The sequence below is a fragment of the Blennius ocellaris genome (assembly GCF_963422515.1).
Source record: "Blennius ocellaris genome assembly, chromosome: 14".
Lineage (NCBI taxonomy): Eukaryota > Metazoa > Chordata > Actinopteri > Blenniiformes > Blenniidae > Blennius > Blennius ocellaris.
The window spans coordinates 6150593-6220049 of NC_137663.1; the positions used below are offsets into that span (position 1 = coordinate 6150593).

The following is a 69457-nucleotide window of genomic DNA, read 5'->3' on the forward strand; positions in this document are numbered from 1 at the left end:
ACCCAACATTTTGTGGTTTCGATTTTTTTATTGACAGAGAAGAATAGTAGAATACAAAAGTACAATCGAAGAATGCTACGTTTTCTCCCACCTACTACATCTAAACCCACCCCAGTTCTCTTTGATTGCAAACAATCAACACAATGCGGAAAAAAAGAAAAACAACAAAAGCTAAACAGAAAAGAGAAGAAAGACAAAAAAAAACACTCAAACAACTGTACACTCATGTTTATACATATGACAGTGTTTTGCAAAGAGAAACAAATATGGAAAAGGTAGATTTCTGCAGTTCTACATTCAAGAATAAACTTAGCATTTAATATTAAATCTATTTACATAATTTTAAATACATAACAAATGAGTAAATAAACATAAATTAAAATGGCTGAATTTACCAAGTGAACATACTATGGCGAGCACCGTGGAAGAATTGCTCTTTTTAGATTGCCAGCTGATCACCCAGAGGCTTTTATTCTGACAACACGAACAACACAACCGGAACTTCCGAGCGGACGACACCCCACACAACACCCCCATCACTCATGGTGCAACCCAACTTTCTAGCAACCAAAATAAACTAGATGAAACAAACACTCCCTGAACTGGGGAACAAAAACACAGCAAAAGCACAATCAACACAATACCAAGCCCAACAATAACCAACAACAACAACAACAAAACATGAATTCCCATCATGCCTTGCAGCGACCACCTCCGTGATCGCTACAATACATTACATTTTTTCAAATTATAAGTACAAGTCAATAGCATGAGTAAAAATAATTAACCATACATTTAAAATGTTCCAATATTAATGATTATTTATTTATTGAATTGTTTATTTACTTTGCTGTGAACAACTGTCAGAAGGATAGAGTAAAAATAGTCTATATTTTCCAGAGGAAAATTCTCGTAATAAAACATAATAGGTTGTGTTAAAATATCAAAAAAGTCAAAATGTCCATGCTTAACAGTGACAGAATATGCATGGATAAAATGGACTGGTCGTAAAAACACAAAAAAAAACTTATTTCTAAGGCCCCGTTTACACGACATAGAATACAAGTGTATCCATAAAATATTCTTCACTTTTGGGTGGTCTGTTTACAGGAAACCAGTGTGTGCAGGCACTGTATCTGCAAAGTTTTTATTCCGGCTCCCAAGGTGGAAAGATGGTCGCTATTCCCTTCTGCAGAGCTCTAACTGCACACGCACATATCTCCCCTTCCTTCTGCTCATCCACTTGTAAACAAACATGATGGCCGACCCGTAGTGGTATATGACAAACCGTATTCTAGTTTTATTACTGCGAATTACTGGAAGTAATCCAGTAAGCAAGATGGTGCCGCTGTGTGTTGCTGGCCGCCATCTGCTCCTACAATGGCTAATATTTCAGCTTTTTTTAACACTTAGCACTAACCAGATCGAGTCTCTGCTGGTGTATGATCGCTAGACTCTTTTGCATCTTCGACATAATGTCGAAAACTACGTGCTTTTAACCATAGTGGGCAGGGAACGGTGCCCCCGCTACTAGCGTGGATACCGACTCAGCTGTGCCGGGCTCCTGCTCCACTTCCTCGGCGGAAGTGTCCCTGCCGTCGCGGCAAATGCGGCGGCCGGCTGACGAAACTGAAAATCTGGCTGGTGCAATCTTCGTCCATTTCCCGGACAGGATATGGACTAATTCATCCCCTCGCCCTGCCTCGGCGTTACCTGGACCCTATCGACGCCTGCCTTGTACCTGTCGCCGGCTCGTTTGAGGGACTCCGGCCCCGCCGCACCCGGCCTCCGCGGCTTTCTCAGCGTGGTGTAAGCCTCCGGCTCCTGAAGTCACTGCCTCGGGCTCCGCGAGCTGCCGAACCGAAGCCCCCGGCTCCTGCCAGGTTTGGCCTGGTGAACGCCAGATCACTGGTGAACAAAACGTTTATCCTGAGGGATTTCTTCGACTCCCGCTGCCTGGATTTCCTCTTTGTGACAGAGACATGGATCGGCGCCGGCGAGTGCAGCCCGATGATTGAACTTTTACCGGTTGGCTGCTCTTATTTTAACTCCCCGTGGTTGTCGGGTCGTGGAGGAGGGACGGCGACTGTTTTTAAAAGGGATTTTAACTGTAAACCGCGTGCTGTCTCATCCTCTTTCTCTAGCTTTGAAGCTAATATATTTGAGGTGGGTCGCTCAGACCCGGTTCTGTGTGTCGCCATCTACCGACCGCCAAAATACAACAAAGACTTCCTAAATGACTTTTCCGATCTTCTTGCTGAAATTATGCCCAGGTATGATCGTGTCCTGCTTGTAGGGGATTTTAACATCCATGTGTGCTGTCCTGATAAACTGTTGGTGAAAGACTTTTTAAGCCTTATTGACTCATTTAATTTGGAGCAGTGTGTGTCTGGACCCACACATGAACATGGACAAATCCTGGATCTCGTCCTCTGTCATGGTCTGTCTGTGTCAAATGTGGAAATCTGTGACAGTGTGTTCTCTGACCATTTGCCGGTACTGTTTGAAGCTACCATCTCCTGTGCTGCAGTTAAATCTGCCGCTCCTGCTCGCCGCCGTCGGATCTTGAACTCTGCCACTGCCGGCCAGTTCTCCGCTGCCTTCAACCAGCTCTGCGTCCCCTTGGACATAACGTCGGCAAACACTGAGCTACTTAAGTCTTGGTTTCATTCCTCCTGCCGAGGCATACTGGACTCTGTGGCTCCTCTTAAAACTGTGCAGCCCAAAACTAAACCTGAGCCCTGGTTCAATGCTAGAACTCGAGCAGCCAGACAGGAGTGCCTCAAAGCCAAGCGCAAATGGAAAAAGGACAAGCTGCAGGTTTCACGCCTAATCCTGAAAGACTGCTGGTGCTGCTACCAGACCGCCGTCAGAGAGGCCAGAACAGAGTACCTGTCGAACATTATTGAGTCTAATTCTCACAACCCTCGTGTGTTATTTAAAACCATAGAGTCTGTTCTGGTCTCACCTCAGCCTGTGTTCACAGAGGAATCCCCAGAAATGTGCGATAGCTTCCTGCACTTCTTTATTGATAAAGTTGCTACCGCGAGGGCTCTCATCACCACACTTGCATCTGACCCCTCTGACCACGTTTCGCCCTCAGCTGTGCTTGATGCCTTTGAACCGGTGTCTTTGATTGCACTGCAAAAAGTGGTTGGCCAGATGAAGCCATCCGGCTCTCCCTGTGACATTGTACCGCCTCACTTTTTTAAAGAGATTTTTCCTTGTATAGGACTGTCAGTTCTTGCCATTATTAACAGCAGTTTGTCTTCTGGTGTTGTCCCCCAAAGTTTTAAACATGCTGTGGTGCAACCCCTGCTTAAGAAACCTGGTCTTGATCGTGGTATGCTAGCCAACTATAGACCTATCTCCAAGCTGCCTTTTATATCAAAAATCCTGGAGAAAATTGTCCATGCTCAGTTGAAATCATTCCTAGATGAGCATGATATCCTGGAGGTTTTCCAGTCTGGTTTTAAAACATTGCATAGTACTGAGTCAGCCCTTTTAAGAGTTTTTAATGATATCCTCGTGGCGGTTGACGCCGGTGACCATGTGGTCCTTGTCCTGCTGGACCTGACTGCAGCGTTCGACACTGTGGACCACAATATTTTAGTATCACGTCTGCAGCACATAGTGGGCATTGGTGGTACTACCCTAAATTGGGTCAGATCTTATCTTGGGGGAAGATCCATGAGTGTACTCCTTGGTGGCTCTGAGTCCCACTCTGCGCCACTGTTATATGGGGTTCCACAGGGTTCTATTTTAGTGCCACTGCTCTTCTCCCTGTACCTGCTTCCCCTGGGCGCCATTCTGAGGAAGCATGGCATCTCTTTTCACCTTTATGCAGACGACAGTCAGATTTATGTGCCACTGAAAAAGGACAATGCCTCGTTGAAATTACTTCTGTCTTGTCTTGAAGACATCAAAACCGGGATGTTGCTGAACTTTTTAAAATTTAATGAAAAAAAGACCGAAGTGATGGTGTTCGGCACGAGCGCCACTAGTGAACCGCCCTCTGCCGATTTCGGCCCTCTGACAAGATATATGAAGCCATTAGTCTCCAACTTGGGTTTTAAAATGGACAGTGATTTTAAATTGGACCGGCAGACCGGCTATAGTGAAGTCCAGCTTCTTTCACCTGAGGCAGCTGGTGAAAGTAAAGCCCTTTCTGACACAGAAGCACCTAGAAGCAGTAATCCACGCTTTTATCACATCTCGGCTGGATTACTGCAACTCACTCTATTTTGGAGTCAGCCAGTCTTCCCTCACCCTCCAGTTGGTGCAGAACGCTGCTGCTCGCCTCTTAACTGGGGCACGTAAGAGTGAGCACATCACCCCCATTCTGGCTTCCCTCCACTGGCTGCCTGTGCTTTTCAGAGTCCGTTTTATGATTCTTTTATTTGTTTTAAAATCTTTAAATGGTCTCGCCCTGCCTTACCTCTCTGAGCTTCTTCATTCAGACGCGCCTGCTCGTTGCCTCAGGTCAGCTGACCGGCTGCTCCTGGAGGTACCGAGGTCCAAACGGAAGCACAGAGGGGAAAGAGCCTTTTCGATTGCCGGTCCTAACCTCTGGAATGCCCTCCCCCTCCCTGTTAGACAAGCCCCCTCACTGTCCATTTTTAAAACTCGTCTTAAAACACATTTTTATTCTTTGGCTTTTACCTCAGCGTGAGACTCTGCTCTGGTTTTAGTTCCTTCGTTTTTGGGTTGTTTTTTTTATTGTTTTAACTTTTTATGTTTTGTTTATTGTTTTACCATCTGATTGTTTTTATTGCTTTAACTTTTTTATTGTTTTAATGTTTTTATTTTGCCTCTTATATTTTTATTTCAATGTACAGCACTTTGTCTCAGCTACGGCTGCTTAAAGCGCTTTATAAATAAAGTTGAGTTGAGTTGAGTTGAGTTGAGTTGAGTTGAGTTTTATTATCCATATCAGTAGTTTTATTGTTGAGACTCTCCCCTGATAGCATCAAATGCATCATCAGTCCGTATGGATATCAGGTTCTCTCAATTTTCTTCACATTTATAACGTTTTGTTCTCTGCACACGTCAGTATGGTTTCATTACAAAATCAAGCAACAGTACCCTCCAGTGGCCTGGCATACTAACTACATCATTATCAGTGTGTCGGCTGCTGCAGTATAAACACAGTCCTTGTTTTTTTAACGGATTAGGTGTTGTCCCATGAAAAATTGAATGAAGCTATGTCAAGAATCGACAGAAGAGAGAGAGAGAGAGAGAGAGAGAGAGAGAGAGAGAGAGAGAGAGAGAGAGAGAGAGAGAGAGAGAGAGAGAGAGAGAGAGAGGGAGCGGTAGGAAACAATGTAGATGGATAGAAGCGACAGATGGCGGTAATGTAACTTGCCACTAAACTGCTACTAAACCTTAAAAGAAGGAGAAGGAGAAAAAATACATCTCCCAGAAAGCCTTGCAGGTTCTCTGCAACCTTGCAGCTGAACCGTTTCAATAGAGACAAGTCACGTTTCACAAAGTGCTGTCGCTTCCTGACCGACTGAGTTAGCTTCGACATGAGCTAATGGCTATCATGATAGCGATGCTAACTCAGTTCCGTAAACAAATGTGGCATTGGTGAAGGTCTGCGCTCTCCTGAGTGTCCATTCTCGGTTTTGTAATGAAACCTCATGCACAAAGGGAGAACACGGACATTGTAGTGGACAGACGACCAAGTTGAATTGTTATTTTGGTGAATCTCAACTATAAAAGTACCAAGTCCCAGCAGAATCTGGACTGGGAGTCATGACACTACGGAGGAGACGTTGTCCTGATTGTCCATCAACTGAGCATGTGCAGAAGAACTATTTGTTACAACAGTGATGAACAGTACGTGCAGTAGGAGCATTCCTCTCATCTATATGGAGATGGAGCCCAAGCATTTTCAAAAAGTTCCACCTTGGGCGCCGTTTTAAAAACGTTGTGTTTTTACTGGACGCCCAGAACATGATGAACTATTGCGTTTTCACTTGAAAATGGGGCCTCGGTCTCACACATTCACTCTAAACTCACATTCATTAGACTCACTCTGAAGTCACTTACATTTGCTCTAAACTCACAGTACATTCTCTGTAAACTCCCTCACTCAACAATTGTACTTTTATTATTTCTTTTCTTTTGTCAGGTTGATGAACCATCCTGATTTATGCCCATATATTAGGTTCACAACATTTCAGTTTTCATGTTGGGAGATCCGTCAGTTACAACACCAGCCTGCATGTTGAACGTTTTGGACAACCTTGCTGTAAAGCGTCAAAAGTGAAAGAATAATGATGAAATGTTAGGACTGAAAAGTGAACCTGGAGTCAAATCTCCTGAATGTGTTTTAAACTTTCACTTGTTGGTTCTGGTTAGCGCAAGAAAACACCCACAGGACTCATTAATACATCTCTCTACTGAATGCACTCATTCATGAGGCTGTGAATAATTAATGAGTCTAAATGAGATGTCTCGGTGAAATAACAACACAACACGGCAACAATCACACAAACATGACGTGGCGTTAACAGCTGCGAGCGAGCACAGAAGGAGCCCAAAGCAACAGCAAGAAGTTGGTTGTTCTGCTTCATCTCTGGGATTCATGGTTCTGAGCAGCAGCGTGGCCCTCAGGGGCCCCACATCAGGATGTTTGCTGAAGCTGTGAATATTTCATGAGGTTAAATGAGTCATCACGGGACAGTGTGGATCCCTCTCTCAGGAACTCATCCAGCAACAACAACCTCCACCCCAGAGATCACGGCGCAAAACCAACTTTTTTGTTGCTGAGAGTCAGAAAAATCAATTGTTTCTAAGTTTCGTTTGTCTTGTTTATCTAATGAAGACATTTTGGAGAAAGTTTACATTTACATTCGTAATCTGTACGTTGGGAATCTTGACTTGTCTATGGAAAAAGATTGACCTTTATGTCCTTCAGCGGCAAAGAGTGACAGAGCCATACAAGTAGACACATTCAAAAAAGGAAATCACATGCAAACCTAGTAAGTCCAAAATTGCCGGGACCCTCATTCATTCTCTGCCCTTCTACTGCAGGAGAGATGCTGATACCAAGGGGTGGGGTGGAGCGAGGCGGGACAGGTTTCCACATGGTCCCACTGAAAAAGTTGTAGATAGTACAAAAAAAAAAACGCAAACCACCGGCGACAATTTTCCATCACCTCTTTGTTGAGGTACCTAGCACCGAGGAACGGGTCTGTGAGGAGAGCGACGATGCTGATTGGTAGTAACAATCGTCACTCTCGATTTGCTCGCTGTATTTATATACAGTACTTCATCAGCCATAAATCCTCCTGTTGTTGTTTACATATGCCGTTTTGCGGTCACGGGTTGTTTGCTCATTGGGTTTATTGAAACGTCGGCAAGCGCCACACAACACCATGGTCTTTCAAGGAGGTGCAGATGCTCCTCTCAGTAACGGGAGATTCAGCAGGAGCTGGACGCTGCTGTTTGAACTGAGAAAGTCAGATGATGGAGAAAGTCTATGCTGTGTCACAGAGAACGAGGCTTAAGGCTTCACTTGGACGTCCGGAGCCGGCCACCACCAGCCGCTTCTGCATTCTGAGCCCGACACGCATAGCGGACACGTCCCTTGCGTGGTTCACCACCCCGCCTCCATCTTTACCGCAGTTTCTGTGGTGGGACCGCATGACTTAGTTTGGTCTGGATGCGCTTTGCCTTACCGTACCCTCCCACCCCGCTCCACTCCGGCACGTACTGTGCGGTGGAGAATATGGAGCACTGGCTATCAGGTCTCGTTCAAAGTCGGCTCTGGACTCCATCAAGGTTGTACTTTGTCGCCCCTTCTTGTTGTGATTTTCATGGACAGGGCGTCGAGGCACAGCCAAGGCGAGGAGGTCATCATGTGGGGTGGCCGGAGGGTGACATTGCTCTGTCTAGATAATTGCCGCTTTTCCACGAGTACTTACTCAGCCTTACACGACACAGCTCTCCTTGCCTCGCCTCTACTCGACTCAAGACACAAGAAATCACCTCCGATAGCATCTGTATCAGCTGACGTGGAGTGAACATGGATATCGGCTGCAGTGATTCCGTCACTGTCCCGGACTGTTGTGGTGAAGAGGATCTGAGCTGTAAAGCAAAGCTCTCAGTTTACCGCTGGGCCTTCATCTCCACCCTCAGTCACGACCGAAAGAATGAAATTGCAGATACAAGTGGCTGAAATGAGTTTTCTCTGCAGGGCGGCGGGCGTCACTCTTCACGATAGAGCGAGGAGCTCAGGCATTGGGGAGAGACTCAAAGTGGAGTTGCTTCTCCTCCACATTGAGAGGAGCCAGTTGAGGTGGTTCATCTGACTTGGATGGCCCCCGATCACCTTTCTTTAGAGGCTTAACAGGCGCGTTACGAGGAGAAGGCCCAGAGGGTAGCAACGACACACCTCAGAGATTATATCTCTGGTTTGGTCTGGAAATGACCTGGGGTCCCTTCAGAAGAGCTGGAGGAAGTTGAGGGGTCGTTTGGGCCTCTTTGCTCTCTGTACTGCCACTGTGACCTCATATCAGTGACGTGCAGTCAGGGGAGGCAGTGCCTCACCTGCCATCATGACAAAAGAAAAAAAAAAAAAGTAAAACATACAACAAATAAATATTAATATTTTCCATTGATTTGTGTTGAAGATGCATTTTCAATATGACTCTATATACATTGTTGACATTTTATGAAGTAAAAATCGCCAAGTTTGAGTATTAGTGGATGAAATCCCGGGTGAGGCAGTGGAGAGCTGAGCCTCATGTCTGACTGTGATCCAATCCAAACTGGGTCACATGACATTTCTGTTCCTCAGCATATCAACAATATGAACTTTACACTGATATTTGTTCTACAGCAGGACTCTCTACAGCCTGGGTCATGTCTTTAATGCATGTGTGAGAGAATCCTTCCCGCTGATCGTCACAATAAAGTGCAGAGAAAAGTCAAGCCAGTGAGGCAGGCAGGTACTCTGCCTCACCTAAAGGGGGCGTAGGTGAACTGAAGTTTGGTCATAATCGCTATTGAGACGGAATTTTTGTTTCTCTAAAAATAAGATAGGAGTAAGTAGAAAAAAATTCAAGTATGTGATAACTCTACTTTTGGCCTAAAATAATTTATTTCTCATCATTTTGATTGACAGCCTGTATTAAAATTGATTCAAGCACCAGAATTTTAAGTTTGAAAAATAACAGACATTTTTACTGTAGGTCAAAATTAAATGAGCGCTGCACACGTCTCTATATTTTAATGAGTTTACAGTAAATATGAATTGCTTGGACACAAGAAGGTGCTCTGTCTATCTCTATAAAAGAAACTTTCTTTGTAGGACAAACATGTTCCTGTGTTTATGTTTGTGTTGGTGTCAGAGCCTCACCTGCCATGAACCTCACCGCACATCAATGCCTCATATGTACAACAAGGAATAAAGATGGATGGAAAATTTAGTGCATGAGTACAGTTTAAAAGGTTTAAACGGCTAAAACAGTAAAGCAAAGTCTGTGGTTGTAAATCATCTCGGTGTAAAGCGCAAAAAGAAAAAGCTCAATGCTGCCGACACAGGATGGGAACGTTTGTCGGTCAAAGGGTTAAGGTGATGAATGGATGAGGCTTTCTGAGATGACATCATCCAGTAATCACACTACTTCCTGTGCCGACATGGGATGGAAGAGGAAGGTTCATATTCAGATGTGAAGTGGCTGAAGTCTGCAGAGGAGCAACGCTGCGAGTCCAGTTACAAGCTTTAACAGGTGGTCTCACTCTGCAGCGACTTTTACTCCGCATGAAGTCTCATGTTTATATTTCTGATGTTTACAGTGGTTTTTTTTTGTTTTCACTCTTTTAAAGAAGGCTTTCACAGTTTCTGATGTTTGAATTTTTATTTTTTTACTGTTTCTGACATTTTCACATCTTTCTGAGGTTTTTGTTTTTGCTGATGCTTGTACATGTTTGAACATATTTTATATGTTGTCATGTGTTTTTGATGTTTTCACGTTTCTGACGTTTTGGATTTCCCACATGTTGCACCTGAACTCTGTCCGTGTTTCTCGTTTTTACAGGATGACGACGGCAAATTTCATTCAGCGTCAATTGTCATGTTTTTTTTATATTTCTGGATGTCTACAATGGATTTTTTTTCTTCCTCACTGTTTTCAAAAACCGTTTCTGATGGTCTTTTTTGTTGATGTTCCTGACATTTGCACGTGTCTGATGTTTTTATCTTCACATGTTTCTGATGTTGTGTTTTTTTTTATCTTCACACAAAAACAAAGTTTCTGAAGTTTTCCCATTTGGGATTTTTTTCATGTTTTTGATGCTTTTGAACATGTTGCACCTGAACTCTGTCTGTGGTTCTGGTTTTTACAGGATGACCACGGCAAATTTCATTCAGCGTCAATTGTCATGTTTTTTTTTTTTATTTCTGGATGTTTACAATGGATTTTTTTTCTTCCTCACTGTTTTTAAAAACACTTTCGCAGTTTCTTATGGGTTTTTTTTGTTGATGTTCCTCACATTTTCACATGTTTTTGATGTTTTTATCTTCACACGAGAATGTATGTGAAGTTTTCACATTTTGGATTTTTTTGTCATGTTTTTGATGCTTTTCCACGTGTTGCACCTGAACTCTGTCTGTGTTTCTTGCTCTTACAGGATGAGGACGGACCAGGTGCACTCCCCTTGTCCTCTGTCTTCGTGGACTCAGAGCCGCTGAGACATGTCGAACGTGTCGGTGGCCACAGAGGACCGGGGCTTGTTGGAGAGGGTGATGCTCTGCTCCATCACCACGGTGCCCTGCTGCGTCTTCCTCTTTGTGAACTGCACCATGTTGTTCGCTCTGAGGACGAAAGGTGTGTTTCGGAACACGTGTCGTTACGTGCTCCTCTATAACCTGCTGTTTGCCGACACGGTGCAGCTGGCCGTCAGTCAGCTGCTCTACATCCTGGCTGCCTTGAGGCTCAGGATCACCTATCCCGTGTGCGGGTGTTTCACCACGCTTGGCGACATCCTCCTGATGATCTCCCCTGTCACGCTGGTGGTCATGTCTTTTGACAGGTTTGTAGCGGTGTGCTACCCCCTGCGGCATGCAGCCATTGTGACCATGAGCAAAACCAGAGGAGCCATCTGCATGATCTGGGCCATCAGCTCTCTGAACCTGTTCTCTCGCATCTGTCTTCTGTGGGAAAACCCTTTCGACGGCCTGGACTCTTTGCAGATGGAGCGCTTTTGTTCCCTGGACCACATGCTGCAGGGCCCAATCGCTCTTATGTTCAACAACGTTCACAGATTCACCGTCTTCACCTCTGCCGGCGTCTCTATCTCCTTCTCCTACGTCTGTGTTTTGGTCGCAGCCAGGTCGGCCTCCACAGACAAAGTGTCGGCACGTAAAGCTCACAAAACGCTGCTGCTGCACCTGGTTCAGCTGGGCCTCAGCCTGTCCTCCACCATGTATGTGCCCATGCTCGACGTCATCTCACAGGTCACCGACCGCGTCACACTGGTGCGCTTGAGCATCGTCTTCTACGTGTGCGTGGTCATCTTCCCCAGGTGTCTGAGTTCACTCATCTACGGCATCAGAGACCAGACCATCAGACCCGTCCTCCTCCACCACCTCCTCTGCCATCTCACCACCTACGTGTCCAGCCAGGGGGGGCCGTAGAGAGAGGTGTCCACATGGAGATACATGCAACTCTATGCAGATACTGAACACACAGTATCTGGCTGAAAGTTGCATTTCACTCCGTACAAAGATAGGAGGATTACTGCAGATACATATAGTGGCATATATAAATGAAGCTCTGCAGCTCTATGCTGATACTTATTGGTAAATGCATCACGTTTATGAACAGCTTGCTGGAGAACCTGAGAGCTATAGAGAATGTTGAATATATATATATATGTAGACAGAGAGAGAGAGAGAGAGAGAGAGAGCGAGAGAGAGAGAGAGAGAGAGAGCACAACCACGCAGCGATGTCAGACCACAAAACGTAAACCAAAATAACTATATTTTCCTTGTTGCTTTATTGTAACCATCAACATTAATTACTCCGTCACATAAAGACATGTTATCCTGCTAGTGAATTGCATTGTATAATTAAAAATAAACTCTCATAATAGTTCACCAAGACCAAGCCTACAGTGGCTCCTCTGCTGTTCTCAGTCATTGGCGAAGTCACTTGTCACGTTGGAGCTTTTGTTACGCTCTCGATGAGATGAAGTCCTCCACCTCCCCTGGGAAGCGAAGGTGTGCCTTATGTTGTTAGCGGTGGCTCTCAGCACGGCCGGGTACGTCATAGTAGACCGCAGCCTCTCCTAATGCCGCCTCTCCTTTACTCCATCAAACTTCTTGTGCCTCTGGATAATGTCCTGAGAGAGATCTTGAAAGAAGCACAGTGTTCTCTCCAGCGCGAAGTCCTGCTTTTATTTTATTTTTAAAAAATTATTATTATTCTTTTTCTGTCATTTTTTCATGCAGAACGTTTGAGAATAGGTTGCAGGCCCGCCCCTCCCTACACGCAGAACACGCGCTGTGCGTAGGGCCCCGCGATCCATGGGGGGCCCCATTTTGCGCAAGTGAATTGAATTTCCCTCGGATCAATAAAGTATCATCATTCTCTGCAAATGCGCAAAGGATGTGCGTGCATTTTGCCGAGAGGCGTGTAGAACACCGCCACCAAGTCAGCCCGAGGCAGGAGAGAGAGAGAGAGAGAGAGAGAGAAAAAAGAGACGAAAGCGCGAAGCATCACCATCTGACCAATCAGCGGTCAGATGGGCCGGCAGGCAGTTGTTTACAGGTAGAGAGTAGAGAGAGAGAGAGAGAGAGAGAGGGAGAGAGAGAGAGAGAGAGATGGCTTCCAAATGTCAATACAATAATAAAAGTAATAAAAGTAATTGGAAGGGGGGGCCCCCAAAATAAAATCCTGCTTAGGGCCCCCACTTGGCCAGGGGTGGCCCTGATAGGTTGCTATAACTTCTCTCAATGATTTGGCGAAGCATTTCCCCCAAAAATCCCCCCAAAACTCTGTAAAAATATTCCATGCAAAGCGGATGGGAGAGGAACCTCTTGAAACATTCAAATATCAAAATGTGCAGCTTGTTCATATATAGTTCTATGCTGTGGGCTTTTTCATATCGCTAACGTTTTCTGATTTAATTACAAAAAAAACTACAAAAAAGTCCCATACAAAGCAGATGGGAGAGGAACTTTATAAAGATCCAAGTAGATCCCTTATCACTTCCTTCAGTTTCATCAGCGTTACATTTCAGCTTCATTCAGCTTCAGAATTCACCCTTTTTCTTCTGGAAATGGAAACCGTCTCGTTCATTCTGGTACTCATTATTGAAATGTTTGGACTGAAAGTGCGATATAAATAAAGTTTGATTGACTGATTGCATAAAGTACCAGTAATATTAAAATATATGAATAAAGCCAATTATAGTTAAAATGCTTGAATAAAGAATCAGTAATGGTTAAAAAGCATAATTAAAGAACCAGTAATGGTTAAAATATAGCAATAGAGTACTAGTAGTGGATAAAATATAGCAATAGAGCACTAGTAATGGATAAAATATAGCAATAGAGTACCAGTAATGGTTAAAATATAGCAATAGAGTACCAGTAATGGTTCAAATATAGCAATAGAGTACTAGTAATGGTTAAAATATAGCAATAGAGTACTAGTAATGGATAAAATATAGCAATAGAGTACCAGTAATGGTTAAAATATAGCAATAGAGTACTAGTAATGGATAAAATATAGCAATAGAGTACCAGTAATGGTTAAAATATAGCAATAGAGTACCAGTAATGGTTAAAATATAGCAATAGAGTACTAGTAATGGTTAAAATATAGCAATAGAGTACCAGTAATGGTTAAAATATAGCAATAGAGTACCAGTAATGGTTAAAATATAGCAATAGAGTACCAGTAATGGTTAAAATATAGCAATAGAGTACTAGTAATGGTTAAAATATAGCAATAGAGTACCAGTAATGGTTAAAATATAGCAATAGAGTACTAGTAATGGTTAAAATATAGCAATAGAGTACCAGTAATGGTTAAAATATAGCAATAGAGTACTAGTAATGGATAAAATATAGCAATAGAGCACCAGTAATGGTTAAAATATAGCAATAGAGTACCAGTAATGGTTAAAGAATAAGAAAGTATCACCAAGTGTTGGGCGCAGTGACAGGAGAAAACCGGCAGGGGGCGCAGTGACCCGACCTGTGCAGTTATTGTGACGACGGGAGGAGGAAGCGGCTGTTTTATTGTGTGTGCGCACGCGCACGCGCACGCACACTGACACACACACACACACACACACACACACACCCTCTCCTCCGTCGCCATGGTGCAGATGATGGAGTCTCAATGCGAGTATTTCATGTATTTCCCGGCGGTGCCCATCACCGACTTGTCGGACCCGGCCCGGTACCGCACGCTGCCCCGCAGGAGTCACCTCTACCTCGGGGAGACGGTCCGCTTCCTCCTGGTGCTGCGATGCAGGGACGCCGGAGCGACGCCGACCGAGGCCGGACCCGGTAAGGATGCTCCGCCGGGGACAGGAGCCGGGAGGACCGGGGAGGAGAAGCGGGGAAGAGGAGCAGGGAGGACCGGGGACAGGATCCATCTTTTTTACACACATACGCACGCACGCACACACTGAGAGGGGGGGGGGCTCAAGTGAAAGTAATAATAATCATCATACAAATACAAATAATCACATAAATATGTAAATATATTGAAAAATAGAGAAACAGAGATGTGTGTGTACAAACACATTTTTATCTCCCCACCTATAGCCATATCTATAGATATATAGATTATATCCATCTATCTATCTATCTATCTATCTATCTATCTATATCCATCATGTATATCATTATAAACCTAATATACAAAGAAAAGGCCATAAAATGCAAATGATTATCCAAACCCTTCTGATGTACACTAAGACTTATTGTTATACTTATCTAATAATAAATCTACAAATATGTGTTTACGCGTTGCCCTCCATGTAACGCTCAGAATCTGTGCCTCGTCCAGCTGACGGTTTCGGGACGGAGTCGGCCAGCAGCCGGGCCTGGAGGGAGCTGGCCGGCTCGCTGTGCGCCGTGGCCAGCGTGAGCCCCGGCGAGAGCAGCCGGCACCGCGGCGCCCACCACCAGCACCACGACTACCAGAGCAGCGGGGACGAGGCCAACGAGGACGGCGAGGAGGACTACATCGCGGCGGCCGAGGCGGCCATCGCGGCGCTGGGCAGCAGGGTGGACTCTCGCTGCCGCAGCTTCAGGGACTGCAAGCCGCTGCTCATACACAACTCGTCGGGGACGGCGTCCAGGGAGTTCCGCAGGGCTCCCGTTCAGGTACGCGGACGTTTGAGTCAGCGCGGCGTGTGACAGGCGTCCCGCTGACGCGGTGCGTGTCTCTGTGGTCCCACAGTCCCCTCTGGACGAGCCGGTGGTTCTGACGGACGAGGTGATCTTCCCTCTGACGGTGTCCCTGGACAAGCTGCCGGTCAGCACCCTCAAAGTGAAGGTGAGACCTCTGCGCGCATGGAGAGTGTCTCTGGAGTGTGTGCCGAGGGTTGTCAGCCGCGTGTGTCTCCGTGTGCACTCAGGTGATGGTCACCGTGTGGAAGAAGGAGGCGGAGAAGGCGGAGGTCCAGGAGCTGGGCTACCTGAGCGTCCTGCAGCAGAGAGAGCCCACACACACCTTCAGACACGACCTGAACACCTTCAAGGCTCAGGGTGAACACACACACACACACACACACACACACACACACACACACACACACACACACACACACACACACACACACACACACACAACCTCTATTGTTAATAACTGGGGAGTAGTGGTGGTTGAAATCGTGGTAATGACGCTGCTCTTCCACAGTCAGCACCACGCTGACCGTCCTGCCGCCGCCAACGCTCCGCTGTAAGCTGATGACGGTGTCCGGCAGGCACCTGGCCGTCCTCAAAGGTACGACACGGCTCCTCGTCCTCCAACGGAATGACCTGAGTTCTCTTTCTCTCTCACACCAGTGATAAATGGGATGTTATGAAGTAGTGTTTCTCTGTGTTCGCCCACACGGTCAGAAACGCCACCATCTTTGTGGTCGCGTACCTCCATCGTACTCTATGCAGGAAACATCGTTGATACTTTGACTTTTAGTGAGGAATTGTTCAAAGATCAAGAAGGTAAAAACTCCATCATCTTTGCAGTCTTTGCTCCCTCTCAGTACTCCCATGATTCAAGGTGTAAACGTTATTGGACTCACAGAATCAGAAAGGTTTTTCTCAGCACTTCATCACATAGAAGATACAAATCTCTCCAAAAGCTGAGGAATTCTCTACAGGAAGTGACTTTGAACAAAGAACCATCACACTTGTCAAAGTTTATCTTATCTGTATGTGTAATAGGACACTTGTGCAGCGGGTGGCAGCAGTGAGTCCAACTGGTTGATTTCCTGCTTCTTCCTGGATTCAGAAACCTTGTTGGTCTTGAATGAAGGCAAACATTCAATGTGACTCACTGCACCACCTGCTGGTGCCAGGTGGTACTACAGGACTGATTGGGTTGTGGCGCGCTGGTAGCCTCTCTACTTTACCTTCATGATGTCAATGTGTGGAAGCGGAGAGAGATGGGAAGGTTTGAGCAGCTTGGTGAGAGTCCTTGCGTCCCATCTCAGTGCTGAACGAGTCGTCCCAGGAGGAGCTGAGTGTCCGAGATGTTCGGATCCTCCCCAACCTGAATGCCTCGTACCTTCCCATGATGCCGGACGGCTCGGTGTTGCTGGTGGACAACGTGTGGTACGAACTGAACACGCGTCTCCGTGACTCTCACGCTTTGACCCGGCGGCGTTCACCGTGCTCGTTCTTGCGCTCCGCAGCCACCAGTCCGGCGAGGTCGGCATGGCGTCCTTCTGCCGGGTGGACAGTATGGCCGGGCGCCTTCCCAGCATGCTCAGCGCTCTGGAGGAACACGACTTCCTGTTCCAGCTGCACCTGAATGACATCCCGCAGGACGACTCCAACGAGGTGTGTGTGGCGGATGGGATTGAGTAGAATGTGTTGTCGTTTGCTTGTGTCTCACTGTGTGTGTGTGTGTGTGTGTGTGTGTGTGTGTGTGTGTGTGTGTGTGTGTGTGTGTGTGTGTGTGTGTGTGTGTGTGTGTGTGTGTGTGTGTGTGTTTCCAGGGTCTGGAGGTTCCCCTGGTCGCTGTGCTGCAGTGGTCAACTCCCAAGATGCCGTTCACCAACTGTATCTACACACACTACAGGTATTGACTCATTAACATTGGTCAACAACGAATTACAGATCCAGTTTCGCCGCCGTTCCACCACACAGTACGTGGCAGTACAGGGCAGAGCGGGAGGTTACGGTGCAGCAAAGCGGACTCTGTCACGCCGTCCCACAACAGGAAGTACGGTAAAAACGTAGGCGGGGTTGTGAACGACTCGGAGACGCTCCAGTGAAGAACACTGAAGCAGCCGGCGGCCGTCAAGTCGTTCTCTGTGACTCAGGTTAAACTCTGTGATGGTGAACAGCAGCGTCCAGCTCCTGCTGAAGCTCCGCCTCCTGTTCCTGAGAGGAGCGACACAACATCGTGGTCTTTTAACGACCTTGTTAAAAGGCCACGGTGTTGGGTCACGCCGACGTTTCAATAAACCCAGTCAACAAAACCACCAGTGAGCAAAGCAACATACGTGAACAACGGGAGGGTTACGGCCAATGAAATAATTAAATATTGCCGTCAAGTCGAGAGTGACGATCGTCACTGACCAGTCAGCAGACGGCGGCGCCGTCGCTCCTCCTCACAGACCCGTTTCTCGGCGCTAGGTACCTCAGTGGAGGGGTTGCGGAAAATAGTCCCCTGTGGCCGCGGATTCTTTCTGTACCATCCACAACTTTTTCAGTGTGGCCACGCGAAAATCCGTCCCGTGACGTCCCAGCTCAGAATGTGCAGTGGAACTGCGGTTTTTGATGGTTCCCGATATACAGCGGGACTTCACCTCTTAGTGAAGGAGTCAGTGCTCCTCCTCCTCTTCCTCTTCCTCCTTCTCCTCTTCCTCCTCCTCCAGGCTGCCCAGCATCCGTCTGGACCAGCCGCGGTTCGTCATGACGGCCAGCTGTCCGAGCACGGTCAGAGTGAAGGAGAACTTCAAGGTCAAATACGTTCTCCTGAACAACCTGCAGGACTTCCTGGCTGTTCGACTCGTCTGGACTCCCGAGGGTCAGTGTGGCTGAGTTCTTGAGGTTTCCTCACAGAGACCGAGAAGGTCCAGACCGAAGGCCAAAGGTCAGCTGGATTCGGACGCAACTTCTTGGCGTACGGAGCAGGTTGGACTTCAACTGGTCCAAAGTGGTTTTGGACTTTTGTGTGAGATGTGGGTTGGTGTTTATTTGGATCGCTTTAACACATCTTGACTGGAAAGTACAAGATCTGGTTTAAACTGGGTTCCTGGTTAGTCTGAGCTACTTGTTGTCAGGCTTTTGTCTCAGTCGGGTTTGGATCAGTGAGGTTGACATCAGGACTCTGTGACCTTCAGGTGGACATTGCTAACAACTGACTGACTGACCAGGAGTTCAGACTGTGTCGTGTTTAATAGGTTTAAGTTTGCTGTCGGACCAGTTCTAGACATTTTTTAGACCCATTCTAGATTTTAGACGACGTTTGCTCAGGGTTTTTATGAGTTTCGACTGCTGAGTCCATCGCTGGAGATTCACACTGGTTGGGAACTGCTTTTAGGTCTTTGTTCCCGTGTGTGTGCAGGATGAGTGTGGGCTGAGCAGAAGAACCACAAACTGAACCCTGAGCCTTTGTGTTTTCTTGGCCGCGGTTTTGTTATTCAGGTCGCGGTCAGGGTGAGGATGCGGCGCTGGCCGCCGTGGTCTGCCACACTCCCTTCAGTAACCTCGGCCACTGTCGCAAAGGCAGCACCTTGTCTTTCAGCGTGGCGTTCCAGATCCTCAAGCCCGGGCTGTACGAGGTGCGTTCCATGTTTTCCCGATTCCTCACCATTCTCCTTCGTCATTTCTTTGCTTCCTTACCATTTCATCTCATCCCACGTCCTTATTTCTTTCTCACAATTTCCTCCTTATTCCCTCACCCTTTCTTTACCGTTACCTCATCATTTCCCCCTCGCATTCTCCACCACGTTGTCTGTTTTCTCGTCTTCATTGTATCGTCAATGAATCGTCCTTCTTCCTCCTTTCCCCTTGCTTTTCTGCCACCCATCCATCTTTTCCTCTACATTTGCCCTCCTCACGTCCTCCTCTTTCCCTCCTGCTTCCAGCTGAGTCAACACATGAAGCTGAAACTCCAGTTCACGGCATCTGTTTCCAACCCGCCGCCGGACGCTCGGCCTCTCTCACGTAAGGACGTTATTTATTATTATTATGCTTATTATTTTTGAAAAAAACAACAAAGGCTAATCAAACGCAAGACTGTATCAACCATAGAAGACGCAATCCTCAAAGAAACCCTAACTGCAGGGAAGTTGTGACATTTGAAAACATCCAACTGACACATTTCTTCAACACTTGCTCAGGACATCAGTATGTGTGTTTGACTTGTAGTTTAGTTGATCGGTAGTACGGTTGGTATTCTAGCTTGTATTTACTTCATTCTCAGTTTGGTAATCTCTGGGAGTTTGGTTTTCTTTTGTTTGATTTTCTGTCTTGTCGTTTGGTTAATTGATAAATAGTTCAGTTGGCAGTTTTATTGAAGGGGAAGTAGTTTGGTTGACGTTTCAACTTCTTTACTTAACCTGGTTGGGAGTGTAGTGTAGTTTGGTTGATGTATATGTAGTTAGGTTGGTAGCTTGATTCAGGGAAAGTACTGTAGTTTGGTTGGTTAGTTAGGACTGAGGAGTCTTACACTGGATGGTTTTTACATTGGTTGGTCGTTTGGGAATTTAGTTAAAGGAAGTGGTAGTTTGGTTTGAGAAAAGTAGTTAGGTTGTTATTTTTGACTTATAATCAATTTCTTATAATCTGTTTGGTTGGTTGGTAGTTTTGATGGGCAGTAGTGTGGTTGGTAGTTTGACTAAGATTGTAGTAGTTTGTTTGGTTAGGACTTGAGTCATTACTTGGTTATTACATTGGTTGGTAGCTTTGTAGTTCGTTGAATAGTTCAGTAATGTGGTTGATTAGGGCTTTGATCATGACTCACATTAGTTAGTACTTTTGCTGGTAGGTGTGTACTTGTGTAGTTTGTAGTAGATTTGTTAGCAGTGTAAAAAAAAAAAAAGCCCTCCAGTCAGCGTGCGTCAGCCGTGTGGACGAGTTGGCCGAGACGTTCGCAATTCATCAGTCTGAGCTTGTCGTCGCCTCACAGGGAAAAACAGCCCGTCCAGCCCGGCGGTCCGAGACCTGCTGGACCGACACCAGGCCAGTCTGGGGCGCTCGCAGTCCTTCTCCCACCAGCAGCCGTCTCGATCGCACATCATGAGGTAAGCTACCGCACACTGGGAGACGCGGGGCGATGTCCCATTAATCGCAGCCTTTTAAACCCCACGTCTGCGTCCGTCTGTCAGGACGGGCAGCGCCATGGAGCGCCGCGCCATCACCCCGCCCGTCGGGTCGCCGGTCGGACGCCCGCTTTACCTCCCGCCGCAGGACAAATCTCTGCTGTCACTGGACAAGATCGCCAAGAGGGAGTGTAAAGTCCTGGTGGTGGATGACGTCAGCTAGGAGGCGTGAGGACGCAGGACTGAGAGGGGCGAGACGGCCCAGAGTCCAGGAAGTGCAGATGAAAGGCGTCAAAGCATGAACTCTGACTGTCAGCCGGAGAGAAACTGCAAATATATTTATTCTGCCATCATAATTGTGTAACTTAGAAGTCACTTCACTGGAAGTGTTGGTCCCACATCAACGACCAGCTGCAGATCACGATACACTCACAATGATGTTACCATAGGAACTGTGTTATCAAGGTGGGAGGACAAACAGTCCCAATTCCAGTGTTACGTTCCCCTCCACCTCTTCTCAGGCCCTGTCCACATGAGTCTGAACATCTTTTTACTCCCCGGCGGTCTCCAAAACAGGGCGATGCCTTTTTGACCGCCCACACCTCCAAGCCGAGGCGGCGTTTTAGAATCTTCCGACTCTGTGCCCCTAAAAATGTCCCCCATGTGGATGATCGGCCAACAACAATGTGTTTACGTGAAATGGCGTCCTCCTGTGGACAGGCCCTCAGTGTCACAGTGTTTCGAGAACTATCCACTGTCTGGCCACAGTCTGACGCAGGGGTCAAAGGTCAGACATGCTGGCTTATGTATTCACAACTTTTTCGTGTGGGACTATAACCTCAGTATTACAGTGTAAAATATTGTAAAATAAAGAATAAAACCTGCTGTCTGCGAGCAATGTCCAGGATACACACACATACACACATACACACATACACACACACACACACACACACACACACACGCACGCACACATTAGGTAAATGTCACAGATTTGTCTGAATAACGCCATTAATTCCACATAGACCTTGACTTTTGGGTAAAAATGACACATTTCTGAGTTTTTATGAAGATCCTCACATAAAGATACTTCAGTGTATAAAGGAAGCAAAAACCACACTTCTGCATGGTCATTCTATGGCAGGGGCCGGCGACCCGTGGCTCTTTCACCCCTCCACTTCTTGAGCCTCAGTCCCACTGCAGTTCATCCCGGAGCGGGGTGGTATGGGAGGTAAGGCAAAGGGTGGTATGGGAGGTAAGGCAAAGCACACCCAGAGCCAATTGCATTGTGCAGTCCCACTACACAGAGTGGGGTAAAATGTGGGCGGGTCGTGAACAACGCAGCGATGTAACGTCATAACAGAACAATAATAGCATGAAGAACGTAGAATTGCTCCACGGCTCAACTGGTATCTGAAGCTGGGAGCTTCCTGTACCTTTCACAGTAAAACCGCTGCGCTGCGGAGCGCCGACAATTCCTGGATGTTCATTGCAGAATCGTTGAGATTGACGGCAAATTCTAGTGAATTACACAACAACTGCAGGACATTAAAGCCACACCATCACACTCATGGTTCTAACAATCCAGATCTCCCACATTTATCTTCCATTTTAATAATGTGTAGCAATAAAGGAGCTGAGAGCTGCAATGCATTATGGGAGTTTCTGTTTGTCGTGTTTTAAATGTAATTATTGGGGGTTATATTAGGTTTGTAGTGTCGGTAATAATTGTGTTGTGTTGTGTTTTTGTTGCTTAGTTCATGTAGTGCATGTAGCCCAGGGTGGTAAACAACTCAAGTCCATCACTGGCTGCCGGTAATGAAAAAGTATATAGTACTCTGTTACTCTAGTAACATTAACACTCATGTCATGCACGCCGTAACTTGATGGAGCCGACACACCACTGTCCAGTAGCTTTAGTCCATACACACCATGTGAATGTGTGTGTAATGTAATGTGTAATGTTCTACATTTTCTTAATATTCGATGGGTGTGCCATGATAATCTGTCAAACACTGGCAGAATAACTCGTGGTTTAAAAACTCTCGGTGCTCAACTATTTATCTGCTCTTACTGGGTCCCTCCTCCCAGGTTCTACCGTACACATAAGTAAATTGGCTTGCAGCAAGGTGGCTGCTATTTTTTCAGCCATCTTTTTCAAAAATAGACCATTCAAATGAGGTCTGGAGTCTTGCTGCCTTAAACTGCGGTGAAATGGAGCTGCTGCTACTTAAACTGGCTTCAGCAGCTGAAATACTGCCTGTGTTCAGTCTGTTGCACCAAGACCGCTCCTGTTTTAAGCGTGCTTCTGTGAAGCTCTGGATAGAAACAGCCAGTCCATCTTCAGTGGAGGTGGAAGACTTTTAGAACCTTGAGACTTTCCTGCATCGTGTCACAGTCATCACTGGACAGGGGAGGGAGATCCGGGGCAAGTGAAGCAAAAGCTGCTGATTCACGCTGCTCATAGAGACACTGAAACATCAAGTCCAATTCTATCTCGTCCCCACTTCTTGAAGACGCTTGTAGGACGACTTTTCAACTTGTGCCTGGAGCTCAGCAACCACTTCTTTACTTTCATACTCACGTTTTTTTTTTTTATTCATTAATTTCAAACCTATAAAGATATAGACATATACAAAAGTCCAGGTGGAGGTGTCTTCAGTTTTTATTGTCTGATGTAATAACACGCTGCCTCTTCCTGCCAGGTTCGGGCGTTAAGTTATCTGACAACTTCCGATTTCTTAGCAGAGTCCATCTCAGGTCGTCATCCTGGAGTAAAGTAACCCTGCTACCAGACTGGCTGCTGCAGGACACCCGCTGATCTGCACTGCGTTTCCTGTAAGTTCATAAAGAGTCAAGTAAGTAAAATGTAACAGAAGTTCAAAATGGTCCAACAAGTCAGAATTATTGAATTCTCTCTTTTGAACCGAAAAAATACATTATTGGGGTTTAGTTCTAATAAATGGCAGGTTCCCCAGAGGCAACAGTGAAAAGTCTTTTTTTAACTGCTGCCATGAACTTCTCTCTATCCGGCGCTCTTCTATTACCTGTCATGACTGCCAGTGTCCTCAGTCATGTTCCTCTGGTGTAGTATGGTCCGGCACTCAGACGACGATGGTGGCTGCATCAACCCGTGTCGTCTCTTCCTGGCAGGTTCAGGTGTGAAGTCGTCTGCTGACTTCCTCTTTCTTTTGAGAGTTAATCTCAGGTCGTCATCATCCAGTGACTTCCTCTTTCTTTGCAGAGTTAATCTCAGGTCTTCGTCATGGTGTGAAGTAAACCTGCTCCCAGACGGACTGCTGCAAGACGTCCACTGATCTGCACAGGTTTTCCTGTAATTTGACAAAGAGAGAGTCAAATAAAGTGCAGATCTCTTGAGGAATTCAAAATATCATGAGAAATGGTCTATTTGGTTTTCAAGGCTCATAAGATAAAAGAGGAAGAACTGGAACGGCACTCAGTAGAGCGCAGACCTTCGCCAACACCACATGTGTTTGGTAACTAAGTTGGCATCACTAGCATGTTAGCTGTTAGCTCATATCAATGCAAACTAGCCTGTCAGGTAGCAAAATCACTGTGTGAAACGCTTAGCAGGGAGCGTCTCCATGGTAACACTGACCTCCTTTGACTTTCCTCCGTGAGGTGCTACTACCACGCATGGGGCAGTTTTTTGCAGTTTTAGGGGATCTATTTGCGTACGTTTAGCCTTTAAGATCCCCAAATCTAATCAATAGTAAATAGTTTTACACAAAGTTGGTAAAATACATACAAACACTGAATAAATAAATACACACAGACAAAAACGTGACCTTTCGTCCCAACTTTTGTCAGCAGAGGTAATAGAAAACGAAAAGGCTTTAAACATCCACTATATGAAAGTTTAACAGTTTGAAGAAAGCTATAAAAGAATTAAACTTTTCTGCTGTATAATTGTTATCAGAGAAAAGCCTGCAGGTGAGCACACCTCTGGTTCCTGATCTGCTCCATCCTTGCTCGTTTTCCTTGAACCGAAGCTCTGTTCTGTTTTACAGGCTGGGCAGCTCCTCTATTAACGCCACCGCAGACGTCCATTGTCTTTAGTCTGGACGAGGCACTGAAAGACAAAGGAATGCTGAGGTGAGCCACATTCTTCTTCCATGTGAAGGGAAAATGAATATTTACATCAATGTATTCAAGTTACTGAAAACACCAACTGCTTCAATGTGGCAGGATTTACTAACTCAGAACTGGGACGGTCCGTTGAGAGGTGACTCGTGCTGATAAACGGATGCTGCAACACCTGAAGTGGAGTCAACCGCTGTTCGGGATCAAGATGAAGCATCCCCTTGAGCATGTCCACAAACATGTGGACATCCCTGATTTGGTCATCGTAGGCCTGTTGGTCTGCCGTGCTGATTTCTCTCAGCTGGAGAGTCAAGCAACAACAGTAAAGGTCAGGTTGTAGCTTCAGTACCATGCAGCAACACTGTGTGCATGCTGCAGAGACAGCTTCACCTTCAAGGTTTCATATTTAAACATAAAGGACACTTACATGCAGAATGTCATCCAGGGAGTTTAATACTCTGTTCTTGTTCTCTTTGAACTGACATGCATTTTTCTTGAAGAACTCTTCCACAGTCTGAAGAGACAGCAAGCAGACAAACCAAATGTCAGGAATAAATAGAGCAAATATCACGCACAAGATTCACCATGGGACTGAAAATGTGACGTACCTTCAGCCTCCAGGAGCTTTGGTCAGAACAGGTGTCCTTTGTAAAGTAGTAATCGGTCAGGGATCCCTGGTCCAGCAGTGTGTCTGGTGGTAGTCCCTGGGTCTCCACGATGTACTTCAGCTGTAATTACAGCCGAACGTTACATAGGAAGTCCACACTGCTTTGTATGTATTCCTTATTTACTATGTAGGTTTAAAATCCCATGAAGATAATTTATAAAGAAAAAAACAAACACATCCCTGTTAATGAAACTTACCATTTCGTATTCGGTCTTGCCGTAGTAAAGGTACTGTTGTCCCAGGTAAAGATGAGCAATGATGCACCCCAGAGACCAAACATCCACAGCTGTGGTGTAGGGGCACTCAAGGATGATCTCAGGAGCCCTGATGGAAATCAAAACAACAATATGAGATCCGCACCATCCCCCAAAACTATCTCTAGATTATTGACAGTACATCCAAGTTACTCAACAACAACTTCAAAGACTCTATGAAAAACTCTGAGATACTGAAATATTATTTTGTTCATGATTAGCACATGGTTAGTTCATCACTAGTAGAACAGTAGCGCACCGGTATGGTAGACTCTGGATACAAATGCCTTGTCTGGCGTTTGACAGTTCGTGTGCCAGTCCAAAGTCGATGACCTTGACTTTGTTAGGCTGCTCTCTCTGGTTCTCAAACATGACGTTCTCAAGCTTCAAGTCGCCGTGAATGATATCCAGACCGTTCAGGTGGTAAACGGCTGACATCGCCTGAAAACAGATTGTGTCACAACATTTTTATCATGTGAGCAATATTCCATTAGCATCACCTTTGATGTAGTTTATTAATGTGGTGAAGAATGAATCTGAAAATACCTGTTTGAGGATAGGTCTGATATCCTTGAGAGGGAGGGGCTGGAACCCTGTCTCCTTCATGAAGTCATAGAGACTTTTATCCAAACATTCGAACTCCAGACAAGTGTAGGACCCGTCGTGAAAGGCTTGGTTCCACCTCACCAAGTTGCACGCATCAGGGTCGAGTCCTCGCAGCTTTTCCAGCACAGAAATCTGAGGATAAATGATTAACGCCTATTAGCTCCATCAACTGGTTTCATATTTCCAACTGTGATTTTAGATTCAATCAATGAGTAGAAATCAAATTCTAGTATTTCCTACTTCTGCTGCAGCTGCCTCAATGAGATGATCCTCAATCATCTTTATCGCAACAACCCTCGAATCACTTTCTCTCCGGCATTTTGCCACGATCCCGTAGCTGCCCTGCCCCAGAACAGACTCTACAGTGTAGGTGTCTGTGCTCGAGCAAAGCATTCGAGGTAGTTCAGCCATCGTTCAAGAGTTCAGATGCTGATGGGTGCTCAAAGGTGAGAACTGAAGATATTTGTGGATAAAATATCTCTCTGTGAGGCTGTTGAAGTTCTAGAAGCTTGTCTCTTCAGATCAAAGGCAATGTTCCTTTGTGACATTGCCTTTGATCTGCAGATCTTGGCCACGCCTCCAGATGCTGTATGCAAATTAGGCCGCATGGACATGATTTGCATATTATGCCACGCCCCTAGCAACAATTGAAAAATAAAATTACCCCTCCTTTTCAGTCACTTTACACAGAATTGTGTAAATAAATGCTGGAAGAAATCACACAAGTACTTCTCAGTCTTCTTTGTGTGTTTTTCACAGCCAGATTGCAGATGAAAATAAAGAGATTTGTTGCAAAATGGTTCCCAGTGCTCTAGTCACCTCTTATTAACATAATTTGGAATTCATTTTATTTCATTGTATATATTTGTCTCAGTCTAAAATGTCTTCGCAAATGGGCTAAAAACTTCTGCTTCTGTGCAATGTAGGCGTGTGCGCATGGATGAGTGAGTCGGTGTGTGCGGCTCTCTGGGCGTTGTTTTAGGTGGGAAACGGGACCAACTGGCTCTTTGAGCATTAAAGGTTGCCGACCCCTGTTCTATGGTCATAGCAGAGGTCACAATAATCCACAATAAAAATCAAGAGTCACACTATCATGTTTCAAAATGTTGACTTGAACATGCAAAGATATTTGATATATGATGGCATAGATTGCAAACATTAAACTAAATGGCCTTTGTGGTGACTGGGTCAGTTTACGGTCATAATACCAGATAATAAATCAATATTTAGTGACAAAACTAAAACCATAAACAAATTTTCAGCTCACTAACAATTTGTCTTCATCCAGTTGAGCGACTGGCCTTGTCTTTGTCTATATCTAAACCAGGGGCCGTCCCTCTGCTGCGGCTCCTTGAGCCTCAGTCCCACTGCAGTACATCCCCGAGCGTGGCGGGCCGGGACGGTGCGGTAAGGCAAAGCGCACCCAGACCCAACTGTGTTGCGCGGTCCCGCTACAGAGAGTGTGGTAAAACGTAGGCAGGGTTGTGAACAAGGCAGGGAGTGTCGTTACGCGATAATAGTGGTGCGAAGAGCATGGAAGTTGCGACCGCAGCTCAAGGCAGCTACAGTCGCAGCCGCAGCTGCGACCTCTGATCTAAATGGACACAAGAAGAATGACACGTCACAACATAAAAAAGGTAGACCAGTTCAGTTTTGGCCTTCAGAGTAAACACCTCTCGTCTGCAGTATGAAACACATTAAAAGATTTACAACACATGAAGCTCTTGATCAGATTTTTATATATAAGGAAGATGATGCACCATATTTATTCAGATGATCTGTGGAAAAAAGATGTTGTTTGTAACCAAGACGACTCAGACGCAGCTGATGAATGTGATGGAGTTTGTGTGTGCTGAAGTTTCTCCTGTTCAAGCTGAACTATTCCAAACCAGAAGTGGTGAACTGTCTCAAATCTTAGTACCATCTGTTTGACATGAGACGGTTGCGACTTCATCAAGCTTTCCGTCATTTTTAGATCTTTTTTTGCCATGATCACTGAAAAACTTTGACAATCCTTGAATGACAAAAGTGCATCGGTGGGAAGTATCAAAGTAACTGAAACACAGATATCCCCCCACAGCCGGCTGCGCATAAAGACCAGTGTTATAGAGATGGGATATTGAGGAGCAGTTCCTTCCAAAGAGCCGTTCAAAAGACCGCCTCATTTGCCCATGTCACATGTTATTTTAGCTGCTCACATTGATGGGAAAGAGGTGTTGATTGCCTGTTGGTGACATTTCCTGAAAGCGTTATTGATGCTGGAAGTCTCAATCTGTGAATACCTTTCCATATTTACACACTCTGGTTATAATGAAACTGAGTTGAATTCCTAATGAATTTAACAAGAAATGTTCACTCCCTGTAGAAAAGTGAAATCCAGGCATTATCAAACTTCTTGAATTCCATAGAAGGTTTTTCAGTGTGGCCTGCGGCCTCCTGCAGGGTCAGCCATGACACAGGTGTGCAGCATTGTAGCAACTTTACTTAACTCTTTAAAATCCTTGACTGAGAAAAAGCGGTCTAGTTTGGTTTTATATATCTAGTCCAATAATATCTAAATATACCATACTACACTTGTTTAAATCTTCATAATCACATAATTTCTGCTTGAAGCCCAAATTCGGTTCCATAGTGTAGCGGTTATCACGTCTGCTTTACACGCAGAAGGTCCTGGGTTCGAGCCCCAGTGGAACCATTACTTTTTGTGTTCAACATGAACATCCTCAAATTCAATTTTTACCCCATCATTCCTTTGTAACTACCAATGGTTGACATTGCCGTAAAACAACCAAGTCTGAACAAGAAAAGAAAATGACAAAGTTCAAGTGAAGACTGTTACTGTAAGAGTTCAATGTAACTAATGAACAATGTAATCATCCCTGTAACAGGAAATATCATCCAAGATAAAAAAAAAAAAGCAACTTACCTTTTTTAAAAATTAAACGCAAGCCAGTGAAAGATGAGGAATTCTAATCTGAAAAATGTAGTAATTGTCCACAATTTCTTTGAAGAAAAAAAGACTGCAGCTCCGCTTATTTTCAGATGATTTATTGCAGCGATCCTCCAGAAGAACAATTTACCACATTAACACTTTAGATTTCACTCAAACATACAAACGTTCAGGACTTTATTCTCAAGCAACAATTTAGTTCGTAACGTCACTCAGACGTTTCATTGTTACATAACATGAATGTGTGTGTGTGTGTATGTGTTTGGTCACGTTCACGAGAAAACACCCACTCAGAGGAATTAAGTCACATTTCATCTGAAAACAATAAACAACAACAAACATTTAAAATTCAAAATAAATAATCCAGGAGACACTTGGCCCTGCACCCTTATTCCTTAATCTCCACAAAGCTGAACTCCTGGGGGGGGGGCTTCACGGAGACTCGGCGGGCGGTCAGGGGTCAAAGGTCAGCTCTTATGTCACCATGTACTCCTGCCGCTTGTTGAGCCGCACCTGACAGAGCGAGACGGCGCCGACCGCCACATAGATGCCGGCGGCGATGAAGCAGTTGATGCCGACCTGGTTGTAGAGACGGTAGATGTTCTGGGGAGGGTTTTTACTGTTGGGGCAGGAAGAGGGAGACGAGTCAGACAGGCAGCAGGAGACGGACAGAAAGAAGAAGTAGCACAACAAGATAAAGACAGGAAGAGGTCGCGGGCGCCACGTGAGGACACCCGACGTCTGCACCCGAGTCCTGGCCTCCGTCCCTCGCCTCGCCTCGCCTCGCCTCGGCTCTTTCGGAACCAACGTGAAAGGTGCGCAGCAAAAAAAATAACCCAGTGCAAAGCTGAACATGTTAACAGAAGGTCCATACAGCCGCCACATTAAAATATTGAGGGCGTGTACTGAATCTCTGACCAATCAGCAGACGGCGCCTCAGAATCAGACCCGTTCAGTCCCCCGACGGAAAAGCGTCAAGCTTTGCAGCGGTTATTTCCGTAACATCCACAATTCTTGCGGGTGGAAACGCGAATCATACCGGACCATCCCAGCACTTTTTGTGCGGTGGAAACGGGTCTGAAGTGAACAATAGCAAGAGAAAGGCAGAGAATTACAGGCCAACAGGAAAAGACAAGACAGGAATTGGACGAGAGGGTTTGATCCGGAGCAAAGCTCTCTTCTGAGAAAAAACCCGTTTCGTTTGGGCGACGTGAGCAACGCCCATGAAGTCTGAACCGGAGCTAACAAGATGGTCCCTTTGAAACGCTCGGCGGGGTGAGAGGACGTGACGTAGTGCGCAATGCATTCTGGGTCATAAAACACGGCATACCGCACGAATCAGAAGAAGTAGATGCAGAAATTAAAAGTTGAAAAATATCTCGTGGGCAGACGTGGACTAGTGAGGAAGAAGTAGTGAAAAAGACTCATTGATGTCTGGTCTGAAGACTAGATACTAGATATCGCAGTCGTTTGTAGCTACCCATTAACCGCGAGCTAACTCGCCTAGCCACCAGGGGCTAAAGCGGCGGGACTTCTGGTTTCAAACTGGAAACAATCAATGAGCCGTGTAGCTTCTTTACTTCCTCCTTGGTCAGTGTTTAGTGACAGCGCCCCCAAACAAGCCGCTGTTGTAATGACGGGACATTTTCCAGGTGGTTTGGTCCGCTCTCAGAAGTGAATGTGAACACAACCTGGACCAAATGAAGGTGTGAAGATTCTTGGCTCCCCTCCCTCCCAAGTGAACAGAGTCCTGGACTATCCCAATGTGAAAGGCCCCAGAGTCAGACAAGAAGAAGAAGTAGAGACAGGAAGTGAGCGGTGTCCGACACTCACTCCTCTCGGATGTCCTCCTCAGTGAACGGCACGTCCTCGATCAGCACGGCCGACTTGGCACTGAAGAAAATCCCCAACATGGCCTAAAACAAAACACACAAAAATAAAGGCTTTCTGGCTGGGTTCACAAAACTTTTTTTAATTTTTTGTTAAAATTGAATTGAGTGTTACTGCAGTGCTCATGGACTAAATGGACTGTTACTAATTCTAATGAAAATAGTCATTTCAGATGGAAAAACCGACTTCCTTTTCTGAAGCGTCACATGAGAACGAAAAAAAAAAAAAAAAAAGTCACATGACTCCCCGAAGAGGAATTTAACCCTTCAGACAGCTGACTACATCTGGTAACTTCTGCATTTCGTCCAGCACATTATGTATTCGTGTAAATCTAATCGTGATCTATTCATGTCAGACTTGTTTTTTTTCTTTCGCTGATTGGATAAAATGGGGTGAAATTAAGAGTGTGAAAAATAACCTCATTATTGTTTTCAGACTTGAAGATGTGACATATAAAATGAAAAAGCACGTCTAAGCAGAGCATAGTTCCAGTTTAGAGGATAAATAACATCAAAACGAACTGCTTCTTGATTAAAATATAAAATAATGACTGCTTGGGAGCAGACTATTACACGGATGAACATTACCTTTCGGTCATGTCCATATTGAAAGGCTCTGAACAAAAAAAAACCTGCCATAAAATAATGAAAATATATTTTTTATATTTTTATCTTTATTTTACAAAAACACCCGACCGCAACGTGACAGTCGCTCTAAAGAGATTTAAAGACCATGAGACGCTTGCCGTCTACGACTGCAGAACCATAGTAAATACACGCAGGCCTGAACGGGCTCCGTCTAGTTCCTGTATAAGAATTGGCGTTTAAGTGGATACATTACGAATCAATAGTAACACATTTACACGAACTCTGATATAAATGACCTCGCAAAGCCCTTGAGATGTATTACCATTGAAAATATGATAATTATGACGACTGATTATACGTCAGTGAGTGAGACAGTCCAGGAGTTAGTCGGTCCCCGCACCGCGGATCATACCAGCATAATGACGCCCCAGATGCTGATCACGATCCCGCACGCGGCCATCTTCGGCCCGCAGAACAGAAGCGACGGCATGTCGGCGTCCGGGAGGTCCGACGGCTCGGTCTGGAAGGTCCGCGGATGATTTTTAATTTAGATCTGATCCACAAACAGTCCCATCGAAGGACGCGGCTCCGTGGTCAGCTGATCTTCCAAAATCGGATTCAATCGGCAAAGTTCGGTAACCATCGTCATCTGCAGTGGCGCCACCAATCAAATTCTTCCAATTTATAGAACCCGCCCACTATATCAGAACATGACCAATAGAGTGCGAGTTCTTACTTCAAAGCCTCACGGCTTCGCCCGGACCACTTCGGCAAGTATTGGAACGTGGCCACCAATCAAAACTTCGATCCAACATGTCCCGCCTTCAATCGCCTAAATTGGCCAATAAGCTTTCACTTGTAACCTTCGGTACTCGGCAGCGCCCAATCACATCACACCAACCAACCCCACCTTTTTTCTCTGAAACTGACCAATGGCGTGCGATTTCTTAGGTCGCCACTTCGGCTTAACTCGGTCCACTTCAGTCACCAAATCAAACGTCCATCTATCACGTCCCGCCTTCTCTTCCCTCATACGACCAATGAGCGTTCACGGTCTCACGTCGTGCGCGTTCGGAAAGCGTCGGTACGCTGCAGCGACAAATCAAATGTGTCCTACAGATAAGCCCCGCCTTTTTCCTCTGAAACTGACCAATAGGGTTTAACTTGTAAAGTCGCGGAGCATTCCATTTATACCATCAACCTTTGTTGTGAAACGTTTGTATATTTCTTCCCTTTAAATATGTAAATAAAACAATAAGTAAATTGGAGTTGACGCGTTTCTTCCACCGACTCTTAGTTTTTTTTTTTACATCTTTCTCCCGTGGAAACAGAATCCCGCTGAAATCAACCGGCGCGCCAACGTCACGGCAGCTAACCCCAGCTAGCTGCTAGCTGCGCGTTTGTTTATTTTTTTGCGTTTGAGGAAATCAATAACGTAAAAGAAAAACAAACTCACGTCGTTTTTCCGACATGACGTCAGCTTCCGCGAAGGTAAGAGCTGATCTGATGGCGCTTTGAACCCACATCGGAGCCTTAAACTCAACTTTTGTAGGGCAGGTCCCAGGGCAGGAGGCAGCGCTTCAGTAATCTGCACGTTCAATATTCCATTAAAATACCAGTCTAAAGTCAGTAAATATGCTCTACTGTCACGTCTCAGTACACACTGTACATTGGGGTTGGATTGGAAATAATGGCAATACTAATAATAGCAAGACGGAAATATTTGTTTATAATCCCAGATTAGATCCTTGTGGAACACAGTAATTAAGAGTATTTCAAGCTCAACACCCAGACCATGGCCAACAGCATTGCTTTTTTTCGCCTTATTTGACAAGTTTGACACTTGATTCATGTTTTTAAGTGTCTTGGTTTTAGTCCAGAGATTGATTATGAAAGGCGATTGCTGTTTGCTGTTGTGCAAATGTAATCTGACAGATGTGTGGAGGTAAATAATGAAGCCCTGTAAAATGTAAGGGGGTCGAAGGACAGAAGGAAATCCTTTATTTGTTATAGCTTATAACACTTTCTAAGAATTTAGAAACCCAGATTTTAAAATGGATTTTTCGATGAATATGTAGCAGATTGCATATAAGAAGTTTAATTTTAAAAGTATCAGAACCGTCGCCTCCTTTTTAACCAGATTACTACCCAAGTCAAACACTTTCACTGTAACCAATTTTGGGATTTCTGGTTTTAAATTTCACCACTGTAATCAGTTTAACTGCTGTCACTTGACCAGGTTTAGTGACTGAATTACTTTCATTTGAAACAGTCTAACCGCTTTCACAGTAACTGATTTAACCGGTATAGACAGTTATAACCATGTTCGCGGCTATAATCGCTTTAATCACTGTGACCAGTTTGACTATTGTCACCAGTTTGGACAAGAGTAAAACTAGCATGGCTAATTCCACCCGTGTAACCAGTGTGTCCTACATAACAACCACAGGTGTGTGCTGCCCCCTGCAGGTGGGGGAGATCTTCTCTGCAGCTGGAGCTGCTTTCTCCAAACTGGGCGAGCTGACGATGCAGCTCCACCCGGTGTCGGACTCCAGCCCTGCAGGGTGAGACACTGACCCCCCGTGGTCACACACCTGAGGCCTATACTACGAAGCTAGTCTCTCTTATCCAGGTAACGTCAGGGTTTAAACCCAGGCTTTTCCATACGCCGGCGCCGGTTCACTTCTGGACCGTGTGAATCACCGTGGGTTTGCGGCTTGTCAGAAGCCGCAAACCCCGCCCCCTTTTTATGCGACCGCGCACCGATCAAGACCGGAAAACGCTGGGTTTGAAGTACCGAGTTGCTCATTGGCTTCGTGTTGACGCTTATCGGGATCGCAACAGCCTGGGTAAGTTAACCCGAGCTGACGAAGATGCGCCCCGGGCGCGTCAATCCCGGCTTCGCGGTATAGGCCTCTGCCGTCACTGTGACGTAGACATGGACCACCAGTGTGAGGCCGTTGGTCTTTTGCTTCTCTCTGACGTCTGAGTGTCTCTCAGGGCGAAGTGGACAGAGACGGAGATCGAGATGTTGCGTCTCGCTGTGCGTCGCTTCGGAGACGACCTCAACAACATCAGCACGGTGATCAAAGAACGCACAGTGTGAGACATCGCAGCCGTCTGCAGCTCAGTGTTTGTGTTGACCCGTAGTTTAGAAGAAGTGTCCACTGTTTACAAGCTCTGAGCTGTTTGTTGTTTACCTACTACTTGTTGTTGTTTACGGGGGGGGGGGGGGGGGGTTCCAGGAAGCGGGTATATGCGAAACACTCAGTTTGTTAAATCTGAAATGATGGAAACTCTTGAGTTATGTGTTCCAAAAAGGGAGCTCCATTAAACTGAGTCCGTCACCATGGTAACAGACTCCGAACACAACCTGCTCGCCGGCATGTTGTGCCGAAGGAAGCCAGAGTTTCTACCTGACTCCTCCCACCCTGAAAGCAGCTGACGGATATCGATCGTCCAGTACTTCCAAACCCAGAAATAGTTTCAGATGATTTAACGTCTTGCAGTTCAAATTCGATTTTGTTTTTTGTTTATAACATTCTCCGTCCACACGTCACAACCTCCCACTACAGAACATACAAATGTGTTCCATGGTGTTGATCTACTCGGTGGGATATTAACAGTGATGACGAGTCCAAACATTTTGTTAGGGGCTTAAGTTGCCACTTGAAGTAGCGGCTGAATGCATAAAAAAAAAATAAAATTAAAAAAAAAAAAAAATATATATATATATATATAGCCTACCTCAGTTTAAATGCACAAATGTAAATCAAGGTGAGGTGCAATCATAGCAGATATGCTTATATAGCTTTTCATTCTGAAAGATGTTTTTATATTGCATTTTTAGCTGCTTCCAAGTCGCCTTCCTCCTGTTGGATTGCACCTAAGTTATATTCAGGTTTCCCCCTATTTCTTATTTCTACATGTTTGCTGCCGTCTTAAATTCAATGTTAAGTCAGTGGAGTGAAGCCTTCAAACTAATGTGTTCACTCACTCAGGCAGCAGCTTTGTCCCAGTTGTCTCCTCTGCTGCTGCAGCGCCGGGACCTTTACGGCAAAATAACTTGGTTTTGGGTCTGTTGCCATAGTGACCGGTGGTATCAGGCCTCCATCGATGAAGGCTTTTGATTTAGCTGGTTCAAGGTTCACATACTCAGAGTTGATTGAACTAATTCAGCTCTTCTGGAACTGGAAACTCAGTCAGTCGCCTCAGAGTTCAAGGAGACTCACGGTTTGTGTAACCTCCTTCCTGGAATCCCCACAAGCTGCCTGTTGTTGTGTGTTGTTTACCTGCTGCCTGTTGTTGTTTACCAACTGCCTGTTGTTGTGTGTTGTTTACCTGCTGCCTGTTGTTGTTTTCCTGCTGCCTGTTGTTGTGTGTTGTTTACCTGCTGCCTGTTGTGTGTTGTTTACCTGCTGCCTGTTGCTGTGTGTTGTTTACCTGCTGCCTGTTGTTGTGTGTTGTTTACCTGCTGCCTGTTGTGTGTTGTTTACCTGCTGCCTGTTGTTGTGTGTTGTTTACCTGCTGCCTGTTGTGTGTTGTTTACCTGCTGCCTGTTGTTGTGTGTTGTTTACCTGCTGCCTGTTGTTGTGTGTTGTTTACCTGCTGCCTGTTGTGTGTTGTTTACCTGCTGCCTGTTGTTGTTTACCTGCTGCCCGTTGCTGTGTGTTGTTTACCTGCTGCCTGTTGTTGTTTACCTGCTGCCTGTTGTGTGTTTACCTACTGCCTGTTGTTGTGTTTACCTGCTGTGTGTTGTGTGTTGTTTACCTGCTGCCTGTTGTTGTGTTTACCTGCTGCGTGTTGTGTGTTGTTTACCAACTGCCTGTTGTGTGTTGTTTACCTGCTGCCTGTTGTGTTTACCTGCTGCCTGTTGTTGTTTACCTGCTGCCTGTTGTTGTGTGTTTACCTGCTGCCTGTTGTTGTGTGTTTACCTGCTGCCTGTTGTGTGTTGTTTACCTGCTGCCTGTTGTTGTTTACCTGCTGCCTGTTGTGTGTTGTTTACCTGCTGCCTGTTGTGTGTTTGCCTACTGCCTGTTGTTGCGTGTTTACCTGCTGCCTCTTGTTTACTTGCTGCCTGTTGCATACCGACTGCGTGTTGCTGTTCATCTGCTGCTTCCTATCGTTGTTGACCTGCTTCCTGTTGTTGTTGACCTGCTGCCTGTTGTTGTTGACCTGCTTCCTGTTGTTGTTGACCTGCTGCCTGTCGTTGTGTGCAGGGCTCAGATTAAGAGCACGGTGAAGAGGAAGTTGTACGAGGACAGCCGGGTGCCCATCTCCTCCGAGTCGCCAAAGAAGACGGTGAAGAAAGCCGCCGCCGCCGCGGCCATGACGCCGGCCCCAGCCCCCGCCACTCCCGCCATGATCACCGTGCCGACCTCGCAGGTGGTCGTGGCGACGGGGATGCAGAACAGCCCTTCCATGGCCCCGCCCATCAAGAAACAGAAGGCGGCAGGTTAGGGGGGGGAAAAAAACCCAAAACGACCCAGAGCGCACTTCCTGTTTCATCACCCTGTGACATCACTCGTGTGCGTGTGTGTGTGTGTGTGTGTGCATGCGTGTTCCTAGACGTCACACTGAGCGCGCTCAACGACTCCGACGTGAACAGCGACCTGGTGGACATCGAGGGACTGGGAGACGCGTCGTCCAGTAAGAAGCTGAACTTCGACCAAGGTGAGCGAGGAGGACGCTCCTCCCTCTCTGTAACTTCATGTTTATTTTGACGGGAAGCGTGACGTTCTCCTCCTCCTCCTCCTCCTCCTCCTCCTCCTCCTCCTCCGTCGCCTGCAGACAGTCTCAACCTGGACTCCAGCCTCATCATGAACTCCAGCGACCTTCCTCTGCTCTCCCGCTGACCTCCGACCTCCACACACACACACACACTGCTCAGTTGACTGGAACTCGTCATGAAGACGGGACGATGTCGGGCTTTTCTTCTTCTTTTGTATTTTTTTTTCCCCACTTCACACATTTTGAGCTTTCGTTTAACTTCGCGATTGTTAAAACTTTGCCCGAAGTGGATAAATTGATACATTTCCTTCATCTAAAGCTGTCTTCTTGCTCCTAACAAGAGACTGTGTGATCCTCAGACAAAAGCTTCCTCTGTCCACTTTTAAATCTCGGCAGTCTTTTTAGTTTCCCGACTGGCGTTGACAGGAGGAGGAGCTGGTCTGGGTCTGCCTGCAGGAAACACCCAGGGAACGTTTCTTCATCACGGATGTCACAAACAAACCAAACGTCTGGTTGAAACGTACGTTGAATGGAGATTAAGTTTCCATCAGAACAACATTGTGTATGTTGGTGAAAGTGGGCGTGTCAGCAGAGTGTTGTCAGAGGAAGCCTGGAAGCTGAGTTTGTTTTTTTCCTTTCTACTTTTTACGTAACTTTTTTTAACGTTGCTGTTTGAGTCCGTCGTCTCGTAGCCCGAAGCCAAGAAATTGTGCTTTTCTTCTTGTTCAAAGTCGCAGGTTTGAGTTTAGTCATGATGTTTGTTTTTGACTGGTGTTTGAAAATAAAAACAAAAAAAACTTTTTAATGAAATAAGCAGTTTCTCCTGTTTGATGATTCGCTCCGTCGCCGAACCTGTTTTTAAACAAAACATATTTCATGTTTCTCGTCGATCACAAAACACAATAAACACTTGTATAGAGGAGCTACATGTAACATCAGATTATAGAGCATCTTCCTCCTCTAACATCAGATTATAGAGCATCTTCCTCCTCTAACATCAGATTATAGATCATCTTCCTCCTCTAAGGTCAGATTATAGAGCATATTCCTCCTCTAAGGTTAGATTATAGAGCATCTTCCTCCTCTAAGGTTATAGAGCATCTTCCTCCTGTAACATCAGATCAAAGAGCATCTTCCTCCCCCAACATCAGATTATAGAGCATCTTCCTCCTGTAACATCAGATTATAGAGCATCTTCTGCTAACACCCAGATTCTAGAGCATCTTCCTCTTCTAACACCCAGATTCTAGAGCATCTTCCTCCCCCAACATCAGATTATAGAGCATCTTCCTAATCTAACATCAGATTATAGAGCATATTCCTCCTCTAAGGATAGGTTATAGAGCATCTTCCTCCTCTAAGGTTATAGAGCATCTTCCTCTTGTAACATCAGATCATAGAGCATCTTCCTCGTCCAACATCAGATTATAGAGCATCTTCCTCATGTAACATCAGATTATAGAGCATCTTCCGCTAACATCCAGATTCTAGAGCATCTTCCTCTTCTAACACCCAGATTCTAGAGCATCTTCCTCCTCTAACATCAGATTATAGAGCATCTTCCTCCTCCAACATCAGATTATAGAGCATCTTCCTCCTCCAACATCAGATTATAGAGCATCTTCCTCCGCCAACATCAGATTATAGAGCATCTTCCTCCTCTCACAGAGACTTCAGCTAACAATATTACAGCCACATCACCAAAGTAACTTTACCAACTAAAAGTAATCACAAACTGAATCAAGTTACTTTATGTTCAGTTTCCAATAAGCTGAATTAAGTTCATTGTCATTTCTAACTTTTTCCATTTATTTTTTAGCACCAAATTAGTAGAGAACGACGGTTTGTACCTGACTGTCAGCTGCAGTACTTCCACAGTACTGGAAGTACTCGAACTACATCAAAAGTATGGACTGAAAAAAAAACCTCTTCCACATACGAAGGTACAGATTGTTTTTATTGATCATTTTGTATACAATATAATATAATGTGTGTATTTATAATGTGTACATGAATCGTTTCCGTTCAAAAGTCATTCTGCGTCGTTTTAACAGACATCAGGGAACGAGAACACTTTTTTCACTCCAGCAGAAAAATAAATCATCTCGTTTGTCAAAAAAGTTGCTGACGAACAAAAGAAAGGAAAAAAAAAAAAAAGAGAGAGAGAGAATATTTACAGTGTGAAATCTTTCTGTGTGACCGTCTGTGTGCGTCATTTCCCTTTGAGCTCCTCCTCAGAAACCCCCACAGCCCTTAAAACAACAACAAAACAAACAAATTTAATCTGAATCTGTTTGACCAGTTAACTTAATCTTTGTTTCCAGGGGGGGGGGGAGGGGGGGGATAAAGTGCTCAAATAAAAAAACAAAAACAAACCCAAAAAATTAAATAAACATAAAATGTCAGGAATGTTAGATTTGAGTGAGATAAACCTTTGTCATTGTAGGAAACACATTTGGCATCAGAGGCTTGAAAATAAAAAAAAACAAACAGCATATTTCTTAAATAAATGCTCAATTAAAAAAAAAAAAAAAAAAAAGGCGGTCAAGAGTTTGACTTTGTGTGGAGGTGGAGCTCCGGCTCTGGACAAATACTTTATGACTGCAGGATAATACTGAAACGAGCGGAGAGCTAAAAACAAAGCGACGAAACCCCGCGACGCACGTTTCAAGCTCCAGGTTCAAAGTGGAGCGTCTGGATGACGGACGCGTCGCCACGTCCTGCGTTTATGCAGCTTTGATGTTAAGAGTTCAAAGGAGGTCGCGGGTTTCAGTCCAGAGAGGAGTTTGTCGTCGTCGTCGTTTCATAACGTGTTTGCTAACACCTTTTCCTGAAAAGGTGTTAGCAAAGACAATATTGTGCGTGGGAATAAACGGAAATGGACAAATATCAGTTTCGGTACAAAAAAACTAGACGGGAAAAAACTTTTTGGCTTAAAAGTAAAACGTTGAAGTACGAGGAGCTAGCGGGTGGACGCTACATGCCAACAACAACAACAACAACAACAACAACACAGAAGATGGTCTTAAAGCTACAGTTGGTCTGTACAGCGATGGCGGCGGGTCGTTGCGTCTGTCAAAGGTTCGTCCAGTTTCTTTGTGAAGGCGACTTGTTTGGTTAAAACTTTAAAAGTGTGCAAAGTTTTTCATTTCCAGACATGTTTAACCAGAACACGTAACAGGAGACTTTGTTTTTTTTCCTTTTTCTAGAGTCGTGTGTTTATTATTTAATAGACGAGACTGGACAGGCTGCAGCTAACTTAAAGGTACATTACGTTTTTTTTGGTTTTAATTTGAAAAACCAATTGGTTAGCATGTCAAGTTATTATTTCCTTTTTGGCTTTTTTTCTTTTCAAATTAAAACCAAAAAAAAAAACGTAGTGTACCTTAAAGTATATGGAGGGCGAGTCGTTTGAGGATGAAAGTGAATTTATAATGATACATTTAAAACATTTTTTTTATCCTTTTTGGTGTACGCACTGTCAAAATAAGGGAAAAGCGAAAATTTTGGGATCAGATCAGACTTTGAGAACGTTTCTCAAACTTTTGTGCCATTTTAAAAACAATCAACAACTTTGAATTCATAAATCTCACTCCTATTCCTCATTCAGGAAATAATCCACACATAAACAATGAAAGTAGTTGTGAGTCACTGGTGTCAATGAGAAGCACAGTGGTCCCACAATGGAACCCTGTGGAACGCCACAGTTCAAACGGACGAAAGTTTGACAGAAGTGTAAAAAGACAAATTCAAATGTATTCAACACGACTGTTACGACATGATGAATGCCTGCCTCTGTAGATTAGCACTGGACTTGCTAAAATTACTGGACATTCACTGATGATAAATTAAAAATCGTTCCAAATCATTTTGTCCCCATAGGAATTCTTAAAACTGAGACGTATTTCAATTATTGCACAAAATATGGAGACTTCAGTTAAAGTTGAATTGAATTTAATATTATAACGGTGTAAAAAAATGTATTTGACTACCGTAAATGTGTGAATTATTGTAAATAGTTTCTTTGTGCCTTTGGCTTCCATTGAGTTTGGTATTGATGTGGTTGGTCATCAACAAAGTACTAAAATCTATGTGCTCACTATCATAAATAAAAACTTTTTGTGTTTTATTGGTCATTTTGAAACCATTTCTCTCTGCATTGAGTTTGCAAACAGAACATAAATAGCCTCTTACTTTTTATTTTTCATATTCTCTTCTCAACCGGTAAAAAGAAAACAAACAAATGTTAATGTATCGCTTTGATCCAACTTGGGACTTGAAGCTCATGTTTCTGAAACGGGATGGACTCTTCCAAACGCAACGAGTTGAGAAATGAAGCAAAGGCTTTCAAAGTAAAGAGGGGGAAAGCAGCAAAACTGTACAGCATTTCTTACACCAGAGTCAAAGAATGGAACAGAGTGTGCAAAGTGGTGGCGGAGGAAGAGCTGGGCCTCCGATACGTTTCAGGCACAACGATGAGAGGAAGTAGAAAACTGTGCAAACGGGTGAGCAGGTCGTCTTTGTGCTCCGTCTCCGACGAGCGAGAGCGAGCGCGACCGCTCGACGGGTCAGATCAGCGGCGTCGCTCGCGATCGGCCTCGTCTTCTTTACGACCGTCGACCCGAGCGAACGACGAGCGTGTAAAACGTCCACTCGTGTCGTCTTCAGTCTCGGGGGGGGGGGGGGACTGTTTCACTTGATTAGACGTGCACCGATTGTAAAACTCACGCTTACACGGACAATGCACAACTGTGCAAATGATGTTTTGGCTGTAAAACAATATAATATTACACGCTTGTGGTTCAGACGACTGAAGTCATCAAATGCGGCAAACCTCAAGAGTTTCGTCTGAGACCAGGAACCTGCTGACTTGACCGGGAACGACCCTCCGGGGCCTCGGCGGGAGCACGAGCTGTCTTTCTGGACAAAACGCTTGAATGGATTCCCGCGGGAACTGGAAGGTTTTCTGGAGGATCATCAATACTTTCCGTTGGGACAGTTATTGACGTTAGACCGTCATTAGATCGTTCAGAACAGACTGTCACTGAAGAAACGTTAGATACCTTCTGGCCACCACGCTGTGTGGTCACATATCTTTTAGTCGACGTTAGACTGTCACTCCACGCTTTCAGCACCAAGTACTGTCCAGCGCGCTCCCTTCCAAGGCTCCACGGGTTTTTAGAATCAATCATTAAAAACATTTGGGCAGGGGCGACACGTCACAAGACTCACACCAACATTTTGCCACAGTTCGTAACGTAATGTGGAGGATATGTGCAAAATGACATCAAGCAGACTGGCGCTGAAACCTTTGTGCAGCCGACTGGTTCTGGTACGAATAAACTCAAAGAGGTCGGCTAATTTGTGCCATAATCAAAGCGTTTCTAATTAATGGGCGTGTCCAGATGAAATCTGACCTGAAGAGGCAACGTGTTTTGATTTACCCAAGTGCCAATGCTTTGTCCACAAAAACTGTACAGTGATCAATTTAGCGGGTAAAGTCTGCCACACTGATTCTAACCGGATAAGCACCAGATGTCCTTCGCACCAAGAGTGTGAGCGTGGAACCGAAGCCAGCGAGGAAGGATTTGACCGCACGTCAAGTGGAGGAAGAGCAGGGCGACTGGCTGCAGGTTGAATATGTACAATGAAACCATGCAGGCTGCTCAGACCTCAGTATTCACATATAGATACACTATGAACAAACAGAGCTCTTAACACGGTGGGAAAAACGTATCTTAACTATCGAGATCCTTCTGAAAAAACCCTCGAGGGGTCCGGTCCGGTCCAGACAACTGCCCCCCCCCCCCTCCCTTCATCGGGATAAACGTTCCTCCTGATTATTCACTGGGTTTTCAGGAATGCTGACCTTGCTGGTTGACGGTTAAGACGGCGTTCAGTCATATGAAGACTTCCATGTCTTCTTCAGAGAAAGATCTCCACTTCCAACAAGTACGTCAACGTCGCTCCCCGAGGTTTCTCCGTCTGGTTTTTTCCTGAAAACCACCTCGGCCCTCCATTGAGGAAAACCACGCGAAACCATTTCATGTTCCCATTTGGTTTTACGTCTTGATTACAACTCAAGACTTCACTTGAAACTTTCAGTCCTCCTTCGGCTGCTCAGTCCTGATTGGTCGGATCGATTTTTGGAGTTTTCAAGATTTTACTGAAAGTAAAACCACTTTCAACAGCCCCCCCCCCCCCCCCCCCCCCCCACCCCCCAGTTTCTCTAAAATCAACGTAAACCACCTTTTTGTGCTGGCTTCTGTCCTCCCCACTGCTCTCTGAAGCTCGCCACGGATTAAAGTTACCCACAATCCCCTCCTCTCAACACCCTCATAGGCATCGTGTGTTTTCGTTTGTCGTTCTGTCTGTTTGCTTGATGACACAACCGGCATGTCCCCAGAGCTTTCCGACAGTTTCTTGCGACTTGCGATAATACTGACGACGGATCCTCTGTGGACCTTTGATCTGGTGACGGGGGTTGGGGAGACACTTCCTGTCCGAGCGCAGAGAGGGAGTGAGAGCAGACAGAAAACGGCATCCAATGAGGCGAGAGATCCAGGAGGCCAATGATCCAACCAACCGACCCGGTAGGACCAGCGGGAGGGGGGGGTGGGGGTCTTCATGTGTCCATCAAATGTGCTCACGGCAGGGGGCGGGACTTACACGGATGCTGGCAGATGATTGGAGCAGACAGAAGGTGTGATGGAAGATTACATCCCTGCAGGACTTCAAGGAGCTGCTGGTGGTCCTGCCCCCCCCCAACACAACCCCACCCACCTGGGTGGGGAGGAAGTTAGTGTCCGGGGTTCTGGTGGGAGGTGAAGGGGGTGAAGGCTGGCGGAGGAGAGAGTGACAGCGGGCTGGACTGAGGACTGGCGCCTCCTGCAGGCGGGGAGTCGGACACCGACTGGGAGACACTGAGGGGGAGGGGGGGGGGGGGTAGAGAGGGTGAGGCGGCAGAAGAGAAGACGACCCGGCGTGAACGCGATCGAGCCTTTGAGGTGAGCCTCACCTGACGGTGTAGCTGCTGCGGTGGGCGGGGTCCGTCACTCCGGCAACAAAGAGCTTCTTTGGCGGTCCGTCTGACTCCGCCCCTCCTGAGAGGAAGAAGGTTCACGGACATGAGAGGACAACTTTTACCTCGGCTCCTTCCTGCTGGTTCACACTGCCACCCCCCCCCCCCCAGTGGACACACAGCGAGTTACCTTTCCTCTTGAGCGGCGTCAACGCCGGCCACCTGACGGTGGCGCTGACCGCGGGCCTGTGGGACCAACGACACCTCATCAGTGACAGTAACCAAAAACACAGCCCTCACATTCCTGGAGCGGCGGGTTTGAGCTGGGGACCGACCTGAACCTCCGGGTGGGACTCGGGGATGAGTTTGGTGTGACGCCGCCGTCCTGCGACGGAAACCACTGGAAGAGGAGGAGGAGGAGGGAACAGTTTCAGCCTGAAGCAGAACCACAACCTACTCGTGCCATTAGTTTGCATAAAAGAGCAAAAAAAAGAAAAAAAAAAAAAAAAAAAAAAAGAAAGACACAGCCTGGTATTGACTTCTGCTGGTGATTCACACCGTTTCAGGACGTGTGGAGGCCAGAGCACAACTGACCAGCAGGTGGCAGCAACACTCAAACCCAGCAGTGACGTAAACAATAGCGACGGGCTAACAGCTAGCTTCGTGGACGGCACCAGAAGCAAGAACTCTCCGCCCCGCCCCGGGACATGTGTGTTGCTCAACTCTTGAATTTAGCAGCTGCATCCAGTGAAGCGCACGTTTACTACACCGTCGTCTGGGCGAGGCGTGCCTCAACGTGACATAGTACTGCGGACCGACCGCAGCCCTGGTGCTCTGCGTCACTTCGTGGAGAACAGTGTTTTTCAACCTTGTTTGAGCCAAGGCACACTTTTTTCTTTGGAAAAATCTGGAGGCACACCACCACCCGGAAATGTTAAAATGTGAACCTCTGTAGCCTCTATTAACAATATAAAGTCATTCTCATCAATGCTTTATCAACAGGAATCAAATAAATACAGAAAAAAGTATTTCCCAATTTCTTTTTTTTTAATTTTTACTCCCTCAGTGTGAAACCTGGACCTGATGGATGAACACAGAGCTGATATCCTGGTAACATTCTTCCTTTTCAAAAACTTCTCCATCACTGTCACTGACACAGTACTTTGATACAAGATGGGAGCAGGAGGTGGAGATTAACCACACTGACTCTGTTAACTTTCATTTCACCAGCAACGTTCTGTGCTGCCATCTAGTGGTGAAGAGTATTGTAGCATCACGGAGTTGGTCGCTGCAGGGCATGATGGGAGTTCAGGTTATGTGTTGCCGGAGATGATTACTCTTCAACACACTGCTCTCACAGCTGACAGCGGCTCTGAGAGCAAATGTTTCTTTAGAAAAAATGTGAAATTGGATCATTTCCCACGGCACACCTGACTATATCTCACACAGTGGTTGAAAAACACTGGTGTAGAGATTGCTGGGAGTGGCTTCTGACGACACGCGGCCTTTGCGTATGGAATCTAAAGTCGGCGCATTCGTGTGCATTAGAGATGTTTCACACGCCGGCGCTGTTCCGGGCGGAACCTTTTAACAGCGATTCTGCACGTGTGAGGAGGAGAAAGGGCGCCCCGGACGCTTGCCTCCTCTGAGTGCCATCTCCACGTTCTCCTCCTGCGGCCAACATGAACACACTCCCGTCAGCCGTCCTTCGTCCCCCCCACGCCGTCTCGCCAACAGACTTCGGATCTGTCCCGAGTTTGTGTGTTCGTCACGGCAACCCGTCGGACCGTGTTCCAGTCTGTGGACCGACGCCTCAGAGACGAGGGGGGCGTATTCTACATCTGACTGACGGGTTCAGCGGCGAGTTAGTGTCTGAGGGGGCGGGGCTTAAATAGTGTCCACATGATGCCATCAGACATGTTTTACAGGAAGAGAAAAGCAGGAAAAGTGCTTTTTTTTTTGCATGGGGGGGGGTTATTCTATCATCAGGAGGCATATAACAGACAGAAAACAAAAACTGAGTGTGTGTGTGTGTGTGTGTGTGTACGCTCACCTGCTTCTTCTGCTCCAGTCTGTCTGCAGTCAGAGAGAACGGAGAGAGAGAGACGAGCTGCTGGGGGAGGAACAGAGAGGTGAGGAGGAGCGACGAGTGAGAAAAGTTTCTCTGAATTCATTTTAGTGCTGAGAAGCGCCTGTGAATATTTCTGGACCTGTGATTTAATTCCCTTTGTTTTTATTGAACGTGCAAACACTTCCCCCCCCAAAAACTTCGCCCGCGTTGTCGCATTCCACTTTCAACTTCAATGGAAATGCGGTTTAAACGGCGTTCGCCAGGACAGCTACGGACTCTGGTTGGGTTTTTAAACGTCTGCTTTGTAAAGGTGACGCTCAAGGGAGCCGGTCACCAGCTAGCAGGGAAACCAGGTCATCTGAAACACCAGTGGTATCCGTGGCTCGGAGACCTCCTGACGCTCGTAAGCAGGTCGTAGCGGGTCAGCGTTAAAAAAAAAAAGCATAAAAGGCGAGCCGGGCCAAAGAAGATAGGCGTGGAGAAGCGCAGACGCTCAGCCCAACCCGTCATAGTGAATTACAAGCTCTTTTGGTTGAGTGGCGAGGAATCGTGGCTGAAGGCGAAACGGGGACTTGGCCCCGAAAAGAAACTCCACATCCATCGTGTGGAGACACTTTGGTTTTGTCCTGGACGACAAAGCGCAAACAACTGTGATTTGCAAACTGTGCGCACAGTGACGGTTCATAAAACTGTGTGTCAGATGTCTGAGCAGTAATGTGTTCTTAAGCTGTTGGGAGTTTTTAATAGTCCGATTTCAGACTTTAGAGTTTGACGACTGAACATCTGCACTTCAAGCGAGAACCTCAGTTACTTAAAGTTTGCATTTCAATTGAACTCTTTTCTATACACTATTTAGTGTTTTGGTATACTTAAATTATTTTTAAAATGACTATCAGATAATATTTTGTTGAATTTCCTTAGTTTAACAGTTGACATTTTTATTTTTCCCATCGGAAATAAATACCTGTCAAGTATTATTTGAGTTATTTGTGATTGTGTTTCGTATTGTTGATTTGACTTTTCCTGTTCATGTTTCACTGATCATGTGAAAGCTACCACAAGAGAGCCATTTATCACAGTGTTGTTGTTTACCTTTTGGTGGCAACAATTGCACAAACTCTTTAAATTGAAGTATGTGTGTGTGTGGGGGTGCACATCGGTTTGTGATTGTGACTTTATTATTAAAAGATTCCGATATATTTTAGCCACATCGCCCACCTCGAGCTGTAGCCTAACAAAATGTGGACGAAGTAAAGTGCTGCAGTATTGTTATATTAATCCGCACTTACAAGAAACATGCGACTCCACTGCAATTTACTGCAAAAACATAAAAATCACGTTTGTGTTGGATTCTGCCCGGTGGTCATCGTACTGTTAGGAGGAGCTGAAACGTGGCTGCACACCTGTGAGGGGACGCTGGGGTTGATGGACACGCTGCTGCGTCGGTATCGAGCCGACGACACGGGAGTGAAGACCGCCGTCCCGTCACTGCCAGAGAGGACGAAGGACAGGCTCAGAACCTTCACGCATCCCTTCACACAATGTTCATGCAACGACCTTAATGCGACGTCGACACGCAATGTCTCTATCTCGGGGGGACATTCTCCTACAACATCCACGCGCTCAATGCAACTTAACGCAAGTTTCGCACAACGTTCCCACAAGGTTCATGCAATGTGCAAGTAACTTTTAAGCAATGTTGACATGCAGGGTTAACACACAATGTGGTAAGTCACTGTAGCGTCTCGTCTGTTCTCACTGACTCACTGTGCCACCTTGTGGTAAAAACTGGTCATGCAAGACTGAAAGTTTGACAACTTTTTCTGCAGCACAATTCAGAACTGTGAATAATCCGCTGATAGATCGAGCTTCACATTCACCAAGTATTGTACTTTTGAGATTTTAAACTGTTCACTTAAAAGTAAACAGAGATCAACTATAATATGTGGCATCCCTATAATTAAAGATCAATAATTATCATTAATGATCATTTACTGTTCACTTTTCACGCTCCAAATGTAACTCAATGTGCAACAACTTTGTGCGTCACAGTTGTGAAATGTGATACATTACCATTTGTTTTAAGGGAGAAAAGCCTGTGTAAATGCATATCAAACATATTTTGTACTTTCTGATTTGCTGTTGTGATAACTGAAATATCCCTGCTGGCCGACGTCGTATTTTATCTTTAATTACAGTGAGTTTAGTGTTTAAACATTAATTTTTACTTGGTATTATGTATAATTCAGCCGAATTGAAGAGTGTCTGTTATCCTTAAAGAAAACTCTTTTCTTTGTGCCGTTTGTGACTTCCACTTTTCTGTGGACACGTTTTTTTTTTTAAAGCGGATGTTTCCTGAACGGGGCTCGGCGTGACTCCTTTGGGTGTAGTACCACTGACCTGACACTCGTGATCATGGGGGCGCTGTTGGACCTCCGAAGCGCCCCGCCTCCTGCGCCTGCGCACTGGTCCACCTCCATCCGCTCCATACCGCTGCACGCAGGCCCGGCTGCGGCGGCGCCAGCTGCCGGCCTTCGACCTCTCGACGGCGGCGTCGGGGTTCTACTCGAGCCCGGTAGAAGCCCGACCCGCAGGCCTCGCTAGCAGCAAACCCGGAGCCCCCCCGAGTCCACGGGCTGAACACCGAGGCCGCCGCCACCCTTTACCACATCTCCCTCCGATAAAACCAGCTTATCCGCGCGTGACTGCCGGCCGGAGCGTCATTTATTACCCGCAGCTGCGCGTCACTCGCCGCCGTCTCTCGCCACAATTTTTTGACTGCGTAAAAGCGGCTCAAAACACGAACCGAGCGCAAAAACACCCGGGACAAAGTTAAATAAGTCCGCCGCTTCGCCACCGGGCCGGCCGTTCCTCCGCTCCGGGAAACTTTTAATTCTTCCCCGCACAGCTGACGTGACTTTTGGGGTTAGCTGTTGAGCTAACTTCAGTTATAAAAAAAAGGAAAAAAAAAAAAAGCTCCAGTCAAGAGTCAGAAAACCGCTAAGCAGCAGCCCGAGGCGGAGCGAGCCTGGCCGGGCGGCCGGTCCACGGCGAGACGCCGTCACTCAGGCCCCGGTACCAGCGAGCGGAGCACCGGGGAGCCGAAGAGTCCGCAAAAATTAACAGTTTGAAAGATTTTTACAACATAGTCCTTCAACAAATAGAGACTCAGCGCGCCAGGCGGGGAAACAGCGACGCGGTGTGGCCGCTCGGGGAACCGCAGCTCAGAGAGGGGCGGGGGACACCGCCCCCTCTGGCCGCGGGGGTAAACTTCAGCTGGGCACAACTCAAAAAGTCAAAACGTCAATAATCAAAATTGTGAAAAAGTTTCATTGTGAAGACTTTGAGATCACATTTAGCAGCTTTCTACGTATTTTCAGGCTACTTTTCAGTCCCTTCAGAAATTTGTGGAGCAATAATCAGAGCGACTCAACAATTTCCTTGGTTTCCCCCCCATTTCCAACGATCATTCTATAGAAATATCAAATATTGTTCCTTCATATCACCTTACGTTCTTGCTAACATTCAGTAACACCTGAAAATGCAATTAAAATGTTTGAGTGTTTTTAAAAATGTTAAAATAACTATTTTTCTGTTTGAGTTCATTAAAAACAGAGGAACAGGAACTTTAGAGTTGCCAGCTAACTGCAGATGGATTGATTTGTAATTTCTAAGGTGTGCATGTGATATTTTTATCTTATAAATTATTTGATACTTGCAGTTAATGTGCCTCAACTATCTGTGAAATCAAATAATATTTTTTTTAAATAGTAAGAAGGAAAAAAGCTAAAGGCCTGGATGGGGAAAAAACGGGCTAAAACAACGTTGACCCTATTTACACAACATTGTTTTCAAGTAAAATTGCATTATGCGGGTTACACAACAATGTTGCTCAGAGTAACTGAAAACAACTTTCTGAAAACGGCTCCCAAGGTGAAACTTTTTGAAAACACTCCGACTCCATGGTAATGGGAGCAAATACATCTTTTTGCAAATGCTAATACTGTGCATATGCACCACGGCTATAGATAAATAATTATTCAGCACGAGACGATGGACAGAGTGTCATGGACTCCCAGTCCATAGCCTCCTGGGACTTGGTAGTTTTATTTTGACAGTCACCTTAATAACAATACAACTTGGTCATGTTTTCATATGAAATTCCCTGTAATTCCATTATTAAGGAATTACAGGGAATTACATCTGCACACATCCGTGGTTCCATTACAAAAAAAACAAATGAAACGTAAAACAGCGCCTACTAGTGGCCCAACATGAAACCACATCGTTTTCAGCTTTTGTACAGTTTCTGCATTAATGGGCTTTTATTTCTTTGTTTTGTTTTTTTAAACTGGCTGTGTAAAGGTGAATCTTTGTTTTCACGTGAAACGTTGTGCACCTAAACAAGAGCCAGAAACCTGCTCATTGGAAGATAAAAGAACTCAAAATAAAGTGAAACGGTAAAAACCAGTTAAACGTCTGGAGAAAAGAAAACAAAAAAAAAAAAAGAAGAAGAAAAACGGGCTAAAACATCTGCATCAAACTCTTTATGAAATGTCCAAGACGGACAGAAAACTGTAAAAAAAACAAAAACAAAAACAGTAATAAACCTGTCAGATTTCAAGCTGTTGAAGTTTAAAGAGGCTAAAGAGGAGGAGTGGGGGAGGAGAAGAGGAGGAGGAGGGACAGTCCGGCCTCCTTCACTCCCTTCTCCTGCTTTTTATCTACTTTTTAATCCGTCTCCGTGTTTTGAAGCGACTTTCTCCATGTTCGTGGCTGAACACAGTGTCCATGTTGTGAGCCCCCCCGGCGCCTCCACACCGCCCCGCTTCTTCGCTCGGAGCTCCGCTCAGCGGCTCTTCCGTCTCCCGCAGGCCGGCGGAGACGCACCGGGCGGCGGGCGGCGGGTCGGCGGCATGTCGCGGAGGTCCGGAGCCGCCTGGATGTGACTGGAAGGTGGGTGTCAAGAGAGCAGCTCCCCCTCCGGAGGACGCGTTTGAACCCGCAGTGAGAAGTTCCACCCGCTATTTCAAGGTTTTGTGGAGCAAATGAAAACACTTTGACAAGCAGGTTAAAGAGAGGATGTTCATATTTATGGGACAACAGGAAACCGTACATCTCACAGCTGATTGTGGAAAAACAGCAGGAACTTCTCATTTCAGACAAGCTTCCTTTTATTGCAAGAAGCTGCAAACGCATCGTGGAAAAAGTTCCAATATAAAGAAACGTCTTTTTTTAAAACAACTTGAGCCAGTTAAAATCATCACTGGTGCAGCCCTCCTGCTTTCACAGAAATATTAAAGTTACCGTTTTACACTTTTGCTTTGGTTTTAGGGGCCACATGTTGAATATCGTGAAGGTACATGGAGGATTTCTGCTGTCCCACCTTTGTGCTGTGGGGGGCACTAGTGAGTCGATTCAGACAAAGTATTTCAGATACAATATACATATTCTGGTCTGTACGGTGGCCCACAAGAGACAGGCTTTGTTTCCAGGGGACTATTTTAATTACAGGACAGTTTATCGAAACGTAACTAAAGTGCTACTGCTTGATGATTGTTATTAATGTCGTTATGTGTTTCCACAAAGTAGTAACGTTGGTAACCGTCGTGTGTCGTTAATCTTTCCTATAATGACAATAGTCCGTCAGCGTATATTGTCCCCCCGTGAACAAAGTCGCACCTCCTGACCGCTGCACACTTTATTCGCGCGTTAAACTCCATTGTGGCCTTTGCATTGTGACGTTTGCTGTCGCATTGACCCTTCTGGCCCACCGTAGGTCTGCCAGTTCCTTTTCAGAGACTGTTGTTACTCTACTTGCAACTAATTAAAAAGTAACCAGTTGGTTGACAAAGTTGCTGTGGTACTGCTAGTGAGGTATATCAGCTGGGCTCTCAGCACTGTCGGGGTCAGTTTGATCACTGAGTCTCTCAATAACTTCATCAGTTCCAGGGAGGAAGATGCTCTATCATGTGGATGTTTGCTGAAGTGTCTCGCCTTGCACCCGGAGCTAAAACCTGCAGCGTCACTGACAAACTTAGTGCCAAATTGCTCATTATGACCAGAAAATAAACACCAGCAACAAGTTTGAATGCGGTTTTGCGATCAGCCTTTAATGTTAGCATTTTGTTAAACATAAAAAAAACCAAAGGAGCTGGTTTAAACCCCAGTTTTTGTGCGATTTCAAACCTTTTCAGCCTTTGTTTTGCTGGTGGTTTACTTTCTGTGACTTGTCGGTTGATACAGACGAGGATGGAGGGAGGGAAAGACACCGGGGAGGAAGAGGAGGAGGAGCTTCATCTTCATCACGATGCAGCTGCGTCCTCTGTGGACTTCCAGGACCTTCCCATCATGCACTGGGAGCAGCTGAGTGAACGGATAGCTCAGCTGGAGAAACAGGAGCAGGAAAGGAAGGAGCGGGACAAGGTGACTCTCTTTTCTTTTTTTTAAAACTACATTTCCCATCAGGCATTGGGTCGTCCGCCTTCTCAGGAGGGTCAATGAAGTCTGTTTGTTTTCTGAGCTTTTTACAATCAGAGAACAGCGAATGAAGCCTGAAATTCTGGAAGGGGACTTATCCCCCGGAAAGAACCAGGTTCTAGTTCTGGTCCAGGGCAGGAGTTAGCACCGGTTGTTTGTCTTTCCACCGCCAAAGCCGGTTCTTAACCGGGGCTAAACTGGGGCCTCACTGGCTCTACTTCTTTCCTGGGCCAGAGAGGAACCAGACTGGAACCAGACTGGAACAAGACTGGAGTCAGACTGGAGTCAGACTGGAGTCAGACTGGAGTCAGGCTGGAGCCAGACTGGAGCTAGGCTGGAGCCAGACTGGAGCCAGGCTGGAGCTAGGCTGGAGCTAGGCTGGAGCCAGACTGGAGCTAGGCTGGAGCCAGACTGGAGCCAGACTGGAGCCAGACTGGAGCCAGGCTGGAGCCAGACTGGAGCCAGACTGGAGCCAGACTGGAGCCAGGCTGGAGCCAGGCTGGAGTCGGACTGGAGCCAGACTGGACTCAGACTGGAGTCAGACTGGAGCCAGACTGGAGCCAGACTGGAGCCAGGCAGGAGTCAGACTGTAGCCAGGCTGGAGTCAGACTGTAGCCAGACTGTAGCCAGACTGGAGTCAGACTGTAGCCAGACTGGAGCCAGACTGGACTCAGACTGGAGTCAGACTGGACTCAGACTGGAGTCAGACTGGAGCCAGGCTGGAGTCGGGCTGGAGTCGGACTGGAGCCGGGCTGGAGTCGGACTGGAGCCGGGCTGGAGTCGGACTGGAGCCGGGCTGGACTCGGACTGGACTCAGACTGGAGCCAGACTGGAGCCAGACTGGAGTCAGACTGGAGCCAGACTGGAGCCAGGCTGGAGTCAGACTGGAGCCAGACTGTAGCCAGGCTGGAGTCAGACTGGAGTCAGACTGGAGTCAGACTGGAGCCAGACTGGAGCCAGACTGGAGTCAGACTGGAGCCAGGCTGGAGTCGGGCTGGAGTCGGACTGGAGCCGGGCTGGAGTCGGACTGGAGCCAGGCTGGAGTCGGACTGGAGCCAGGCTGGACTCAGACTGGACTCAGACTGGAGCCAGGCTGGACTCAGACTGGAGTCAGACTGGAGCCAGACTGGAGCCAGACTGGAGCCAGGCTGGAGTCAGACTGGAGCCAGACTGTAGCCAGGCTGGAGTCAGACTGGACTCAGACTGGAGCCAGACTGGACTCAGACTGGAGCCAGACTGGAGCCAGACTGGAGTCAGACTGGAGCCAGACTGGAGCCAGGCTGGAGTCAGACTGGAGCCAGACTGGAGCCAGGCTGGAGTCAGACTGGACTCAGACTGGAGCCAGACTGGACTCAGACTGGACTCAGACTGGAGCCAGACTGGACTCAGACTGGAGTCAGACTGGAGCCAGACTGGAGCCAGGCTGGAGTCAGACTGGAGCCAGACTGTAGCCAGGCTGGAGTCAGACTGGAGTCAGACTGGAGCCAGACTGGAGCCAGGCTGGAGTCAGACTGGACTCAGACTGGAGCCAGACTGGACTCAGACTGGAGCCAGACTGGAGCCAGACTGGAGTCAGACTGGAGCCAGACTGGAGCCAGGCTGGAGTCAGACTGGAGCCAGACTGTAGCCAGGCTGGAGTCAGACTGGAGCCAGACTGGAGCCAGACTGGAGCCAGGCTGGAGTCAGACTGGACTCAGACTGGAGCCAGGCTGGAGCCAGACTGGAACCAGACACATCATTGGAGTTACTGCCGGAGTTTTCGCTACTTACAAGGCAGAAGAGACGCTGAACTGACTTTCTGAAAACTACAACGAATACGGAGCCCCGGAGTGGTTATTGAGAAAAATTTTTTAATAAAGTGTTGGAACAATATAATCAGTCATTCCCTGAAGTTAATAATAGGAGTGAACAAGATAATTAAGTGACGTATCACGTTTTGGAGTGACGTAATGACGTAGCTCTCACTTGGCTCCAGTAACGGTGGAAAAAGAACCGGTTCTTTGGCGGAGCTCCGTTAAGAACTGGTCCTGAACTAGGACCTGGTTCTTTTTGGTGGAACAGCACGAGAAGAGTCACAGAGTGAAGACATTTTAAAACCCTGCTTCAGCTTTGACGAATGGAGGAACTAGGCGCATTTTTGCTGTTGTCGTCGCACCGCCTCTCGACCCTATAGTCCCTTGACCCTATAACCCCTTGACCCTATAGTCCCTTGACCCTATAACCCCTTGACCCTATAACCCCTTGACCCTATAGCCCCTTGACCCTATAGCCCCTTGACCCTATAACCTCTTGACCCTAAAGCCCCCTATAACCTCTCGACCCTATAATCCCTTGACCCTATAGCCCCTTGACACTATAGCCCCTTGACCCTATAACCTCTCGACCCTATAATCCCTTGATCCTATAACCCCTTGACTCTATAGCCCCTTGACCCTATAGCCCCTTGACCCTATAGCCCCTTGACCCTATAACCTCTTGACCCTAAAGCCCCCTATAACCTCTCGACCCTATAATCCCTTGACTCTATAGCCCCTTGACACTATAGCCCCTTGACCCTATAACCTCTCAACCTTATAGCCCCTTGACACTATAGCCCCTTGACCCTATAACCTTTTGACCCTATAGCCCCTTGACCCTATAACCCTTGACCCTATAGCCCCTTGGCCCTATAACCTCTCGACCCTATAACCCCTTGACACTATAGCCCCTTGACCCTATAACCTCTCGACCCTATAATCCCTTGACCCTATAGCCCCTTGACCCTATAACCCCTTGACCCTATAACCCCTTGACCCTATAGCCCCTTGACCCTATAACCCCTTGACCCTATAGCCCCTTGGCCCTATAACCTCTCGACCCTGTAACCCCTTGGCTCTATAGCCCCTTGACCCTATTGCCCCTTGACCCTATAACCTCTCGACCCTATAACCCCTTGGCTCTATAGCCCCTTGACCCTATAGCCCCTTGACCCTATAGCCCCTTGACCCTATAACCCCTTGACCTTATAGCCCCTTGACCCTATAACCTCTCAACTCTATAACCCCTTGAGCCTATAGCCCCTTGAGCCTATAACCCCTTGACACCATAGCCCCTTGACGTCATTGAACAACAATGGTGGACTGCTTGTTCCAGATCGAGCTGCAGAAGCTTGTTGCTTTAGTAAGACAATATGTGGATTTCTCTGTTTTTGCATGCTCCGTGTTTTCTTCTACACCTGTGGTGTATTTCTGTGGCAGAGTTACAGCACCACCTCCAGGCCTGCCATATGTACTACATTGTTTTGAGTTGTTTTCATGATGTCGTGTGGACGCAGCCGAATCCCATGTGGACAGGAAACGTGGACGGAAGCCTCAGCAGAGCAGCAGCAGAATGTTTAACAGAGCAGCAGCAGAACGTTTAGCAGAGCAGCAGCAGATTTAGCTCCTTGGAAGTGTGTAAAATGAAAATTGTGGTAGTTGTGGAAGAATCCGGAATCTTTGCACGAGCTGACAGGAAGAGGTCAAACCTTGGTTGTTTGGTTGAGACAGTTTTTCTTCAAGGCCGTTAAACGTCTGCAGCAGGTTGAAGCTGAGACGCATTCCAAGAGGAGGTGACGATGCTCCAGGAGGACGTCGTTCTGTTTGAAGACATCATGTCTGAGTTTGTCCTCGAATACCAAGGGTCTGTGTTTGAAGGAGTGTCTGTGTTCCTGCAGCGGGCGCCGGGGCTGAGTCTGGGGGGAGTGTGGAGCGACGTCTGGGACCAAGAGGAAGAGGAGGAGGAAGACTTCAGGAGGTGTCGAGTGTCTGTCGTCACGTCACGGTGAACACAAAGTGACACCTTATGAAGCTTCTGTTTGTTGCTGTTGTTCCCTATCCTTGATGAGTCTGAGAATGGTTTTCCAGAAATGAAAAATATAACATCAGCAGTCACCGCAGACTCAGTGTTGTCTCACACTAACAGAGTTTAGAACTGTAGAGGCCCAAGTATAGATCCCTGTGAAACACCACATCAGAATCTAACTGTATTAATTGCAGAATAAAAATCTGGTCTGTTAACATTTTGTTAATTTATTTAAATGAGCTCATGCTAATCACAGCTAGTAATGTGTGTGTGTGTGTGTGTGTGTGTGTGTGTGTGTGTGTGTGTGTGTGTGTGTGTGTGTGTGTGTGTGTGTGTGTGTGTGTGTGTGTGTGTGTGTGTGTGTGTGTGTGTGTGTGTGTGTGTGTGTGTGTGTGTGTGTGTGTGTGTGTGTGTGTGTGTGTGTGTGTGTGTGTGTGTAGCCTCCAGAGGAACCTGCAGCTCTGCTTCATTAACAACAGTGAGAGTGACGAAGAGGAGCCGGAAGCACACCGAAAGGTCGGCCCTTCATCTTTCCGGAAACTTCTTGTCCTGCAGGTGACGAAGGTCACTAAGCCCCCCCCCCCCGCATGATGTCACTTCCTGCAGGTTACCGTGGCAACGGGACACAGCGGCCTGAAACAGGAAGTGGTTTCAACCCTGCGAGCGCTCCGGGACCAGCTGCTGTCTGAACAGAGGGAGGAGGTGTGTGTGTGTGTGTGTGTGTGTGTGTGTGTGTGTGTGTGTGTGTGTGTGTGTGTGTGTGTGTGTGTGTGTGTGTGTGTGTGTGTGTGTGTGTGTGTGTGTGTGTGTGTGTGTGCGATACATATTTGGTGTGGTGGGGGGGCTATGGGACCAAAGTGTATTTAAAATTGGTGAGGTGAGGTGTGTGTGTGTGTGTGTGTGTGTGTGTGTGTGTGTGTGTGTGTGTGTGTGTGTGTGTGTGTGTGTGTGTGTGTGTGTGTGTGTGTGTGTGTGTGTGTGTGTGTGTGTGTGTGTGTGTGTGTGTGTGTGTGATACATATTTGGTGTGGTGGGGGGGCTATGGGACCAAAGTGTATTTAAAATTGGTGAGGTGTGTGTGTGTGTGTGTGTGTGTGTGTGTGTTTCAGCGAGGCCCCTGCAGCAGCTGTGCTTCTGGGTGGAAGCACGTGGACACGTGGGATCTGCAGCAGCGTTCGGTCCTTCAGCTCAGCAGTTTGAGAGCGAGGCTCCAATGCGACGTTCACGGTGAACACACTTTCTCTTGGCGCCACTTTTGTCTCACTCGCAGTGCGTGGAGCAGTGTTAGCGTAGCGGCGGGGTTAGCGTAGCGGTGGGCTTAGCCTAGCGCTGAGTTTACCACATTGACAGGTTTGGCGTCGCAGCATGTCTTCGCCGATACCGCAGCTCCTCTATCGTCTCTCGCTGTTGTCTTCCAGCTCTGAGCTCTGAGTTGGTGACACACCTGCTGCTCCGGGACCAGCTGAGGACGAAGCAGGACGCCATGCTGCTGGACGTCCAGGACCTGACCTAAGCCCTGGGGGGGGGGGGGGGGGGGGGGGGGGGGCGCTGCGAGGGACCGCCGGGAACCATGCCGACCGGGACGCTTTGAAGGAACTAAGCCAAGACTTCAGGTTTCCTCCACGTTTAGAAGGGATAATTCAACTTCTACTCGGGGCACGCTAACATTAGTGACGCCGCTAAGTTCGCAAAAGTGACGAATCCAAATGCAGGAAAGCGGCAGAGACTCGGAGGGCGTAAGAAACATTGAGGTTCCATATGCACGGCAATGTTTTCAAGTGAAAACCAGAAACCTGTCGCGATTTGGTGTCCGTTTCCACGGCAACGGTGCTCAGAGCAACTGAAAACACAACGTTTCTAAACATGCTCCGTCGCTGGACAATGAGAACAATGTTTCCTCCAGTGTCACGACTCCTAGTCCAGCTACTCTGGGGACTTGGTACTTTTATTTTGACAGTCACCGTAAGAACATGCCAATTCGGTCGCCTGTCCCTACGAATGTCCATCTACTCTCATTGCCAAATGTGTATGGTGTATTGTTCTCTCTCTCTGACGTGTGTTTGATTTCATCACAAAACGTTTCCATGGAAAGGCGAAATTTTCTGAAATGAAAATGCAAAAAACTGCGTTTTTCACTTGAAAACGTGTCGGGTAAACGAGGCCTGAGAGTTGAAAACTGTAGTTTGGGTGTTGGGGCGTTAGAAATGTGAGCATTTGAGATGTTTGGCAGTTGCCAGAGGTTCAAACTCAGTTTGTTTGATTTTAGGTGTTTTAACACATTTCGTGCTTCAGTCTAAAATCAGATGCAGAAATGCTTTTGTTTTGGTGACCACACACACATACACGTGTTTCTGTTTGAAGCTGTTCAATTGATCGGTGGAGGTTCGGATCAGGCTTATCTTACTGAACTGTTGTGAAGCCGTCATAACTTCCTGTTTGATTCTTCAATCAGAAACGCTAACTTCAAAAACTGATTTCATATTTATCACACGTCGACTGATTGTTTTGTCTGAGATTGATTAATTTTAGAATATAACTCAAAACACACAATTTCTGTATTTCATCATTGTTTTTCTAACAATATGTTTACATGAAAACATCAAAAGATAAGTTTGCAAGGTGTTTCGTAAATATCTGATGAAACTACAAACCTTTGTGTTAAATCCCCATTTTTAAAACATATTTTTTGATTTATTTTCAGCTGTAAGAATAACAGAAAACTTCACAAAATAACACAAAAACTAAACATAACACAAATCTATGCAAAACATTATAAAAACAGAAAACTACACACAATACAAAACATTTTCAAACAGAAACCTGACAAAGCAGACAACTACACAAAATGCAACATGAAAGTACACGAAAACTACACAAAATAACACAACTACAGATAATTATTAACAAAGAAACCACACAGAATTATACAAAACAACGCAAACCTACATGAAACCCCAGAAAATCAACAGAAAACTACACAAAATATACAACAAGCTACACAAAACAACACAGAAGGACAAAGACAACAAAACCTACATATAAAAATACAGAAAACTACAAAAAAACCCCACAAAAGAACACAGAACTATGGAAAACTACACATTTCATCCAAATAAATTTTACATCAAATAGATTTTAAATCTTGAACGGTACAGTATGTTCTATTTCTATGTGTAAATAATCCAGACAGTCAGGAAATCCACAGCTGTTCTCCAGATAGCAGGAGGAGAACACTTTTTAATCTCAAGTTTTTGACATTTTCATTGTGTAATTCTGCTCTGACAGGATTGTATTGATTTATTTGTTAAAATTGTGAAGAAAAAAACCTCTGAAATGGTTCAGTTTTGGTGTGATAAATGTCCAATTTCACAGTTTTAATCAAAGAGTGTGAGAAATATTGTTGGGAGAGTCTCTGGATTTTTGCGTTATTTGCAAAAACAAAAACAAAACTAGAACTACATTTTCTATAAAGGAAATAAATATTTGAATGTTGTGAAGTGATGAGAGAAGAAGCAGGTCGATAGATCGAAAAGCAGCTTGATAAACAGGTTGGACTCAATGCTGCCACCACAGGACAGAGGTGGAACTGCAGCCACACTTCCAGAATATTAATCTCACTTTATTACCATATTAATTTAATTATATCTAAATATATTTGTCTTCATTGAACGTGTATATTTATACAGATTGTTTTTTTTAAAGTTTCATCTTTTAAACTATTTGTAATAAAATATTTATCTTTTGAGGAGAATCTGCGAGTCTTTATCTGTTTTGTTTTATTTTGACTGATCATTTTCCACCTTGAATTAAAGAAAACTATTAAATGAAATATTCTCACAATAAAAACATTTTGTGTTATTGATTTTATGAATTGTAATATATAATTATAAAGAACAAAGTAAAGCCAGTTTATGTGATGACTAATGCATGTAGAGTTTAACACTTTCAATTAAAAATGAAAAAAAAAAAGAACTTTTCCTTCATATTGATTGTTTTTAATGTCGAAGGTGTTGAGTTGTGTACTATTTTGTTGTTTCCTACAGATTTTGGAAGGCTTTCCAATTTTTCTCTTTGTGTTTATACTGATTGTATTGGTGACGTTTAAAGTTTGCAGGTTATTTTGTTTTATAGGTTTGTGTTGTTTTGTTGTGCAATTCTCTTCATTGTGTGTTCTTTGGTAGCTTGTGTTTAGTTCTTTGTTCATTTGGTGTGGTGCTCTTTAGTTTTGTCTTATTTTTTATGTCGTTTTCATGCAGTTCACTGTTGTTTTGTCACGTTTTGTGTATGTTTGTGTAGCTTGGTGTTATTTAGTTTTGCTTTGTGTGTCATTTGAGTGGAAAACGTATGCTTGTGTACTTTTGTGTTGTTTATGTAGGTCGGTGTGGTTTTTCTTATGTAGATTAGTGTAGTTTCGTCTATTTTATGTACAGTGTTTATATAATTGTGTGTTGTTTATGTAGGTATGAGTTGTTTTGTGCATTCTATGTGTTGTGTTTGTATAGTTTTGTGTTGATTATGGACGTTTAAGCAGTTTCGTGTTGTTCATATGTAGTTTTGTCTAGTTTTTGTTTATGTCTGCATGTTTCATGTGCAGCCATGTAGGATAGTGTCGTTTTTGCACCATGTGCACCAAGGGAAACCAGCTCTGTATTTTGAGCTTTTTTTGTTGTTGCTCACATATAGGGTTGCAAAATTCTGGGAATTTTCAAAGTTGGAAACTTTCCAATGGAATTTGATGGGAATTAATGGGAATTACAACAGTTTTCCTCCACCTGTGTGACTGATGTGAATGAATAAAGGTTTCTGTCGCGCTTTCAGTCACCTCGAATAAAGCGCTTAGTCGGCAGCTTGCTTTACTGCAGGAGGAATCCTTATTAATGGTGAGTTTTTAAAATATATATTTAAGTTACTTTACAGGCCATTTACTTCCTCTGATCCCCTGAAATTAATTATGACCAATCTATTTGTAGGTAATATGAATTATGAGTGTGTTGTGTTAAAATATGTGATCATGTGTCCTGCAGGCCTGAACACAGCAACCTGTGCTTCATCGTCTCATTTAGTGATTTTTCAAACTGATTATTGAAAGTTCATCTGTTCTAAACTCATGTTATTCAGGTGGAATAGTTCCAAAATTCCACCAGCTTAACTTCCCATGGAAAATTTCCGGAATGTTTCTGGAAATTTTCCGCCCCCTTTTGCAACCCTACTCACAAATAATATTTAGAGCGAAACCCGTGATGTCACTTCCTGTTCTTGAATGTCCCGTCGCTGCAAAATGTCCACGTTTGTATGCGTTTGGTCTTGAAATGAGACGTGCAGTGGACAGACGGGCGGACTCTCCCGGAGTGTGTGTGTGTGTTTGATTCCCGTCAACACCACAGTGTGTTCAAACAGTGCAGCGGGGGGGGGGATGTCAGGATGAATCAGAGGTGATGAGGGTGATGATGGAGGAGGAGGAGGAGGAGGAGGAGCTGGCAGCCTCAGATGAAGGAGAAGAGGAGCGACTCTCAGCAGGAGCACACGGTGAGTGATTCTCTGCGATTCTACCATTCACATCACTTCAAGTCAGCTAATGATGAAAATTTAATTTTTTCTCTTTTGGTCTTTCTTTTTTTTTCTTTTTTTAAGCTTAAATCTGTTTTCAGCAGTTTAATTTTGCCTTGTTTGATTCAAGCTGAGGTGTTTTTCACTGCAAGCGACAAAACAAACCCACTCTCACTTCACACACAACCAATAAATCCTCAACACACGATGAGAAATCGGTAAAATGAGAAGTAAACTAACAAAAAGATGGATTAAAAGACAAAAATATTAGATCATTTTGGTAGTAGTATTGGTAGTATTTGTGTTTGTAATAGTATCGGAGGTAGAATCAGTAGAATAGTAGTGGGGGTGGTTATAGTTAGGTAGTATTTTTAGTGGCATGATTGGTAGTAGTTGTATTGGTTAAAATGGTAGTGGTGGTAGTCATAGTAGTAGTAGTAATAATAATGATAATAACTATATTTATTTAGCACTTTTTTAAAACAGTGTTACAAAGTGATTTTAAATTAAAACTAAAAAATTAAAAACATTAAAACCACAACAAAATTACAGTAACAGAATACAGAGATTCGATCAAAAGCGCAAAACAATAGTATTAGTTAGTAGTAGTAGACGTAGAAGTAGTAGCAGCAGTAGTAGAAGTAGTAGTAGTAGTAGTAGTAGAAGTAGTAGTAGTAGTAGTAGTAGAAGTAGCAGTAGTAGAACTAGTAGTAGTAGAAGTAGTAGTAGTAGAACTAGTAGAAGTAGTAGTAGAAGTAGTAGTAGTAGAACTAGTAGAAGTAGTAGTAGTAGTAGTAGTAGTAGAAGTAGCAGTAGTAGAACTAGTAGAAGTAGTAGTGGTAGTAGTAGAAGTAGTAGTAGGTAGGACCAAGGTACAAAAATACAAATATGGCCAACTTTTTACCACTTTGTGAAAATTCCTAAATTCTTCAGTTCAAATACAACTTTTACTTTGGTTGAAGTTTCATAACTATTATGACAAACTTAATTTTTCCACAGGAGAGAAATTGCACTTTAGTTACAGCTGATCGGGATTAATTCATAAGAAGAGAAACTGAACTGACGTACATGAGAAGTAAACATTAAGTTAATATAGAAACACTACGAATAAGTGTTGGATGTTTAAATGTTACAGTGCAGAGACACATTGGTGTCATCGGCTAATTAGTAATCTGGGATTCTCACAATTCTCTCCTTCTCCACGTGCTTCTCCTGCACCTCCTCCACTTCCACCACCTCCACTTCCTCCTCCTCTTCCTACTCCTCCTCCTCCTCCTCCTCTGCAGTCCCTGTATTGAGTTTCAGTTCTGACTGAATGAACACTGATGAATTATTTACAGATGAGCTGAAGGTCGGGCTGAAGCCTCCAGAGACCCTCCAACAGACGCTTCTCCTCTCCGCCGAGGAAACTCGACGAGCCTGCGAGGACGAAGAGGAGGAGGAGGAGGAGGAGGAGGAGGAAAACTCCTCCAGTACTCAAGGTGAAACTGGACAAACTGCAGGTAAAACTTGTCTGGATACTCTGAATCTTTTGTTCCTGTAAGTTGAAGCCAGCGGATCAGAGAGACGTCACAGTGGCTCAAATTCAGTTTTTCCTCCATCAGATCATTGCAGGATGAAAAGGAATCGATTAATAAAAATGAAAATAGGAACACAGACGCCGACCTGCAGTTTACTGATCCTGTAGAAGTTTGACGTTTAGATTTGTAACGTGGAAGTAATGACATCCAAGTTATAACCACTGTGGAAGGTTAGTGGAGGAAGATGCTCTATAATCTGGATGTAGAGGAGGAAGATGCTCTAGAATCTGGACGTTAGAGGCGGAAGATGCTCTAAAATCTGATGTTAGAGGAGGAAGATGCTCTATAATCTGATGTCTGAGGAGGAAGATTATCTATAATCTAATGTTAGAGCAGGAAAATGCTCTATAAACTGATGTTAGAGGAGGAAGATGCTCTATAATCTGATGTTAGAGCAGGGAGATGCTCTATAATCTGATGTCACCGGAGGAAGATGCTCTATATTCTGATGTTGGAGGAGGAAGATGCTCTATAATCTGATGTCAGAGGAGGAAGATTATCTCTAATCTAATGTTAGAGCAGGGAAATGCTCTATAAACTGGTGTTAGAGGAGGAAGATGCTCTATAATCTGATGTTAGAGCAGGGAGATGCTCTATAATCGGATGTTAGCGGAAGAAAATGCTCTATAATCTGATGTCACCGGAGGAATATGCTCTATATTCTGATGTTGGAGGAGGACGATGCTCTATAATCTGATGTTAGATGAGGAAGGTGCTCTAGAATCTGATGTGAGAGGTGGAATATGCTCTAGAATCTGATGGCACAGGAGGAAGATGCTCTATAATCTGATGTTAGAGGTGGAAGATGCTCTATAATCTGATGTTGGAGGAGGAAGATGCTCTATAATCGGTTGTCAGAGGAGGAAGATGCTTTATAATCTGATGTTAGAGGAAGAAGATGCTCTATAATCGGATGTTAGAGGGGGAAGATGCTCTATAATCTGATGTCAGCGGAGGAAGATGCTCTATAATCTGATGTCAGAGGAGGAAGATGCTCTAGAATCTGATGTCAGAGGAGGAAGATGCTCTAGAATCTGACGTTAGAGGAGGAAGATGCTCTATAATCTGATGTTAGAGCAGGGAGATGCTCTATAATCGGATGTTAGCGGAAGAAAATGCTCTATAATCTGATGTCACCGGAGGAATATGCTCTATATTCTGATGTTGGAGGAGGACGATGCTCTATAATCTGATGTTAGATGAGGAAGGTGCTCTAGAATCTGATGTGAGAGGTGGAATATGCTCTAGAATCTGATGGCACAGGAGGAAGATGCTCTATAATCTGATGTTAGAGGTGGAAGATGCTCTATAATCTGATGTTGGAGGAGGAAGATGCTCTATAATCGGTTGTCAGAGGAGGAAGATGCTTTATAATCTGATGTTAGAGGAAGAAGATGCTCTATAATCGGATGTTAGAGGGGGAAGATGCTCTATAATCTGATGTCAGCGGAGGAAGATGCTCTATAATCTGATGTCAGAGGAGGAAGATGCTCTAGAATCTGATGTCAGAGGAGGAAGATGCTCTAGAATCTGATGTCAGAGGAGGAAGATGTTCTATAATCTGATGTCAGAGGAGGGAGATGCTCTATAATCTGATGTTAGAGGAGGGAGATGCTCTATAATCTGATGTCAGAGGAGGAAGATGCTCTATAATCGGATGTCAGAGGGGGAAATGCTCTATAATCTGATGTCAGAGGAGGAATATGCTCTATAATCTGATGTCAGAGGAGGAAGATGCTCTGGAATCTGATGTAAGAGGAGGAATATGCTCTATAATCTGATGTCAGAGGAGGAAGATGCTCTGGAATCGGATGTCAGAGGAGGGAGATGCTCTATAATCTGATGTCAGAGGAGGAAGATGCTCTATAATCGGATGTTAGAGGAGGAAGACACTCTATAATCTGATGTCAGAGGGGGAATATGCTCTATAATCTGATGTCAGAGGAGGGAGATGCTCTAGAATCTGGATGTTAGAGGAGGAAGATGCTCTAGAATCTGATGTCAGAGGAGGAAGATGCTCTGGAATCTGATGCCAGAGGAGGAAGATGCTCTAGAATCTGATGTCAGAGGAGGAAGATGCTCTAGAATCTGATGTCAGAGGAGGAAGATGCTCTAGAATCTGATGTCAGAGGAGGAAGATGCTCTATAATCTGATGTTAGAGGAGGAAGATGCTCTATAATCTGATGTCAGAGCAGGAAGATGCTCTATAATCTGATGTTAGAGGAGGAAGAATCTCTATAATCTGATGTTAGAGGAGGAAGATGCTAATGCTACTCACGCTGCTTTCAGAAGGCCTGGGTGAGTTCAGGATTGATGAGGCTCCGCCCCCAGTAAAGAGGAGGTTCTTGACATGGTGACCAGCATTGATAAGAAAGAAGACAACATGTTTCAGTGGCACAGCAGTAAGGGATTATTATGAACTGACTTACTGCATTACACTTTCTGACATTTCATGGAAACTTCTCTTCCCTTAAACTGAAGTTCATCAAACGGTAACTACAACATAGCAGTGTAGAAATATCCAACTGACCAAAGATACATTTGTAAGTCAGGATTTTTCTGTAAATGGGTGAAGTTTCTTACTGACAACCCATAAAAACTGCTAAAATTGTATTTCTTTCATAAGTTGGCGGTCATTCATGTATGTTAATGCATGACGATACAATGTTTCACCTTCAAATCAGAGAAACTTAAAGCTTAAATAAGATTCTCAAGCTGAAAGCAGGAATTAGCAGCGCTGATGAGCTTCCCCTCAATCCAGACGACCCGTCACGGCCTTTATGGAATGAGGATGAGCTCGGGGGAGACGGATGTGGTCACTAATCTAATAGAAACTTTAAACACATGGACTAAAACAGCAACAACTCATTATTTGGTTCAACAGTGTGTGTGTAAATCTGCCAGAGCGCAATCACCTGAGGTCCAAACCCAGAGCCCACCTTCACACCAACACGACCAGAACAGTGGAGCAAAGTCCAGTGGAGGTTCCGTCCAGCCAGCGAGCCCCCTACAGGCTGAACTCTGACCCCGCCACCGCTGGAACAGAGAGTCCAACCCCCCCCCCCCCCCTCCCCCGCGCCCTGGTTTCCGGAAACATTCGTTAATGATTGAAGCTCTAATGAAGCGAGACGACGTCTTCATCAGCAGAACGGAGTCGCTATGATCAGAGCCTCGCCAAAGTCCTGATGACATGTTTTCTTTCCCCCTGCAGAGAGACGGAGCGACCGACAAGAGACGGACCGATAGAGAGACGGACGGATAGAGAGATGAACCTATAGAGACGGACCGATAGAGACGGACCGACAAGAGACGGATCGATAGAGAGACGGACTGACAAAAGAGACTGATAGAGAGACTGACCGATAGAGAGACTGACCAATAGAGAGACGGATCGATAGAGACGGACCGCTAGAGAGACTGACCGCTAGAGAGACGGACCGATAGAGATGGACCGATAGAGAGACGGATCGATAGAGAGACGGACCGATAGAGAGATGGACTGACAAGAGACGGACCGATAGAGAGACGGACCGATAGAGAGACTGACCGATAGAGAGACGGACCGATAGAGAGATGGACGGATGTCGGTAGACAGGATTCCTGAAGGGACCCCGGTGAAACGGCAAAGCAGAAATGGTGTCCCAGGAACAGGAAGTGCCCCCCGTCTGCCACGGATAGCCTCCAGATGTGCATGATGGGACTGCACGCCGCCTCCAGTGTCTCGCCGCTCTTCGGTCTGGTGTCCGCCGAGCGCCCCAACGCCTCGGGCTCCTCTCCGGCCTCGTCCGTCCCTCCATCAGCATCCTGCAGCATCGACGAGTCCTACAAGTACGTCTTCCTGCCCGTCTGCTACTCGCTGACCTTCGTCTTCAGCCTCACGCTGAACTCCGTGGTGCTGCTGCGCTCCTGCTGCCATCACGGCGGCGGCGGCGGCGGAACGCGGCGGTGGAACACCTCGCTGATCTACATGGTGAACCTGGCCACCACCGACCTGATGTACGGCCTGTCGCTGCCCTTCCTGGTGGCCAGCTACGTGCTGAGAGACCGCTGGGTGTTCGGAGACTTCATGTGTCGCCTGGTTCGATTCCTCTTCTACTTCAACCTCTACTGCTCCATCTTCTTCCTCACCTGCATCTCCGTGCACAGGTGAGACGCCCCCGCTGCGCCCCCTGGTGGTTCGCACAGTCTGTGTTCTAGTTCTGATTCAAACGTGCCTCGTTTGGTTTCCGTCGAACACAATTTCAGAATAAATCTCCAAGAGTAACACGACGAAAAGCATCGAGGTCAAACTCCTTTCAGTTTAGAAGCCACACGGTTTGTTTGGTATCATTTGGGGAATTTTAGCAGTTGTTATTTTTGTGTACATGAGGAATTCTTTTGAGCTTTCAGCAGTTGCTTTGCTGTCATTTTGTGTTGTTTTCACATCTTTAAACAGATGTTTGCTGTCTTGTGTTGTTATTTGTTGTCTATTAGCAGTTGTGTGGATTTTAGGAGTTGATTTTGTGTCATTTTGTGTTGTGTCTTACAGCAGCTTTTCTGGTTGTGGGTTGGTTTTTTTTACCAATTGGTTTGTGTCATTTTGTATTTTTGTGTCTTTAAGTGTTTGTTTTGGGTTTGTCTGTGTTATTTTTGGTCTTTTCATTCTTAGAATGATTGTATATATGTGTGTGTGTGTGTGTGTGTGTGTGTACTCGTAAAACTAAAGAATAAGCAATAAAGTTTCCAATCACCTTTTAGTGTTAAACCACAGAATAATACCCAAAACAAAATGAAGGGATTCTCAAAACACTACTTTTTCAGATCATCCCAATCTGAGTCAATGTAACTGCGGAGCTACTTGGAATATTCTAGACTTTTTTTGGGGGTATCACAGTCGTTTGTTGTTCGTTCAAAAGCCGGAGTTTACCATGTTGAGTGCAAGTCCAGGAGTGTTTCCAGTGTGTAACAGTGTGTTGGTGGCGTTGAAGGTACCTGGGGATCTGCCACCCCATGAGGACCATCACTCTGGAGAGCCGGCGGCTGGTGAAGGGAACCTGCGCCTTGGTTTGGGTGGTGGTCTTCGTCCTCACCTGCCCCATCTTCCGGTTCGCCCAGACGGGGCTGGTGCGGCGAGGCGGGGCGAGCGAAGGCGGCAACGGGACGGCGGAGCGAGAAGGCGAGGGCTACATGAACTGCTGGGACGACGCCATCGACGAGGAGTTCGCCGACTACGTGCCGTACGGCATCGTCCTCCACCTGCTGGGCTTCTTCGTGCCCTTCGTCATCATCGCCTGGTGCTACTCTCGGGTGGTCCGCACCATTTTCCGGACGCTGCGCTCGCCCCCCAGCTCCGTGGAGGGCGGCGAGGACGGCCCGGCGGGGGACGGGGCGCTGGAGGACGAGCGGGAGAGGACCTCGGTGTCCATCTCGGGCTCGCAGTACTCGCACTACATCCGGCGGCGGCGGAAATCCATCAAGACCATCGTGACCATCACGCTGCTGTTTGCGCTCTGCTTCCTGCCCTTCCACGTGACGCGCACCCTCTTCCTGCTGCTGCGGCGCGGGCAGCTCGGCGGCTGCAACGCCATGAAGGCCGTCTCCATCTGCTACAAGGTCACCCGCCCGCTGGCGTCCTGCAACGCCTGGCTCAACGCCCTCCTCTACTTCCTCACGGGCGACAAGGGCGCCCCCTGC

General features: G+C 45.8%; 7 protein-coding genes across 9 annotated transcripts in view; 5 read left to right on the top strand and 2 right to left on the bottom strand.

Moving 5' to 3' along the window:
* Window positions 1-10708: 10708 nt before the first annotated feature.
* On the top strand, window positions 10709-11650 carry LOC308139144 (odorant receptor 131-2-like; the record flags this gene model as incomplete). Its single annotated transcript, XM_080508489.1, has 1 exon — window positions 10709-11650. One exon carries the CDS (start codon window positions 10709-10711, stop codon window positions 11648-11650), a length of 942 nt encoding a protein of 313 aa, XP_080364615.1.
* Window positions 11651-14343: 2693 nt separating this feature from the next.
* On the top strand, window positions 14344-20698 carry trappc14 (trafficking protein particle complex subunit 14; the record flags this gene model as incomplete). Its single annotated transcript, XM_080509305.1, has 13 exons — window positions 14344-14536; window positions 15042-15361; window positions 15438-15533; window positions 15616-15745; window positions 15897-15983; window positions 16693-16813; window positions 16894-17041; window positions 17200-17282; window positions 18085-18236; window positions 18857-18993; window positions 19300-19378; window positions 20343-20457; window positions 20542-20698. 13 exons carry the CDS (start codon window positions 14344-14346, stop codon window positions 20696-20698), a joined length of 1818 nt encoding a protein of 605 aa, XP_080365431.1.
* Window positions 20699-29147: 8449 nt separating this feature from the next.
* Window positions 29148-32161, bottom strand: rnasekb (ribonuclease, RNase K b). Its single transcript, XM_080509334.1, has 3 exons — window positions 31946-32161; window positions 30890-30972; window positions 29148-29675 (listed from the first exon to the last, which is right to left on the bottom strand). Exons 1-3 carry the CDS (start codon window positions 32021-32023, stop codon window positions 29531-29533), a joined length of 306 nt encoding a protein of 101 aa, XP_080365460.1. The 5' UTR covers window positions 32024-32161; the 3' UTR covers window positions 29148-29530.
* Window positions 32162-32741: 580 nt separating this feature from the next.
* On the top strand, window positions 32742-38026 carry LOC308139793 (BPTF-associated chromatin complex component 1-like). Its single transcript, XM_080509326.1, has 6 exons — window positions 32742-33024; window positions 34003-34097; window positions 34534-34635; window positions 36753-36988; window positions 37102-37206; window positions 37324-38026. Exons 1-6 carry the CDS (start codon window positions 33004-33006, stop codon window positions 37386-37388), a joined length of 624 nt encoding a protein of 207 aa, XP_080365452.1. The 5' UTR covers window positions 32742-33003; the 3' UTR covers window positions 37389-38026.
* Window positions 38027-43531: 5505 nt separating this feature from the next.
* On the bottom strand, window positions 43532-49201 carry LOC308139796 (uncharacterized protein). Of its 3 annotated transcripts, XR_013936933.1 has the most exons (8): window positions 48756-49201; window positions 47759-47843; window positions 46338-46397; window positions 44620-44684; window positions 44475-44530; window positions 44282-44366; window positions 43933-44186; window positions 43745-43762 (listed from the first exon to the last, which is right to left on the bottom strand). XR_013936933.1 is itself a non-coding variant. In XM_080509331.1 (7 exons), the coding sequence occupies exons 1-7, from the start codon at window positions 48842-48844 to the stop codon at window positions 44063-44065; spliced, it is 561 nt and encodes a 186-aa protein (XP_080365457.1). In that variant the 5' UTR covers window positions 48845-49201; the 3' UTR covers window positions 43532-44062. The 3 variants fall into 3 exon arrangements, 2 of the variants coding, with proteins under 2 accessions (XP_080365457.1, XP_080365456.1); XM_080509331.1 differs by having other exon boundaries at window positions 43532-44186; window positions 46338-46394; XM_080509330.1 differs by having other exon boundaries at window positions 43532-44186.
* A 1851-nt stretch (window positions 49202-51052) lies between these two features.
* Window positions 51053-58169, top strand: LOC308139792 (schwannomin-interacting protein 1-like; the record flags this gene model as incomplete). Its single annotated transcript, XM_080509325.1, has 7 exons — window positions 51053-51311; window positions 52602-52781; window positions 56530-56636; window positions 57098-57173; window positions 57264-57359; window positions 57766-57883; window positions 58075-58169. The coding sequence occupies exons 2-7, from the start codon at window positions 52608-52610 to the stop codon at window positions 58167-58169; spliced, it is 666 nt and encodes a 221-aa protein (XP_080365451.1). The 5' UTR covers window positions 51053-51311; window positions 52602-52607.
* A 9309-nt stretch (window positions 58170-67478) lies between these two features.
* The window catches only part of LOC308139145 (P2Y purinoceptor 3-like), a gene marked incomplete at both ends in the record, with an annotated part of 2153 nt that continues 174 nt past the window's right edge, over window positions 67479-69457 (top strand). Inside the window, 2 exons of the mRNA XM_080508490.1 lie at window positions 67479-67930; window positions 68752-69457. The exon at window positions 68752-69457 is cut by the window's right edge and continues 174 nt beyond it. Of these exons, the coding sequence (XP_080364616.1) occupies window positions 67479-67930; window positions 68752-69457 (1158 nt within the window). The remainder of the gene's footprint in view (window positions 67931-68751) is intronic.

Excerpts from the sequence above, each read along its gene's own strand:
- rnasekb (XM_080509334.1), bottom strand. The coding sequence starts at position 32,023 with ATGCCGTCGCTTCTGTTCTGCGGGCCGAAGATGGCCGCGTGCGGGATC. Across the intron at positions 30,973-31,945 it reads TCTGGGGCGTCATTATGCTG|GCCATGTTGGGGATTTTCTT; the intron begins GTATGATCCGCG and ends GTTTTGTTTTAG. Across the intron at positions 29,676-30,889 it reads GAGGAGGACATCCGAGAGGA|TAAAAACCCTCCCCAGAACA; the intron begins GTGAGTGTCGGA and ends CTGCCCCAACAG.
- LOC308139796 (XM_080509330.1), bottom strand. The coding sequence starts at position 48,844 with ATGGAGCGGATGGAGGTGGACCAGTGCGCAGGCGCAGGAGGCGGGGCG. Across the intron at positions 46,398-47,758 it reads ACCCCAGCGTCCCCTCACAG|CAGCTCGTCTCTCTCTCTCC; the intron begins GTGTGCAGCCAC and ends TTCCTCCCCCAG. Across the intron at positions 44,187-44,281 it reads CGCAGCAGCTACACCGTCAG|TGTCTCCCAGTCGGTGTCCG; the intron begins GTGAGGCTCACC and ends CCTCCCCCTCAG.
- LOC308139793 (XM_080509326.1), top strand. The coding sequence starts at position 33,004 with ATGACGTCAGCTTCCGCGAAG. Across the intron at positions 34,636-36,752 it reads GTGATCAAAGAACGCACAGT|GGCTCAGATTAAGAGCACGG; the intron begins GTGAGACATCGC and ends CGTTGTGTGCAG. Across the intron at positions 37,207-37,323 it reads GAAGCTGAACTTCGACCAAG|ACAGTCTCAACCTGGACTCC; the intron begins GTGAGCGAGGAG and ends CGTCGCCTGCAG.